General features: G+C 37.1%; 1 long non-coding RNA gene across 2 annotated transcripts; it reads right to left on the bottom strand.

Moving 5' to 3' along the window:
- Positions 1-13,817: 13,817 nt before the first annotated feature.
- On the bottom strand, positions 13,818-40,784 carry LOC128110689 (uncharacterized). Of its 2 annotated transcripts, none has more exons than XR_008218281.1 (3): positions 38,097-40,784; positions 18,111-18,242; positions 13,818-16,699 (listed from the first exon to the last, which is right to left on the bottom strand). It is a non-coding gene; the product is annotated as an uncharacterized LOC128110689 (long non-coding RNA). The 2 variants fall into 2 exon arrangements; XR_008218282.1 differs by lacking the exon at positions 38,097-40,784 and adding an exon at positions 21,409-26,919.
- Positions 40,785-72,089: the final 31,305 nt, after the last annotated feature.

Genomic DNA, 72,089 nt, shown 5'->3' with positions numbered 1-72,089 from the left:
TTATTTAAACATTTTTCTTTATTTATGGACAATTTCATACATGAGTGCTGTACTTAAAACATTTCCAGCCCTCCTTAACTCCTCCTGTGTCTCTCAGTCCCTCTAAAATTTATGACTAATTCCTCTATAATTATTGTTGTTATACAGAGATAGAGAGATGAACACATATATGTATATGTATATGTAAATGTAAATGTAAGACCTACTGAGCTTCATTAGTGTTGCTATTACATATGTCTAGTGCTGACCATTTGGGATTGGCTAACCTATCAGGGTCATAATCCTTGGAGAACACTGGTTCACCCTGTCTCAGCTGCCAATTATTGCCTAACTATCTTTTTGTTTTGTTTTGTTTTTTGAGACAGGGTTTCTCTGTGTAGCTTTGCGCCTTTCCTGGAACTCACTTTGTAGACCAGGCTGGCCTCGAACTCACAGAGATCCGCCTGCCTCTGCCTCCCGAGTGCTGGGATTAAAGGCGTGCGCCACCACCGCCCGGCAACCTAACTATCTTCTTCTAGGGGTAAGTCCTTGTGAAATTTCTCCCATCAGCATTGGCATGTCCACTGGTGGTACCACATTATGCAGGGCTTGTTTAGGCAACCATATTATCAAGAAGCTTCTTTCTGCAGGGGTCAGTGGTTAATGCAGAGACTCATAACTGATCAATATATCAAGTATGAATAACACTGAAACACTGAGTACTCGGCTGCAGATGTTTCACCTATATCCACCACCCACCAACAAGGCTTGGGGAACATCATGGAAAAGGAGAAGAAAGAATGTAAGAGCCAGTGGATAGGGAGGAGAGCTGTGAAAATATACGCTTCTGGACTTTACATGGTATTTGCATGCATCAACTCGTAGCAGCTGGAGTTACATGCACCAGACCTGCACAAAATCAAGCCTGTCAAAACTCCAGCATGAATGGAGAAAGGGCCTCCAAGGCCCCACCCCTATCAGAGGAGATATTGGCAGTTGATAGATACTGAAGGAGAGAGAGTTCCTTTGGGAACATGACAGCTGGTTGTTTGCTCATATCTCAATGGCTAATGACACACATGTGCATGTAGGCACTGTTATTAGACTGTGAGTTATTAGTAACTATAAAAATAAGTTGGGAGGGAAATGAGGTTGGGAGAGGTGGGGGGAGGTACTGGTAGATGGATATGATCAATATACTTTGTATAAATATTTGAAAATTTCAAGAATAAATAAAATATTGTCTTTAAAAAGTGCAAAAGAAGATAATTTGTTCCTCTGGACTCCCACTTATAGGATCTGGGATCGGCTGTAATCTTATTTCTCTACCAGAGGGCATATTTCTATCAGTAAATCTTCTCTCTAAGCTACTGTCTTAGAGTTCCTGAAGCTCTTCTCATTCCTTTTCTCCTCTGGCCCAAAGAATTGTTCTATACTACTGACAGTGTTTCAGCTTCTTTTGCTAATAGCCCTTCAGCTCTCTGTGCCTCTGTAAACCATCCTTTAATTAAATTCTCCTCCAATTTCTCTTAAGACACTGTCATCTATTTCCTGCCAGGTTCCTACCTAATTCAACCACCTTCTCTCTAAATTCTATATGTTATTTAATTCAACCTAAGATTGAATTAAATTTCCAAGGCTCCCACATTCCATACAAGGAACTAATTCAAATATCAAATAAGAAATTGAAACACATACCTTCAGGGTTTCCTACAATTGTGAAATGTAACAACATTATAGCTGAGATTCAGTCAGTCCTTTTGGCCTTAAAGGTCTAACAGAAAACATATTAATTACCTAAATCCAGTGTGCATAGAAACTAAAATGAGTAAGCAGAAATAAATAATACATAATATAACTGAACTCTGTTATTATGTGATTTTGAATGTACAAGGGCCATAGAATAAGCTCTTTGAGATTAACCACGCCCCCAGCACACATAAACACACACAGCAAATATCTAATACAATTCCTCTAAGACAATTTGCCTTTCCTTAGCAGTAACATTTTTAAAAGAGATTCCCCATATACCAAATATGCAAGTAAGTCAACATCTAAACAGACAAATATGAAAATTTCTTGCTCTGAAAACTATTTTCTGGGCAGTCTATATTTGTAGCTACAGGTTCAGAAACAATAGAATCTAATGATCTGTTACCAAAGTAAAATGTGGCTCCAATATTGATTTAGCTTTAGTTACTTAGAAACAATATTGATCCTTAAGAGATACATTTCAACATCTTGCATTCAGAGCATAAAGTGGTTCCATCCAATTGATTAATAGACACTGTATATCATTTTTGTTTTTAATGAGATCTTCTTCTGGCTGAGATACTAGGACATCCATGAAACATCAAAAGCTGGGTTTACAGATGAAATTTTTGACATGATCATCTTGTAGAAAGGAAAAAAATTCATGGCATATTAATTTTTAGAAAATGACTTCTAAAAAATTGATGAGGATGCTAGACATTCACAGAGAAGAAACTATTCCGCTAACAGTCTCACCATTTTTGATGTACATTTTATAATCACAGACATGGGAGAGATTCACGGTATGCTTCCAAAAATGTCTTCAAATATACTTATGGAACAGAGAAAATTCTGAAAAGTCCAAAATTTTTGCATCATCACATTCTCAAGTAAGGTTTAAGCTCTTCTAGTGTCTAGCTTTTTAAAAAAGCTGATTCCTTTTCAGCCCTGCTAGTCAAAGAAAGAACCTGGAAAGTCTTTGTCAACTGAGACATGAGGAATGATCATATTTAACCCCTTCCCCCAACATCTGAAGAAATTATATCACTAAATAAAAAAGAGAATAACAGGCACCAAAAATGAAAAACACCATGAGGTATGATAGAAATATCTGGCTTTGCATCTTAGCTCATTACTGATTTGTAGCATGACCTTGCACAGGTTTGCTTAAGCTCCTAGCACTTCATTTATAAAAATAGAGATAAAAAATCCATTTCATGGCAATGTTTTGAGGATTTAACAAGATTATGTGAGAGTGCCTTACAAAATAATCGTCACATAGAATTTTCTCAACAAATTACAGTGTTATTTCATAAAACAACATCTGTCTTTCAGTAATATAATGCAGTTACAGAAATAAACTAAATGTCCTTGAAATAAATGGAGAGCATTAGAAAGCAATGTAAGGTGTTACACAGAATAATGTCAGGTGTCAAAATCTGTAGCTTTAAGAGAAAGAAACACTTTGCGGATTAGTAAAGAGAGTATTTAATCCCTAAACCATCAATTCGCCATACCCTGTGTATGTGTGTTCAGATATAATAAAACACATACCTAAATATACAATATGATGTAACTATGAGACTTGTATCAAAGATGGCTAGACAAGTGGCTTCTCTTGGATGGCCTGTGCAAATGTTCTCTTCCAATGAGTAGAGATAATAATAAATTGGCTGATTTATCTCTATACCTGGCCCAGCAGTCTCAGCCTGATAATGTGTGATTTTTTCAGGTGCTAGCCAAAGTGTTACATGTCTGTTAGCATCTTTAAAATTTATGAAATGATTTACCGTTTCTAAAATGCTTTGAACTGAATCTAAATTTCAATTGAACACTGTAAGTAGGACTTACATATTTGGTTGCTATTAGATGAATAAAGAGATATTTGTGCAATTTCTTCCCCTCCACAAACACAAGATACTAACTCAGCATGTTCTACATAAAATTTTAATACAACATACACTAAATGTCTTGGACCATTAATAGGACATAGCAAACTCATTAAGGAAAAGTTAAAACACCCTAGTTCTTAGCAAACTGAGGACCCCCATATACTAAGAAACAAGAAATCATGTGAATTTGTAGCAAGAAACAGAAACATGTTCTGGTCCAATAGAAATTTGTAGTTAAGAAAAATGATACCAAGCAGTACATTTCAAATGAGAAATAATAATGGTAATCATCTATTATGTACAATCAAAACTAGCAAGTAGAAAATTAGGTTTTCAACACTGTTTTAAAAAGAGTCAGGGCTAGTAAGGTAGCCCTCTTTCTCTATATCAGTACCTATACTAAAGAGTCATATCTGTCTCAATCAGGCTTCTAATTCTCTTGTAGATTTTTTTTCTGCCAAGATAGAAAGTCCATATTCAGACTTTTCTGATGGCCTTTATTTTCTTTACAGTATCTACATTTAGTTGTATAGTTGCCAAATTTCCAGATGTCAGCGATTGGACATGTTTCTTCTGGAAATAGACGTCTCTTAACAGGTCTTGAGCCAAAGTAAAACATACTTTCCAGTCTCTCATAGTACCAGTCCAAATGCACTAACTTCTTATAACCACAAGGACCAGGACCATGGAAAAAAATCTTCCTTTTCCTTCAATAAAATATCACCTCGTCTCTGTATTAGTTATTTTGTCTCACTGTGACAAAGCACATGATACAAAGAACTTAAGGGGGAGCCATTTGTTTCACAGCTGGAGAAGATTCAGACGATTATTTGGCTCTATACACTTGATCTGAATATTCTGACAAAAAGGGGAAAATGCTGTTCACCACCTAGTAGGAAACCAGTAGAGAGAAAGGACAGAAAGTGGACTACAGTAAGATAACAACAAAGATCTGGAGCCAGTGACCATTAATTACTCCAGCTAAGTCCTATCTCAAGTTTTCAGAGTGTCCTAAAATAGTGCTACCTGCTTGGGACCAAGTATTCAAAACGTGAGCCTGTGGAGAATTTTGCACATTCAAACAGCTGCTTTCCAAAGTGATCACCTAAAAATTCTGAATACCTCATTTGTGTTTTGATGTCAAGGAAGATCCAATGTGGAATGTATCCCACTCCCAGCATTTTACAGAGCTTTATTTCTGGTAGACAGTCTGCACTGATCACAAAGAAAGAATCTCTAATGATGGGGACATAAATTGCTTGTGACAGGTGACTAGGAGAACAATTTTAGATAGCATCTCCACCTACTTCTAAATTTTTTACCACTTGCCTACTTTGACTTGTCATTTGTACATGTTCCTCCTAAATCTACACATGGTTCTCTAAAATTATAAGTTCTTACTTTCCCCTATACATTTCAGTTAAATATATTCATTATATATTTAACCTAATTATTTAATATGTATTTTTCCTGGTATCTAGTTCAAGACTGGCCCCCTCAAAACATACATTCCAACCACAACCTCAAGCTATGTCTGCCTACCTCTGTCTTGCCTAGAACATGAGTCATTCCTTTCTCCAACATATCATTTATAGCCTTTTTATATCATAGTATCACAGTGTACATGAACAAGTTGACTCAATGTATATGTCACAATGCCTACATCATTCTCTTTACTTCATTTTATCATGTAAATATTACATCATCTTATCACAATAAAATGGGTGATTATAGTAAATAAGACTTTAAGAACTAGGTGCACCAGAGACTGGATAGTTGAGACCTAGGATAGAACCAAACATGAATGGCAAAAAAGTCAATGAAATGATTCCTAACAATATTCTGATATACTCATAGATTATTTCCTAGCCCAGTTGTCATCAGAGAGGCTTCATCCAGCAATTGATAGAAACAGATGCAGAGACCCACAGCCAAACATTAGGCAGAACTCAGGAAATCCTGCAGAAGAGGGTGTGGAAGGATTATAGGAGCCAGAGTGGCCAAGGACATCACAAGAAAACTCACAGAATCAACTAAGCAAGGCTCATAGGGGCTTAACAGAGACTTAACCAATAACCAGGGGGCCTATATGGGACTGACCTTGGCTCTCTGATTATGTGCTACAACTGTGTAGCTTGTTCTTCTTGTGAGCCTCCCAATAGTGGGGAACAGGGACTGTCTCTGAATCTTTTGCCAGCTTTTGGGTTCCTTATCCTCATACTAGGCTGCCTCATCCAATCTTCAACTTAATATGCCATGTTTGTCCTCTGCTGAATAGAAATTGAGGCGTGGATAGGGGAATAGAGTGGAGGTGGGGGAGAGGGAATGGGAGCATAGGAAGGAGGAGAAACGGTGGTGGGTTTCTAAAACAAACAAACAAATAAATAAACAAACAAGCTAAAATAAAAAGAACTGGGTATAGTGCTGTGTTTTTGGTTGCTTTACTCTTTTTACTCTTTTGCTCTTTTAGGGGCCCACCACCCAGCTCCCAAATAAATCCACATGGCATCTTATTATGACTTATAAATGCCCAGCCTTAGCTAGGCTCTTTTCTAACCAAATTTTCTTAAATTATCTCATCTAATTTTTGCCTCTGGGCTTTTACTCTCTATTTCTGTATACCTTTCTTTCACTCTTACTCTGTGGCTGAATGTGTGGCTGGGTAGCTGACCCCTTGTGTCCTCTTCTCCTTCTTGCTCCTTCTTGTTCTTTTTCTCCTCCTATTTATTCTGTCTGCCTGCCAGCCCTGCCTATCCCTCTCCTGCCTAACTATGGGTCATTCATCTCTTTATTAGAATAATCAGGTGTTTTAGACAGGCACAGTAACACAGCTTCACAGAACCAAACAAATTAAATATAAAAGAATATGACACATCTTTTCATCATTAAAAGTTCCACAGTGTAAACAAATGTACTACCTCTTAAAAATAATAATCTACAACAGTGCTATGCACCTATAATCCCAGACCAAATAAGGTTGAGTTAGAGGGATCTACCTGAGCTACATTGTAAAGGCATGCCTCCAAAAAGTGTATTTTAACAGACTACACTAAGACAACTTATATTACAGAATATCATTGTAATTGTGCTATTTTATTAGTTATTACTGTTACCCTATTATTGCAACTAATTTATAAATGAAATAAATAGATAACAATCAGACAAAACATTAGATTTAGGGCTGAATGCCAGTCTGCAATTTCAGGCAATGACTGGAGGGTTTGAACAGTATCCCAGGAAAAGAACATGGCTCATTTGGTAAAGTACTTTCTTTGAAAACCTGAGGACTGGAGCTTGAACACCTAGAGCCCACATAAATCTCATTGATATAGCACATCTCTAATCTCAGAGCCCCTCGGGTGGGATGAGGCTCAGAGACAAGAGAATCCCCAGTGTCTTGGAGTGTAGCACGCCTGGCATATATAGCTGTGAATAAAATGCCCTGTCTCAAACAAGTTGGAAGGGGTGGATGAACATCTGAGGTTGCCCTATTATCTACAAACATGTGCTATGGCATGCACACACCTATACTCTCATACTTATTCTATCACCCAAATCACATACAGAAAGACAAAAAAGTACCCTCTGTGCATAAGGAAAGGCTACAGTAATGAAATAGCAAAGGGTCTTAGTATACCATTCTAAGGAATATGGACTATATTCTGAATACATTAGGGGAACATTTGAGAGTGATATGCTTAAACAGGAAAAGGTTATCAAATTGTATTGGTAGACAAAATGTGCAAAGATTCTCAACCTGACACATTAAACTTTCAAAAATAATCACAGCTCTGGGTCTTAACCCTCACTAGACAAATCACAAACTTTAGAAAGTAGGATATGTGCCAGTATACACTAAAAGTCACCCAGGGTGTTCCAATGTGCAACTGAGAGACCATTGCACTAAAATAGAGATTCTCTAAGTATGGCCTCCGGAGTGGTAATGTTTCTGGAAACTTTTTAAATATCCAAATTTTCAGTATTCATCCCAAACTCATTAAGAAACTCTGAAAAGTGATTGAGCACTCTGTGTTTTAATAAGACTTACAGATGATCTTAGAGTGTGGTACAGTTTGAGAACGCTCATCTATGGGATCTGCAGGGTGCTGGAGATTGACTGGAAGGAACAGGAAATAATTTACAGGGAGATGACTATGATAATAATGCTCGTGTTTTACAGCTTTTAGGTCAGGGTGCAGATAGAATGAATATCCAGGATATGAAATAAGGGTTGGTATGGTAGTTCCTATGAAAGATCTCAAGGAAGCCATTCTTAGGAAGAAAAGTAGAATTTATTCAGAATTAACTTAAAGCCATAGAAAGTATGGGAATAGAAGTCACAAGTAGGCCAACACCCTTTCTATGTTTTCAACACGGTTATATTGATTACTCTCCATGTGGACCAAGTTGAAAAGGGTGACATGCAAATAACATGCCACAGCCAGCATAAAAATAGCTCTTCAAAGAGGACTTATGCTAACTTCTGGAGTCCCGTATACAGCCTGGGGTGTAATTAACACTCCCTCATTCTCTCAGTGCTGTCTACCTAAACAACCTTGTTTTTCTATGGGCTGACTGGCAACTTTCCTGCTAGTATACCACCCTAGAAATGGGGGGAAAGGTAATCTTTCCAAATAAATCAATAAGCAAATGCCTTTGTTATTGTTGTCAAATAGCAAGACTAAATTTCCCATGTGATTTCTCTAATCATGCACAGCGATGGTACATCTACAAGAGTTTCTGCCTTCAAAGAATGGTTCTCTCTAGGGGTTAAGTCTTAAAGTACCTTACAAGAGACTTAACAGCAAGGCTTCAAACACACTAGCTGTCTGAATGAACTTCAATGATACATTGTCATCAGTCAAGTTGACAAAGATATTTGCAATCAGTTTGCTAGGGAAAGCTTCCATAGTTCTTTGGTCTTTGAAGTTCCTCTTATATTTATGATTTGTTTGAAAAAAATAGAGTATATCTTAATAAAGTCAGTTTTTCTTTCCTAACACAAGATTGACAGATTTTTTTTCCTGCAGCAGTTTAGAGTCTCCTCTTGATAAGTAAGTGTAAACTCCACAGAAATTAATTAATATGATATCATCAACATGACTTAAACATATCTTGAGTATTACTACAGGCTTAGCTTCACATCAACAATCAGCATACAAGTTAAGCCCTGGGAAATTTTGTATGTGATCAAACAATAGTTGTACTCTCAGAGATTCTAATATGATCAACAAAGGTAGAGCTGTTGCAATGAAATTTTTAGATGCCCCTCTATGGTGATATTTTATTTGTATTAAAATGTTATTTGTATGTTAATAAATAAAGTTGCCCGGGGGTCAGAGCTATTAGCAAGCCATAGGAAAGCAGGGCAGTGGTAGCTTACGCTTGTAATTCCAGCACTTGGTAGGCAGAGCTGGGTAAGTCTCTGTGTGTTCAGGGATACAGCCATTATTGGATACACATGCCTTTAATCTTAATACCAATCATGGAAAACCTGGAGGCCTATACAGACAGGCCGTGAGGAGGCGGTCATGTGGTTGGGTTTACAACCAATGAGAAGGCAGGACAAGAACTCTATATAAAGACTTTAACACAGGGGTAGCTCTGGTTCGGAGAGGTAGGACCACCGCAGGAGGAAGGGTAAGGTTTTAGCTCTTAGCTCTGACCTCTTGGCTTTCTTCTTTGCATTGGTTCTGTGTTTATTATTTAATAAGAAGGTTGGATACATCTACACCCCTCAGGTAATTGTTACACAAAGCTATGGTTCATAAACAATACGTTCATTTGAAGGCCTTGGGATATAGCTCAGTGTCAGAATATTTTCTTATCATGTACAATGCAGTAACTTTAAGCTCCAGGACTACAACCAATTTTTTTTTTCATTTTTTTGGTTTTTGGTTTTCATACAAACTAGTGGGTTTCATTAAGACTTCTTTATATATAGATAAATGTATACATATATACTTCATTCTCATTTAACCCCACTGACTTGTCTTTTGTAAGCCATAGTCTAAGCCAGTATTCTCCAAAGGATATTAGATTTATATGAAGTTATATATGAAAAAAAGGAACAAGCAGTTTTAGAATTTTGATTGAATTCAAGTTCAAACAAGCTTCTTTACTATAAGATTTCCCATAGATTTTAACAACTCTAGTTTGTCAACCAATATGTCCTAATCCAGACTTTCTCACTGGACCATGTGTTTCAGACGGTTCTTTCCTCAGTATCACTCTTCACTTTTGTTTATAAATAAAAGGTACTGAACATTGTTTTCCATGATCTAATTAGTTTTCTTTTGCTTCAATTGGAACAAAAACCTTCAAAGATCATGTGAAATACTGAACAAAATCCAAATACTTTTAAGCTAGGATATAATTTCTGACATGCTTAACATCTATCAATCCAACATAAAATAGCCCTTAAAACCATCTTTGAGGCTTCTCCCTCAAAACCACACTCATGGTCTCTACTATTATTTTTCAAAAGACAAATTGGTAATCACTTAAAAAAATAAAATATCACTGAGCCACTGACATATATCCAGTATGTCACACTTAGGCTGGTTTAAAGAAGACATAACTGGCCGGGCGGTGGTGGCGCACGCCTTTAATCCCAGCACTCGGGAGGCAGAGCCAGGCGGATCTCTGTGAGTTCGAGGCCAGCCTGGTCTCCAAAGCGAGTTCCAGGAAAGGCGCAAAGCTACAGAGAAACCCTGTCTCGAAAAACCAAAAAAAAAAAAGAAGACATAACTGCTTAACAGTTTTTTTTAATTTGCAGCACTACATATTTCATTAAATCTAAGAACTATCAGCACTACCATGGAAATAGATGATCTTCAGGTCTTATTTAGTTTCCCTGGAAAAATTGTTTCTAGTTGACTTGGCATGCAGTTTCACTCCAGGGATGATTTTATATTTCATATGTTGACATAGAAATAACCAACAAGAACTGTATCATTGATACCTCCACTGGCAGCAGCTGCCAAGAGGTAAAGTTGGGTGAATGCTCTTAGAGGCAAGATTTGGATTTGATTCTCTTACAGATTGAGGCACAGGGGGACAATGGAAGACATTTCAAATGTATGACCTTCACTTAAGAGAAGAGGTTCAAACAGGAACATTTGCTGCAGAATCTCCTTGGTTTCTTGATGGACTTCTTAGATTATCATGTCTATTTAAAGACAAGCTACATGCTGTCATTTTACTAGAACCTTTCCTCACCTTTTAGATATACCAACTTATAAAAAATTGTTTAGTGATTAGTAAGTGGCTAGGTATAGAAGCAAAAGCCATATATTTCAAGTCTGATTCTGCCTTACTTTACCTATATGATTAAAAGCAAGACTACTTTTCATTTGAGGTCTCAATTATAACTCCTAAAGGATATATTAAGTAAAAAAGGCTTTTGAAAATACAATATAAACTTTTGTGTACCAAGTTATAATTATTTCCAATACAGGTCTTACATACAATGGGGGAAATCCCCCCAAAAAAAAACAGAATTAAAAAAACAGATATTCAAATAAAATCTCATTTCTAGAATAGAAATATGGATGGACTTACTAGAATCTACAAAGCCCAAGGCCAGCTACTCTGCCTTCTTCTCTGTCTCTGTTGTCTTTGTGGTCTCTTATCTCTATACATCCACTATATTGTTCTACCTAAACATCTTATGTATATTCTGATCCAACAGTCTAATTGAATCAGCCTCTGTAATTCTAAATTAAGTATTCTTGGAGAATCTGTTACCCATGTAAACATCATCAGCGTAGCAAGGAGGAAAAGATCACATGAGACTGTCCTGGGGTGCTCACTTTCAGTATGACAAATAAAGTACTCTAAAAAAGATACTAAGGGTGAAGAAAATGGTTGGCAGTTTAGAGAAGAAACGTGATGACCATAAAATTACAAAATCATCACTTCATTAGTTTCATTAACAGCAGAATTACTCTTCCCAGAAGCTCAAATGAGATTGTCTACTTGGAACAGGCAGAGGGATGTCTTTGCATCATAGAAAGAGGACAGATACAGTTCTTCACACATAACTAGTATTAAAAAAGAAAAACTTGATTATTGTCAACATTTTCTATTTCTCTGGCTCCATGATTCATAGCAAAAGCATTAATGCAATAATTTACCTCATTTTTCCCATTTGCTTCTGAAAAACAAAGTTAATAAAGGTGATGCTTCTCACATGTTTTTATAAACTTTCTTATGAACTTACGCTTTTTAAACTCAACAAGTAAAGTCTAGAAAAACATTTCTACATGATGTTACATTTTTTAAGTCTTAAATTATTCTATATAGAGGAGATAGAAACATTTATCAAAGGGAAAATACCTTGTGAAAGTTTTCCATTTGATCTTTAACAGGCATATGTAACTGCTCATCTCAGTAATCATCAGTTGTACTCCTTTGCTCAAAATCAAAATTGTTGGGTAGAAAGATATTTTTCACAAATCCAAACTCGACGATTGACTTGATGAGCAATGATGAAAAAGATAAATGCGTGCCCCCAGATTTACAATGGTACAGTGAACCAAAGTGTTCCACTGATCACCCTTGCACAGACCACAGTATGGCCACCAAGAAGCCCTGTAGCTTACAGTAGGAGGAGTGATGCATTACTATACAGATTTGGCTTCTCTGAAAGCAGAGAATCTACTGCATTAATATGAGTATGGATAAGTTATCATACCAATTTTCAGAACAGGTACCAGCTGCAAAGTGGAATTTAAGTCATATTTTTATTTGTTAGGTATCTTTTCACTGACTCTAGATACCTGAGTTTGAAAACAACTACCCATGTGAAAAGATGCCCAAATGGTAATGTGTCTATAACCTACTTTGGTTTTCTTCTTTCTATCTTACTTCCCAGGGTACTGCCTTAGCATGAGTCTCTACAGAGAGGAGAATAAGACCACTGGAGAGAAAATAAGTCATCCTTTGAAGACTCATGTTTACTAACAATCTCCCTTTCATCTTTCAAGTGATAGCTGTTTTTAAATCATTAAATTGAATTCTGTTTTAGACTATATTTATTTTAAAATGTATATGTGTGTGTTATTTTTATATGTGTGTTACATGTGTTCAGGTGTCAATGGATTCCAGAAGAAGGAATTAGATCTCCTGGAAGTGTTGTTATAGCTGATTGTGAGATGCCTGCCATGGGTGCTGGTCACTGAATTCAGGTAATTGTAGATAAACACAAAGTGGTCCTGACTGCTAAGCCATTTCTTTAACCCTGAGTTCCTTTTTTGTAATGAAATATGTTCCTGCCGTGTACAACTTACAGTTGTACAGGCACAGGTATAACTTCCCATGCATAAGAGAAGCAACCAACAGTTCTTGAAAGACAAATCAAGACTCTGAGGGGAGGAAAAACAATCACACACACACACACACACACACACACACACACACACACACACACACACACTACAGTTTTAAAGGCAAACTTGTTTCAGTTAATCAACAATAATGATTATTCCTCATATCATGTTTGCATAACTGCAACTAATGTTTTAATTCTAAAACTGCAAATACCATTTTCTTTTTTTAATTTTCTTTTATTTATTTTAATTGAAATAGAATTACATCACTTTCCCTCTTTCTCATAGGAGATACATATATGTGTGTGTGTGTGTGTGTGTGTGTGTGTGTGTGTGTGTGTGTGTATGTGTGTGTGTGTGTATCTCCTGTGGCATATATATGTTATATAACCTACATATTATATGTATTGTATAACCTATATATAACATAGAAGATGTATATATGTATGTGTGTGTGTGCGTGTGCATGTATGTATGTGTGTTTTATGGAGTTCACTTTTGTTGTTTGTGTGTATTTGGTTTCAGTGCTGACTACCTATAAGGACAGCCTATAAGGAGGCTTTCCCTGGGAAAAGTTAATTCTCTTTCTCCTAGCAATCATTAGCTGCCAATAGTTCTTAATCCAGGGGTGGGACCCTGCAATATTTTCCCCTTTGCATGTCCGTTGACATTGTCATTATTCTGGTATTGTTTATGCAGCCATTTCTATGAGAGATTATTTGACAGAAAACTTTCTGATATTCTGGCTCACAATCTTTGTGTCCCTCTTCCATAATGTTCCCTGACCCATAGATGCAGGAACTGTGATATACATGTATCCATTAGGGCTGAGAAGAAGCATTTTCAATACTCGTGCTTCACAGTCATTTAAGAATTTTATTGAAATGCAGATTCACAAACCTTACCTTTGAACATCTAATCAAAAGTAGTGTGGTAAACCCCTAATAACGTTTATTTTATCTCAAGCACTTTAAGTAGTTTAGACGCCTTCAGGTAGCTATTGCCTCTAAGAAGCCATTGTAACAATCATGATATAAACATGTAGATTCATGATTCCTCCTGCCCCCCTCCAAAACAAATGTGGACAACTATATTAAGCTGACTGTTGTGCAGGATTCTGCATGAACAATAATAAAAAGGAAGGCTTTCTGGTCTTAAGGTACAAGGAGGAGAACAACAGTAAATGAAACTCAAGTCGATGGAAATCTTAGATGACTGTACATAAGCAGGGATGAAGACAGAGGGAACCGGGAGCAAATGATAGTGAATTGAAATTCACCCAGACATCCTTTGCATTAAGCATATCTACAATAGAAAAACACCTAAGGATCAGAGGCTATCAAGTCAATAAATTACCCTTGCCTCAATAAATTATCCTTGCTGTCATTTCTGCTGCTGTTGGTCTTCTGGGTCTCCTAAGCACTGTGGTTGGCAGCTCCATGAGTCAAATGAGATAGGAGTCCAGCCCTGGCATCATTAGAAACATTCCCATGAAGGTTTTCAGCAGGATGTTGTCACATAAACCATGGAGGCTTGAGTTCCAGATCTGGCTTACTCTTAGTCTATATTATTTCCTTGAAGATCATTCATAGTTATTTCCACCAGGGACCATAATTCAGTCTCAACAAGCAGGGCAGCTGAGGCAGCTGAGGCTGATGAGGCAGCTGAGGGCTGTGGCAAAGAAGCAGCACACTGAATGAAATGGGGTCTAACACACACTTCCTTAAGCACTGGGCAAGAATAGAACAGTCCTTTTCATCACTCAGCCTGCTGACTGACCTCAGTTGGAAACTGCAAGATGTAAAACAAAGAAGGAAATAGACACACAGGCAGATTCTTTAATGCTTGAATGTGCCACAAGGAGTGCAGCCAAATTTATCAATGTCCAGCCTTTAGAGAGAAGTATGCAAAAAACATACTGCCAAGAAAGCATTTGTGCAGAAGGCTGAAAAAGCAGAAATGCAAACTAGAGAAAAAATGGATAGGCAGAACTGCCTCTGGAGGGAACTTTCAAGGCTAGATCTGTGTCTGAATATGAACAGGGGTGAAGGTTCTGGCCATATGGACAGTCATGCCCTGGGCAACACCCTCGAATTGTTAATTAGAGAATCTGGGTCTTCAACCACTCAGTTGCTCCTATTCTGAATCTTTTTACTGCTTTGGGCTCCTCCCTCCCTCCAGTACTCACCATCCTCCTGTTGCCCACCCCTAGCAGCACACAAAGGGCCCCCTGGCTTCAACACCTGCCAGAATCACATAAACAGTTTGGTTAACTTAGAAAACAGGCATATCTGACACATAATTTCAAGGCTCTGTCGAAAGGTAGTTAAAAGCAGATGACGTATATCTGACTTCCCAGTGCAAAAAGGATTTACTGTGTTATTTAAGCTTTTCTGTACTATTACCCTTCCTATGTGCATTCTTCTAAATCAACCTTTCCACTAACGAAGGAACCAGTAGGCTCATCAACTCTACCTCTCCTTTCATCAAAATCTTTCCTCATTAAATGAAACGGAAATATGCCAATTTAAGTAGTATACTTTGTTCTTTTCCTAACAGTGGTTGAAATCCAAGACCTCATTATATCTGTAGAATGACAAACTTTATTGCATTTATTTTATTTTATAAAGAGATTTCTGGATTCAGTGAGAAAATGAGCATTGATGGAATTAATTACTACTGCTTTTAGGGTGCCATGAAGTAACTGTGTCTAACAGTACTGAATCTAAGTATGATCCAGAATGTAAGATATATCTTCATTTTTGTTAAGTGTTATAAGCAATTAAATTATAGAAACCCTAAATCACTTATCAAGCTTCTTATTTCTATGTTATTTATAATTGCTAATAAAACTGCTCTATAAAATGAAGAACCTTATACTAGTTAGTTGTATGAAAAGTACTTTCAAGTGTTAGATCAGGAAAAAAAATAGTTGACCAAGTAATTCTTGATTGTAAAAGAAATTTGATGATATCTTTATGACCAAGATGAAGAAATACAGGATTTGGGGATGGCAATGTGGTCAGGTAAACTCTTTCTTTTAGCTGTAAAGGAAAATGAAATCATGCCGTTAGAGGTAAACGAATGGAAGTAGAAAACATTGCAGTGAGTGAGGTAACACAGACCCAGAAGGACAAATGCCACATTTTCTCTTATATGAGTAGGTCCTAGGTCGAATGTCTAGATGTGAGTACATAGGCTGAAGTCACTGTAGATACTAGGAAAGTGAAAAGGAGCCAAGGAGGTGGAAGAGCTCTAGAAAGTAGAAGAGCAGGATACAGGTGCTGTTACAAGGGGAAATGGGAACACAGGGGTGGAAAGATTTACCTGGGGGTAAGCAATAGAAAAAGGAGAGATAAATAAGCATGTAGATGTTTGAAAAAGCTGTAGGGAATCATATTATTTTATGTTTACTTAAATATATATTTAATATTTATTTATATATGTTTAAATATATTTAATATTTAAATTAATATATAATGAAGTTATGCTACTTGGGATAATAATGCTCTCCCCAAAAGCCATAGACTATCTAATAACATGTGAAAATTTCTTTCCTATTGTTATTCAGGGGAGTCCAAGAGACCTCCAAAACAATATAGGCTATTATCATTGTCCTTGATTACTTACCAGAAATTGAAGTTCATAGCCTATTGCTGAAGACACCACAAACTTCAGATTTAGGACTTGGAGGAATATAGCTGGAACTCACCTGCAAGCCATCCCCCTGAGGTACCATGAAAACTGCCAAGACAGAAAAGCAATTAACAGTCCTAATCGATGGTAATGCTTACAAACCATAACAATAGCCAGAATAGCAAACTATTCCAAAAACTTCAATAGTGGCACATATCTGTGGTGGGGGATAAGTAACAATCATCTAATTGGATGTAAGGTCCACTTATTAGGAGGGAATTCTACTCTGACACTTTAAACCTGTTGTCACAATAAAATTAAATAAACAAAGGGCTATAGAGGTTGCTCCATGGTTAAGAGCATTGGCTGCTCTTCTAGAGAACCTGCTTCAGTTCCCAGTGTGTACAATGTATTTACTACTGTCTGTAACTCCAGTTCCAAGGGATCCACACTCTCTTCTGGCCTCCATGGACAGCAGGTATGCAGGTGGTATACCACCATACATGTAGGCAAAGCACCCATACACATAAGTAAAATTTTTAATTAAACATTAAAAAACAGAGAAAAATAATTGTTGAAGATGTAGGGAAACAGAAACCCTTAAACACTGTTGGGGGAAATGTAAACTAATACAGTCCCTGTGGCCATCACTGTAGAGGTTCTTCAAAGAAAGAGAGAGAGAGGGAGAGAGGGAAAATGAGGGAGGAAAGGAAGGAAGGAAGGAAGGAAGGAAGGAAGGAAGGAAGGAAGGAAGGAAGGAAGGAAGGAAGGAAGGATAGAAAAGAAAATTAGCCATATGACTCTACTATACCATACTGCTTGTTACTAAAACTTTTCAGGTTCTTATTTGTCATAGAATTGATGCTTGTCTTATGAAAAAGAGATTCAAAATAACAGTGGCTAATTTTTTCCACTTTTAAAAATTTAATATTTGGTCCATTATCAATTCTGGATTGTATTCTGATTTTTTTTCCTTTTTTCGCCCCAACATAATATTTTTAATTGATTATTTGGAATTTTGCACTATGCACCCCATCACACTTGCTTCCCATTCCTCCCAGGTCCACCCTCCCACCCTTGTGCCCTCCCCCGCAAAAGAAAAAAATACACTAAGTCCAATTTGAGTTGCCTATATACACAGTGGAGCATAGTCAAACTCCTAGTACCCAATTCCTTAAAGATAATTGAGTCTTTTCCCACCCCAACCCTGCCAGAAGCCATCAACTGTGAAGGGTTACACTTCAGCATCTTTATCCCAATTTTAAGGACTCTGTTTAAAGAGATTCCTGTCTGAACTGTTTCTTTGCGGGGGGGGGGGGGGGAGTTGTCACAGAAGCCTTCATGTACCTTATTCTCACTAATGAGTCTACAGTCATGAATATCACTGCAAAGGAGCTTTCTTGCCCATAACAGCCAGCAGCACCACCACAGATCATAGACTCCCACATGGTTTCTGGCAGCAGCACAAACTATAGACATCCACATAGCCTCCAGCAGCAGCACAGAACATGGACCTCACCATGGACCTCAACGTGGCTTCTGGTGGCAACATGGACCACAGACATCAACATGGCTTCCAGTCACAGTAAGGATCACAGACATCAACATGGTCTTCTGCAGCAGCCCTGCTCACAGACATTAACATGGCCACCTGAAGAGGAAACACAGACCATTTACACTAGCACAATGACCCCCTCACCCTGGCTGACCAGAGGGAAGAGCCAGGGGCAGGGCAGCGACCCAGAGCCTTTGTGAGTTCCAGGCTGCTGCACACCACCCTGCTTGCCCTACTCTATAATGACATGCTCCTTTGTCCACCACAGTTGTGCTCCCATACCTGTTGCTACTGCATCACTGGCTCATTGGGCATGACCACCATGCTTGCAGCCAGAAGAAGGCAGCACCACTGCACTCTTCTTCCCCCAGCAGGGAGAATAGCAAGAGCTACAGCAGCAGCAGCAGCTACATGCCACAGGTCAGGCCACTGGCCCAAGCCTCCCAGGGGGCCAAGGACAGGCCCTACTCAGCAAAATCATGTTCATTTGTCCACCTTGGCCGCGTTCTCATACCTGTCATCACCACTACCACATCTACTTTTGCTTCTCTCCACTGCACAAGGCGGCTACACACAGCCATCTTTTCTTCCAATTCTATGAGACCACTTTTTAAATGCAGTTCTGCACTCCCCCAGGTATGGGAAGCCATTGCTATCTTGAATCAATGTCACAGTGGCTAATTTTTAAGAACTATGTATCTTTTAGGTTATCTTTTATAATGATTGAGACATACACAGACTAGTACTGGTATGATAACTAGATAGTGCCAAGTCTTATCAATTGCTCCATTGTCATAGGAGTTGACACATATCAATGATGTCTCATTATTACTTCCACATTCTCACCAATGGTAAGAGTAAATAAAGGGATCTCCTTCCCTTTAAAGGCAAAACAAAAATTGCACATAATATTTTCATTTCTCACTAACCAAAGTTAGTCACATAACCACACTTTACTACATTATAGTCTCGGAAATATCTTTGTCTCAGGTGGGCATAACTTCTAGATTTTCTTAAAGACAAGAAAAATTATCTTTAAAAATAAGAGAAATGATCATGTAGAGATATCTAGTAGCCTATGTTATTCATCTCAGAGTTCATTCACAAAACTGAGGCACTAAAAGTGAGAGGTCAATAGCTTGTATCAGATCAAAGAGCCAGCAAGTAAAAGAGGTAGGATTCTGACTTCAAGGCTTATAACACGTACTCAGATGAAGGTTTGAGATGCTTTCCTTTCTTTTTTTTCTTTTTCTTTTTTTCTTTGACACAGAGTCTCACTATATAGTGTTAGCAGACCTGAAACTTATTACATAGACTAGGTTAGCCACCAGCTCACAGAGTCTACCTTCCATATAATGCTATTAAAGTATTGTACCATCATACCCCCAGCAACGTTTAAGTTTCTATCTCAATGCTATCATTCATTCTTTGACCTTGGATACAGTGATCTGCTGAACCTCAGCTTGCATATTCAATAAGTGAGAACACTAACAGTACCAAATTCACACAGTTCATATAAAGATTTAAATTAAGATTAAAAAGATTTTAGGCCTAAAACATATGGCATAAAACTCTCATTTAGTAATCTGCTGCCATCATTAGAGGCCTTCAATTAGCATTTGTGGAGCCTGAGACAAGAATACAAATGGAAGCCCACATACCAGATGTCTACACATATTTTTGTATATATATTATATGTAATATTATATATAATATAAATTATATAAGATATAACATACATATATATTTAAGAATAGTTAAATACGTTCTCTCCTCCTACTTTGAAAAAAGTATATACAACTTCAAAGTGAAAGTTCAATTTTTGAATTAACAGATTCTCCAGAGATCTAAATCAGAATATACTGGTGTGATGAAAAAGGGCCCCAAGACTCTGGCTTGTTCCTTCTTTTCCTGTCCCAGGATCTATACCATAGAGTGAGGTGGCTCATGCACATGCATGTGGCCATTCCTACCCAGAGGTCCAAGTTTCAACTGTGTGGATGTACAAGAAAGTATTTATCAAATAAAGACAAAGCATCATATATTGTATCTGACAAATTAAAAGTAGATTCTCTTTTCACAAAATGACCAAGGGGTATACAGTGACAACACAATGTCCTTCTCTATGGAAAGAAATAGGACCACTTTATCTAGGGTTCTCCATTATGGTCAACCAAGCAAACATGAACTTACTAGTGACCAGTTAATCAGATGATGAAATCTGTGACCCAATCAAATGACGAGGGTAAACTGATTTCCACAAACTGCATTAATCTGTAGATTTTCTTAACAATGACTTTTAGAACATATATCTCAAGCCACTGATACATCTTTCTGAGGCCTAAGAAGAGACAGGTTTTGACATCACATTTTAACCTTCTCACCTGCTTTTTCTTACTTCATTATCTCCATACAGCTTCAAATTTCCCATTCCCCTGTATAACCTGAACACTTTCCTCCTTTCCTAACTTCTGTCAATAGACAGCATAACTATGTTAGCAAAGAAACATTAAGCAATTTGTGGCAATGGATACTGATGGTATATTAGGTGGAGAGGAGTAAATTTAAAGGTAGTGATTTTTGGCAACCAAGTAAAGCCAACTAGTAATAAATAAATAGGCATCTCCAAAGAGAACTAACTATGTACCACATAAATAGACATAAATTTTCCAAGGATCACATAGAGTAAATCAAGATCTTCAACACATCCTCAAGTCTATTTTCCTGTTCCTGATTTAAAGTTGGTATAGATTACACTAACACAAAGGACTATGTGCCCGGTTACATTTATCTGCATAATCTATGTAAGTCACAGTTCTCTTTTCCTATCATTACCTTTATTCCCTATCATGATTTCTCCCGCTGAATTATCACCTAATATTGCCAGAAATCAGTGACAGAGGAAACTATACATGTGTTTGTGTGTGCATTCAACAAATAAATTCAGAAACACTAATCCAGGTAAAGTCTTAAAACAAAAGGATGAAGCAGGTTGAGGCAGCCAAACCATCACTAAATATATCATACTAAGAAATGGGATCAATTTTGCTCAACAATCTTCTTATAGAGGCAGATTTATCAGGCTTAGTAGATGTAATGAACCAAAGCACAAATAGAATGGGTAGCATATTCCCCTATTGCTTGAGGTGTTTTATTTATAATCTGTTCATCTACAGAAAAGATTCTAAAGCCTGGGGAGGCCACTAGTCACATTTCCATATTCATAGAAAACTCAGAGATAAAGAAAAGTCAAGTCAAGGACATCGATCCTGGAACTGAAATTACATCCGTCTCTCAGGAAGATGATATACAAGCCAGGCAAACAGAGATGGTCAAAATGCGTCTTAAAGAGGTTGAAACAGGCTTGACATCTGAGCACATCTCTGGAAGATAGAAGTAATTTCCCTGGAAGACAGAAAATGAATTGGGGGTTTGAGGTGATTACAACTTTAGAAGGCAGTAACAACAAAACGTATCTCTGCCAAAATGCCCAGAGTCATCTTATGCTGTTTAACAAATATAACTAGAAAAATGTTTTACTCTTTATTAGACACTCACATACTGATACTAAGCTAGGTGGTTTTTATGGGCATTATCTTCTTTAATCTCCACATTGGCCTAGGAAACCCCATCCTTCTCATTTAATAGAGGAGAATATGGGAATCCCAAGAGGCTAAATACATTGCTCAAGAGCACAGCACTGCTACTGAAACTCAGATAGCTCTTAATATCTGTCAATCACTTGTGATATGGGACCCTATCTCTAGAGGAAAAACCTGACTGCTTTATTCAGAGGAAGGTGGTCAAAGCTATGGGGAAAACATCAATTCATTCCGTGTGTGAAAAACTAAAGATATTCAACACAAAGGAACAAAAAGCCTCACAGACAAAAGATCTGTGAATACTATCTTTTAGTTACATATGTACCCCAAATTTCTACCATAATGCCAAATATATAGTAGATTCTCAACAAATATTATCCAAAATTAGATGAATGAATTAATGGAGGAAACTGTGAATTTATAACTTGAGATAGGAAATGGAAATCAAATAGAAGAAATACTATTATAATATTCTGTGTGGCTTTAAGAACAGAAATTATAAAGTATCAAAAACTAAAAATGAGAATTTTTTTCAGACTTATTGTGGTCAAGCCCAAGAATGGGGTTATATGGAAAAGTACAACAACATTTTATACTTGCTTTATTTTCCTGTATTGACAATGGGTAGATAAAATAGTTTTGTATTTTTGTATGTTTTTACAAAGAAAGAATAGAACAGAGAGACTTATAGTCTTACTAAAGGTCATCAAGTTGAACTCAGGTTACCATCCTTAAGTTTCTGAGCTTAAATCAAATGCTGATCTTAAAATACACATACTCAGACTTTTATGTAAAGGGGTTGTTTATCTGCATTTCTAAATGAAGTTTTTATTTATTTTTTTCTAATTTATCTCTATCTGTAAGCCTAACTAATGCACAGAATTGTTAAATAGTAAACCACTGACTAATGCATTTGAAAACCATTGGATTAATACGGTTTGAGAAACTCTAATACCCTACACAAGAGCTTGTGATATAACTTCCTGGTCAGTTCCTATCAGTATGGCTGACTATAGTAGAGGAAGCTGTATAAGATTAAGAATTTCAAACACAAAAATATAGATAATGTGGACAGGAGGGATGTCTCAGTGGTTAAGAGTGTATACTGTTCTTTCAGAAGATCTGAGTTTGGTTCCTAGCACCCACATCTGATTTTTTACAACCACCTATAACTCTACCTCCAGGGGATCCAACACCCTCTTCTAGATTCTAGGTGCACATATAATTAAAAATAATCAAAATAAAATATTAAAATAGGCACCAAATAGCACAAATACAACTATTTCTCATTAGCCACAAATTCTTTATTTGCTATACTGCTTACCTTCCAAAGATTTATTTGCCATTTGCCCAATAAGAGCAGTCATTTCATAGTCAATCACATGTCTGTACACAGTCAGCATAGCAAATACAAACAAGTCACTGGTGTGCACACCATCAGGTGACAAAACAATGTTCTATCTTCTAAATTTAGCTCTTACTATAAACAAGGTTCCTTTTACTGAATAGTTAGTGTCATATTTTTCAGTTATGTAGGTTTTTTTAATTTCCATATTTTAAATAGCCCTCAAGTGCAGTCTAATGTTTCTAAATGTAAAATGTTATGACTTGTAGATAAAATATGCTCAGATAATCTTAATTCAGGCATGCAAGTTGCTGTTGGCTATGAGTACATTGTTAATGAATCAACAAAATATGTTAAATGAGGTGTCTTTAAACAGAAGCACACATGAAAACAAAATTATATATTGATAAGTTGAACAATTGGGTCATAGTAAACCTGGCTAATTCAACTGTCTTAGAAATTGGAGTATGTGACTACTATAAATAATGAGAGACAGTTGTATATATGAGGATAGTCTCCTTATCCTATCTAAGGCAAAGAACATTGCTCAACTAACAAATGTCTCACTTAGACCCCCTGGAACTATGGGAACATGTCCGTGGGCATCTCATCCAGTATTTGTAAACAACACAAAGGTCTCAAATTCATCCTTAAGATACAGTGTTTATAATTCTGAAAATCTATAATAAAAAGGGGGTACCAGTAAAACAAAGCCTTTTTTCAGCCTTATCGATTCGAACCAAGCAGCCAACAATTCTCCCAAGGATGACACCATCTAGTCAGTGCAACTTCTCTTTCTTCTTGCATGTGCCAGAAAGTAGGCTCCTTATAGAAAAGCAACTCTCTTCAATGATTCTACTTGTATATTGAGAACAAAGCTATTCTGTAGAAGGGCTTTGCAGTGCTGGGCAAGGTGCAGAGACAGAGTGTGCGATTTATGCCTGTTTGACAGAGGGCATTTTGCTATGGCAGGCTAAGCTCAGCCATGGTAAATATGCGATTCCCGAAGTCTGAAGGGAACCTGACAGAGCTGACACATGGGGTCTTAGGAGGCTCCTCTCTGAAAAGGAAACTAGTAAGACTTAGGGGCTAAAGCTGATTAACTCAACAAAATAACCCCCACAGTAGGAAAGGCAAATGCTCCTTCCACCCCAGGCAGGAAACTGCAATCCAGGCAAGGTGTCCAGCTAATAACAATTAGCCACAAAGCTTCTTAAAGCTTCAGATTACAGTACTTGTCACAAAAATATGCCACTCACTACTAAGAAAGAAGTTTCTAAAGAACTGAGGAGTTTTTTTAAGAGCACTTGACTAAAGGTACTAAAACACTCAGAAAAAAAAAATCTCAAGTCAGCTGTCAAAGGCATCAGGATAAAGCACTATAAACTCATGCATTAATTTGCTGTGTTTCTTCAAACCAGACCACACTGCCACCTACTGAACAATGACGACCTTTACTTTGGCCTTGTCTGAATGCTTCCTGAATATTCATTCTGAGAAATGTAGCCAGTCTTCTCCCTTTCAGGGCACTTTGGCAGCACAACAGCCAGCCTCCTCAGTAAGCTCACAGCACCATCTTCTCTCGCACCCACCCACCAGAGGAAACTGGAAGCCAACACCATTAGATACTGACTCATTTGTTCTGTGACAGAAGTTGGGGGAGGCAGATCCCAAATGAATGTGAGGAGTTACATACCACACCAAAACAATTGAATCACAAGGCAACCACAGGGAAGAAACTGCTGACAAGTGTTTGAAGCAAGGCACCCATAGCCATGAATCATGCAACATAACAGCTGGGTACCAAATGATTTGTAAATCCAGAAGATTCAGAAATAGCTTTGCAGGAACAACCCATATGAGACGCAGTTCTGAGCCCAAATACCATGGACTGAAGCAACTCAAGAGCAGGACTGTACGTGGGATTAATGTCTTTCTAAACTGTTACTTGTCCTCAAGTATCCATAAATAGTACCCCAGCTTTCAAGGTTGAAATACCAATTTCCCTGGAGCACAAAGTCCAGGAGAAAACTAGACACTCAGACTGAGATGCTAATATTCCATTTGCCAGGCAGGTATTTTATAAGAATAGATTCAATTGATTTTATAAAAATGAAGACAAAGTGTTGGGTGGGTAGGGAAAATGGGTGGATCTGGGAGGATATGGGGGATAGAGGAGGTGAATATGATCCAAATACATTGTATGAAATCCCCAAAGAATTAATTTAAAAGGAATGTTTGTAAAGAATGCTTATCTTTTAAAGACAGAAACAGGAAGCTGCTACACATGAAAAAGATGAAAATATTGCAGCCAAATCCAACTGCACACTCAGGTAGAATAGAAAGTAACTTACATGATATATCTTGGTGGGTACCAAGACAAATAACCTACCCCAAACTCTCTGAGATCCTTTCCATCCCTCTGTTATAAACAATACCCAAATTATCCTAAAATTTCAGCAACCAAAGCAGATACTGGTGTCAAATGCAGACTTGTCTGAAGGGTTACTAGTACCATATTCCTAAAAAAAGATTATTTCACTTCTGTAGTCAAGTTTGAATCAAGAGCATTATGGGAAGTTGGTGAATGATTGGTTACTTCTTCCTGAGAAGAGGCTAGACGGGCTACGTCAGCAATTGGGCTGAGAAATTGGGAGAACATGAAAATTATAGATGCACAAGAGGCAGAAGAATGGAAAATAAGTAAGGTGATAGAAATGGTGTCAAAGACAAATTCACTAAAGTTAGGTTTTCTTAGTTCACATCATACTATAGAGCATATTGGTAATACATCGCACTGTGTTAAGTAGTATGATATGCCAACTAACTGGCACAGCAGACAAGAAAAGAAATAAACTCCATTGCCTGTTGGACAATTAAGAGAATATCTCCTGAGGAAATAAGCTTACATTTAACCTTAAAGCAGTGGTTCTCAACCCTTTAGGGGTTGATTGACCTTTCATAGGAATTGCATATCAGATATTTATATTACATTTGTAACAATAGCAAAATTATAGTTATGAAGTATCAATGAAATAATTTTATGGTTGGGGGTCACCACAACAGGAGGAACTGTATTAAAGGGTTGCAGTATTAGGAAGGTCAAGAAGCACTGCCTTAAAGCATAGGCAGAATTGAGAAAAATGAGCAAAGTATATTACAGATTTGCAGGAAATCATTGTGATAAAACTGAGTATGTGCTTTGTAAACCTTTGGGACTGGACTGAGGGAGGAATGTGGAAGAAGTAGGAACTCTGGGCTATAAAAGTCCTTAAATATTTTAAACAATTTAATGAAATATTATGGTGTGAGTTAGTAAGACAAGAACACTAATAGAAATTTGGACAATGGAGGCTCAGATTAAGAGGTTTCAGAAGGGAATAAGAACTCTACAGGAACTGGACTGGAGGTCATTTATATGATATTCTGGCAAGGAATCTGGCTGCATTCTACCCATGTCCTGAGAACTTAAGAAAATCAAATAGAGGAATAGTAGAGTAATTTGTTTTGTGGATATAATTTTAATACAAGGTAGTATACCAGCTGTGTACATTTTTCCAGTGACAGAGAGAAAGAAAATAGAAACAAAGATATTTAAAAGATGAACTGTTGATGAAAATATTGTTTAAAAAAGTTTAACCTTACAAACAAAGTAGATTTGAAAGCAACAATAACTCTTAAAGAAATTAGCATCATTAAATACACACCTGGTACTTTTCACGGAGACAACAGGAAGGGTGTCCCAAGGGTAAAATCCACCCACCCTGCTTAAAAATCTCCATCTTGGGAAAATAAAAACTAACTTGAAAGGAGAATGCCTAAATTCAGAATGCTACTGCTGGTGGCGGGGGGGGGGGGGGGGGATTCCTATTCTTCAAAAGCCACTCATCAGGGATCCTGCATGGGACTGACCTAGGCCATCTGCATATATCTGACAGTTCTGTAGTTTAGTGTTCCTGTGGGACTACTAACATTGGGAGTGGGGGGTTGTTTCTGATTCTTTTGCCTGCTCTTGGGACCCTTTTCCACCCATTGAGTTGCCTCATCGAGCTTTGCTAGGAATGTTTGTGCCTAGTCTTATTGTAATTTGCTATTTCATGTTTAGTTGATATCCCTGGGATATCTGCTCTTTTCTGAAGGGAAATGGAGCAGTAGTAGATCTTGGGGTGAGAAGTAGTGGAAGGGAGACTGGGGGAAGTGGAGGGAGGGAAAAATGTGGTTGGGATGTAAAATATGAGAGAAGAGTTTTTAAAAGCCCCTCAGTAGTTTCCCTAGGGTCAGCAGACAATGGAGCAAAAGGGGCACACTACATCCTTATATGGCAGCAGAATTTGATGACATCATTCACAAGGAATTGGTTTTACAGGGATGGAAGATGTAGAATTTTAATCAGGTAGTCTTACACTGATCTACAGAGAGAGTCAGAGTCCCTGCAAAGCAGCCCAGAAAGTCTACTGAATAAGGCTTTTTAGTCACAGCCTAAAGTGAAATAGAAACCTCAGGATACTGGGAGAGCCACTGAGTAAAGCTGAAGGCCTGAGCGGAGCCAGTCTAAGATAACGGCTATATATGATACAGGCAGCTGATCTGGAAGAGTCAGATACTCAAGTTCTTTAGAACCAGATGACTCCATCATGATCCCTAGGCCATGGACATCAAACTGCAGAATTTGGTGTTTCCCTACTATGTTTTAGATTTGTTTTAGTCAATGATTCCTTTCAATGTACCATTCATACCTTTCTGAATGGGAATATTCATTCTGTATACTGTGTATTGAAAGAATTTTACTTGGCTTTGATATTTTTATAGGAATTCACAGTTAAGATATTGCTTTGAGTTTCAAAGCAGACTTGGACTTTAGACTATTGTACAGTGTTGTAACTGCAAAAGACTATGGGGAATTTTCAATTTAGACTAAAAGCCTCTTACATTGTGAGACGGCCATAAACCTATGGGGACAAGGGGTGGAAGGCTGTAGTCTAAGTTAATATGTTTGTGTGTGAAGCTGAGAAAGTATGGAATTATAATGGTTAATCTTGATTGTGAAACTAGTGGGATTCTGAATCACCATAGAAATAAATCTCTGGGCATACGTGTGAGGGATTATCTATGTTAGGTTAACTGAGGTGGGAAGAACTGTCTTAAAGATATATGGTACGCTGGGTAGACTGCATTAAAAAAGGAGAAATGAGTTGAGCACAAATACTCATCACTCTCTGCTTCCTGTCTGTAGACACAATGCAGCCAGCTCCCTCTTGCTTCTAACACCATACCTTCCATGCCATGATGGACTATCACCTGGAGTAGTTTTCCAAAATAAACCTTTCCTTCCTTAAGTTGCTTCTGTGAGCAATTTTGTCATAACAGTGAAAAAAATAACTCAGGAAGTTGGTAATGAGGCCATGGAGATATTGTGTAAATACTCCAAACCACAGGTTTGGATTATTTATCATTTTGAGACATGGGTTTTTAACATCTGAAATGGAGATAGCAGCATGACCGCATTAGACTGTTGTAAGAATTAAATAAGATATTCTCCATCAAATCCATTGGCACAATGCCTAGCACACAATAGTTCTTTAATTGCAACTTCTTATGCTGCACCAACATTATCATTACTATCACAAACAGCAATACCAGAATACCAGAGGGAGTAATTATGAGGTACATCCTAATATTTAGGTTATATTAGTAACCTAATACTTAGAAAAAGAGGGTCCTACATTAAGTTATATGCTAAGGTCACATAAAAGAGTGAGTGGCTCCTAAAGATATTACAAAGAGAAAGTAGATTTGTGAATAGCCTAAACATTAAAGATACAGAAGAGTGAGAAAGACCATTCCAAGGCATAGAGATTTTAGATGATAGATGTATAACCAAACAAGAAACTTGAAAGAGCAGATGGTTTGGGTGGCAAAACAAATGATTAATTTCTTGTGTACAACATTTATATTGGGTATTTATAATATTCCCAAGTGATTATACTTTTATCATTTAACAATATCATAAGGCCCATGAGGTAGAGATGAAAACATTTGCTTATGGAGTAAGTTAAAGAGGCCGTGGTTGAAGTCCAGTGGTATGTAAACTTGCCATTTCAATATACAATGAAAGCAAAGGGCGAATAACAGAGCCTGAAGGAATAGCCACAATTAGGGAATAAGACAAGGAGAGTTAGAAAATGTTGGAGAAATGGAGAGAAAAATAAGCATTACTTAATTTTATAACTATTTATGTTCGTTAGGTATGGTGGCACACACAATTAATCCCAGCTGTAAGGAAGAGGCAGGCACAACTTTGAGACTGAGGCCTGGCTGGTCTACAAAGCAAGTTTTAGTACAGCTAGAGCCACACAAAGAAACTATGTCTCAAAAAAAGAGAATATTTATAGTAATGTTATTAGTGTACATCATAAAGGATTCAAATTCATCACAAGAGACTTCCAAACCTAAATTTGAAATGATGGTTAAAAAGGTTTGCTAATGTACCTGAAATAATTTAGGATTCACCGATAATTTAAAAGGGAATTATCATTTAATACATTCAAAAACATCTACTGGGTTCTGCAAAAGAGGGTGCCAAGTGTTGTAGAGATAATAATAAGGTATACAAATTATGTCCTAAATAAGGTGGTAAGACACCATGATACATGCATACAGAAACATTTAAATCACACTACCTGAGTAAATTAGAAAATCAAGGCAATATTTATCAAGGGTAATATGTAACTAAGTGCAAAGAAATTGCTAAGAGTTCAGAAAAGAGTAAAATTTATTTGCTTAGAGTCTAGAGGATATGAAACTCAACTGGGATTTTTTTTAAACCATGGCTTAGTAAAAATGTAATTAGGACAAAATTCTAATACATTAAACAATTAATCTTGACCATAAAGCAAATATAAAGGAGTTCACACTGAATTTTAAGTACCAGAGAGCCTAAGAAATCATAGGTATATTCGAACTGGTGTTCAACTCTTTCTGAGCATGGCTAACACCCTCTCCCAAACTCCACCTAATAGGGCTCTCTTTCTCCAAAATGTTACAAGTTGTATGACTGCATATTTCCCAAACCTTGAAAATATGCTCAGAAGAAAAAAAAAATCTCATAAACAAAAGAAAGTTGTAGTTTTGATCCACAAATTTATCAAGTTTTATATTTCTATATACAAGGCAAAACTAGGAATCACTAAATGCCCCCAAAATGACCAGGGAAAAAGAATCAAGTAATGACCTAATCTGGATGAAGAGCCTTGCATTTGGGGACAGGAAATTGCTGAAAATTAAACAGTAATAAAATTTGTTTAATCTTGATCCTCTGGGAGAACTGGGACAGAGGAAGGAAGAGGTAAAATGAAAAGGTCTGAGTGAGTTTGGCCTGTAGGAATATTGGCTTAGAAAGGCAAAGGGGTGAGGAAAAATTGAGAAATGGGACTCTCCTTTTCAAGTAAAGGTTGATATTAAGATGCAAGAAATGGCTTTTAAATTATGCACGTCTCATTCTATAGAGCACAGGGCTGCTGTGTCTAGAGTAGAAAGGTGGCCATAACCCCAAGAAAGCATTACCCTTTAAAGAGAATATTAGGTTGCTGCTCTTTTGAATTTCCCAAAGACAACCCGCTGAAATTTCCCATAGCAATAACAGGAGGAACAGCAGGGAAGTCTGTGCTGACAGGAAGAGCTTGCTTTAAGGAAATCTAATGTGCGATTTTTCTTTATGTAAGAGATCATCTGAGGTAATTATCAGATTTGCATGTCATTCTTCACTGGAAACGATGACTATATTTTATTATTATTTCCTTCAAAACAACACCCTCCCCCCGAATTCACCCAAAGCAATTACAGCACAGTAAAATCTAGAGATGAACACAAAAGTATTAGTTACAAGTTTTATGGGTTTTTTTTAGTATAAACAAAAACAAGAAACTGCAAGTTTAGTGCGGAAGACCAATCATCACTAAAACCAGTGGCACTGCATAGTTTGGAAGGAATCCCAAGTAGCAGCAAATTCAAGTTCACTGGGAGCAAGAAAATGTCATGGCAGAGACACAGTGAAGGAGAAAATGGAGTCATGTGGTCCAAGGTCAAATTGACAAAGAGCATCAGCAGAGTTAACACGGTAAATGGAGTTTCCTATATTGTCATGAAGCCTCATTCCCATCAAATCTTGCTTTCCTTTAGAGTTTATGAGGTGGTATTTTTGATGTCCATAAAGACATATAAGATAATTTAATAAGTAATTGCATCTAGAACATATCTCTGACTTTTAAAATGGGAATGGTAGAGAACATGTCAACCTTTATTTTCTGACCGAGATGAGTGCTTGAGGTGTCTAACAAATTAATAAGGGCCCAGAAAACTGAACTTAAGTGAGAACATCATGGCCAAAGACTTTTTGATTGTGCAGATAAGTTTGTGGTTCTGCAAATCATACATTATATACCTTGACTTCTGTCATCTAATGAATTGAGCTTCATATCATCTAACACCTCTATCCTTATCAAGACAGTACAATCTTTTAGTACCCCTGGTGAAATATTATAAAATGTTCTGACATTTAAGAGTTTGTTTCTATTACAGTTAGTTCATGTTATACCTATATGCTTTTTAATGTCTGGGCTTCCAAATATTAAAAAACTTCCAAACAGGAGTTTCAGGGCAGTCCAAATTATTTGCTCAACCAAGTAGCAGCTTTTAAGGTATCCACTAGCTCACTGTACTCTGAAAAAAATGCACAAGAGGCTAAAACCAGAGGTGGAATGAGAATAAGAGTCATAATGCAATGTATTATAATTCAGTTAATAATATCCTCTTCCCAGAGGCTAGTGGTGTAATTCTTGGAAAAGCACTTGTCTAGCATGAATGATTCTATCTCCAACACCACATACAAAAACATATCTTCCTGTCTGCACCCAAACCACTCAAAGCCTTCTTAACCATCAAGGTGTAACTAAATTTTTACATGCCTCCTGGTATTTTCTTTCATGACTTCATCCTACATTGATTGCTCTAGATATACCAGTACTACTTAGAATCAAGAGATACTTTCTGTTTCTATGAAATCCTGTGCAGAACTTAGCACAGTGCCTAGCAAGAACAGGTACTTTTAACACTTACATTCTTAGGAATATGAAAGAATGAGACCCAATCAGTTAGATAAAATAAAACATTACATTTGCCTTTGTAGTTCTTCTGGACTATGGTTTGGCCACTGTAGACTCATAAACACTGCCTAAAAAGCTCCCCACTTGCCAATCTCACAGTAAATACAAATACAAATGGTATAATTATATTGGTGATTATCTACCTGGTTAGTAAATGAAGGCCATAGATACAAGGATCAAGAAAGACAGTTGGGAGCATCAAGTTATCCAAAGAAAGAAGACTATACGCAGTTCATAAAAAGAAATTCCAAAGTATTTTGACCCATTTTCAGTCACACTAATTAATTTTAGAATTTAAAATAATATTAAAGATATGGTATTTTCATAATTATAAATGAAGGACATGGGTTAGATAATAAATACTTGGATTTCCTTGGAAAAATGGAGCATATTTAACTCAGTATTTCATTCCCAGCACCTAGTAATGAGCCTGGTATATAAGGCTGTGGTTAGTAAACGTCTTGAGTTGGATGAACATATATGAATGAGTGAATATAGAAAAGTTGAAGCATCAACAAAAGAGTTCATATGAACAAACCTGAATTTTACTGTTTTTGTTAGGGAAAAAACACATCATTTTTTTCACTGAACATTTAGAATACATACAGAAGGCTGGAAACTATCAGATCCTATTTTGGGACTCACAACTCACATACCTGAAACCAAAGGAGTTCAGTGAGAATATTTCTCCTGTATACATCAGGAAATTTGACTTGACAAGCCAGGTCTCAGAGGCAGATACAATAATGGCCTACACACAAAGAAAGACTAACTACAGCAAAACTGAGAAAGATTCTAACATCTTTCTAGATCAGAAGCCTCACAATACAATCAATTTAGTTAAACTTATTTCATTCACTGATACTGTCAAAATGTTTAGATTTTTGCCTCTCCCTAGTACTTACTAGAATTACACTTTCTTGCGCCTATATGGTTCTATATGACCAATATGACCAATGAGTTAAAACTGGAAATTTTCTATGCTGAGTTTAACAGTGAAATTGTCATTGAGATGACCTTCATAGCTTGCCTTCCCCTCTGTTACAGAGTCTGGCAATGTTCCTAACAGTGCTTTTCTACACAGCTGAGTCACAGATTGAGGGCGATGACAATGCGGAACTGAGCTCCCAGAAGACTGGTGACAGAAGAATATATTGAGCAGACAGAAAATAAATCAACCTTCTATTGTTAATCACTGAGATTTCAGCATTTCTATTCCTATTCCTCGAGCATAATCCAAATCTACTAACTAATACTGTAGTCAAGGTAGTTTAGGGCTTTTGCAGTGCTATAATATAGTGTTTAAATGGTAGGATCTAATTGCTACTAGCAAGAACGGAGTAGAGAAACTAGCCGTGGAAGTTATCAATAGAGAAAAATCACGTAGTTAAAAAAAAAAATTATACTGGCTAAAATGGTAGTCCTAACATGCAAAGCAGAGATGATTTTTGAAACAACTTTACACAGAAAGAACAGACTCTCACTATTTTTCCCTGTGATGGAAATCCATTAACTGCAAAGAGAAATGTCTTGAAAAACTAAGATAGCAGACCACACTCAAGATGGTCTACTGAAAATAGACTATCCTTGGGATAGTGATAGGAATTCCTTGGAGAGAAAGTGTGAGAAGAGGGGAATCCAATAAAGACATGTTCCTAGAGTCATTTTAATGTTAACACATTAATCCTTCCCTGTATAGCACTTTATATTACATGACCTTCTATATGTATTTTCTCATTTGAGCTCTACAGCTCACATAAGACAAGGATCTACAGCTAACTGATGGGAAAAAATGAGTAATTCGGCTGTGATTATCTAAGGCTGAAATAGCCAACACATAACAAATGTAAAGTTGTAATATGTCTCCTATTCCTTTGTATCCATGTTGTTTGGATTCTATATGTTCCTAATAAAACCTTGTAGCTGGAGTTTTTTCTCTCCAGGTCCCACCAAGCCCCAGCAGTCCTTTAGCCCACTTATAAAATAAACATACAGATGCTTATATTATTTAAACTGCTTGGCCATTAGCACAGGCCTATCATTGTCTAGCTTTTACTCTTATATTTAGCCCATTTCTGTTAATCTATACTTTGCCACATGGATCGTGGCTTATTGGTACCTTACATCTTCCTTGTCCTGGCGGCGGCTGCAGGCCGTCTCCCCTCTGCCTTCCTGTTCCCTCCATTCTCCCTTCTGTTAGTCCCGCCTATACTTCCTGTCTGGCTACTGGCCAATCAGTGTTTTATTTACACAGAACAATATCCACAGCAAAACCTATTCTGTCACTTACTTTATATAAACCATTTTTTTCCAGGACTAAAGTCATCCTTTGTGATCTAAGCTTTACTTGCATAACTACCACTCAAACAATGGGTGCACTAATAATGTTTCTATTTTGTGTGAAGAGAAGATGCAGTATAAGATGCATCAAACATATCATCTAGTTAAATCATTTCTCAGCTGCTGATGGCTCTAGATGCAAATTAGTACTGTGCTTTTTCAGACCCAACAGATGTTTCTGGATGTTTATTTTTATATGTTTCTCATTTGAGAAATTACATGAAGAAAACAGGCAATGTACTCTTTCATGGACTGCTCCCTTTATTGAAGATTATAATGGATTAGACCTTACGGGCCTACAGCTGGGGCTCTCAGTATCAACTTCTTTGTACTACATTATACATCTATTTGTTGGAGATACTCCACCCCACACCTGACATGTATACATTAGGATTATAAGAGGAATGTGAATAGGTTTTCTTTCCCCAAGCAGGAATCAGGTACAAACGTAAGCGTTTTCTAGTTTTCGGACTCAGTGAATCCTTAAACGTATATAACCAGATTTTGCAGCACCATTGAAATAGTTTATATGGAAGAAGTTCAGGAAATGTTGCCAATCATCACCCAAAGATAGTTATGAGCAAAAAAAAAAAAAACCACTTCACACTGTACTCAGAAATATGATGAAATATGTAGCTTATTCATTTATTCTATTACAAATCCAATATTCCTCATATACCTTCACCTATCTAGGAAAGGAGGAAGTTTTATCAGGTTAAAATTATTCATTTTTGCTCAACCCAATAATTTAAACTATTTAAGTAACTCTGTCTCTTTAGATAAATTCACAGTCTTTACAATGGTCTCTTCATTCCCCTGCTCACACCCAATATAGCGCTTGGGCTTTTTAAAAAGATTTTCATGACTGTAAGAAAATATTAAGTTATGGTTCTTTCAATCTACTTAATCAGATAGAAGGAAAGAATAAGATTTTTTTAAGTTGGCCAGCATGCCTAAATTCTAAAATAAATCTCTGGAACCACCCATGCAAGAATTTTAAAAGAAGGTTTAAGCCTGTTTTGCAATTCTACTATAATATTCACCTCTGGCATAAATGAATTGAGTTTGAAAAGGAGTTAGAAATTGGAAAAAAATCTCTTTCAGAAATAGTACCCTTCCTTATCTCCACAGAAGAAGGGAATGAACATTTTCCCCTTAACCTAAACTATGTGGAAGACACCTCAAGATGAGAACACAGAGCTTATTTGTCTACTACTATTCGGAAGTCACATAAAACTAGTATCTAACTTGGAATTCAATAGAGCAAGAGTTGGGAGTGGCCAGCTATTCTGATAATGAAGATAGTGCACTGATGTAGACAAATTTTGGGGCATTGCTATCCCCTTTGGAACATGTATTAGTTGCATCTAGGGTCCCCATAACTAGTTGCCACAAACACTATATTACCTATATTTCTGTGGCTTGAAATTCAAAATGAAATTAATTGGGTGAGTATCAGTCAAGGTTTGTTAGGAAAGCTTCCTCATGAGAATTCCATGAGGTGTTCTGTTATTCACATGGTCTTACTTCTAGAGAGTGATGGAATCCATTGTCTTCTCACCAGATCACTCCCATACTTGCATTCTCACACTACCATCTTCTTTTTATTTATTTATTTTTTTTGAGACAAGATTTCTCTGTGTAACAGTCATAGCTCTCCTGGAACTCATTTTGTAGACCAGGCTAGCCTTGAAATCGCAGAGATCTGCCTGCCTCTGTCTCCCGAGTATTGGGATTAAAGGCGTGTACCACCACCACCCAGCTACACTACCTTTTTTATCAGTGATCTTGGACCCTAGTGGCCACACAGAGTGGGTGTGTGGGTTCACATGGGTCCCTTGAATGAAGACTCAGAGGCACCTTAAGAATGAATCTAGCCTTTCGTGGCTGCAGGGGATCCAGTGTCTAAGAACTGAAGTTCTTTCCCTTCACCCAGGGCATTTTTATTTTTCTCCACATTTACACTTTAGCCAGTTGATTTCTATATGCTCAAAACAACCTGAAAGAACCTTCCAAAAATACAATGCCAAGTACAAATTTCTTGATTCATCAGGTACCACAGTTTTCCAGGTTTCCCAAACCAAGATTTGTAAAGGCTTTGTATCCTTGGGAAACTCTCAGACAGGATTCACATAGGACAACAAGAGAAACAAAGGTTGTCTGCTAAACAAAAGATAGGTTAGGGCTAAGTGCTAACTTTCTAGAGTCAGGCCAGGTGTAACCCAGTGGGAATGCTGCCACATCAAGTTTTGTTTTGTAAATTGGGTCTCATACATCTAGTCTGTCCACAAATTTGGTATGTAGTGTGGAGAGTTTTCTGTTCAACTCCAGATCTCCTGGCCCCCATATCTGAAGTGTTAGAATACACATCATAGCCTGCCATTCTGCCTCTACTTGAAAAGGCCCCTGACTTTTTGTTTGTTTGTTTGTTTGTTTGGTTAGTTGGTTGGTTGGTTGGGTGGGTGGGTGGGTGATTGGGTGGTTGGTTGGGTGGGTGGGTGGTAGACTTGTTGGTTGTCTGGTTGATTGATCAGTTGGTTTTGGTTTTTTGAGAAAGGGTTTCTCTGTATAGCTCCGGCTGTCCTGGAACTCACTCTGTAGACCAGGCTGGACTTGAACTCACAGAGATCCATCTGCCTCTACCTCCCAAGTGCTGGGATTGAAGGCATGTGCCACCACCACCCAACTTGACCTCTGTTATTATATCAACCATTCACACATAATCTAAGATACTACCATCATTTTCAAATCCTCCATCACACCAGCAAATTCTCATTTATCATATAGAGTAACATATTCACAGGTTCTAGATTTGAACATCAACATGTTTGCTAGACCATTATTCAACTTACCAAAGAGCAGATGTGGGCTTCCTTTGGTATTCTGTCCCAATATGAAGCAATGTGACCTCAAAAGACCAGAGATCCACTATCTGAATTGTGAATCAGCAGAAATGAGAGATGTTTCCATACAAAGGAGTCATTTCACTTTTTTGTTTGTTTGTTTGTTTGTTTGTTTGTTTTTTTCAAGATGGAGTTTCTCTGTGTAGTTTTGGTGCCTGTCCTGGAACTCACTCTGTAGACCAGGCTAGCCTCGAACTCACAGAGATCTGCCTGCCTCTGCTTCCCGAGTGCTGGGATTAAAGGCATGTGCCACCACTGCCCAGCTGTCATCTCACTTTTTAAAAGAACTATGAAGTAAAATATCAACAAATAACCCGTGAAGGGTTGAGTTAAATAGTTAACAAGTAAGAAACTAACACATTATATGTAAGACTTTTTTGATTCTTACTTTCCATCCTTATATTTCATAAAACTTGAAAAAAGAACATGAGAGCATGTGCAATGGGAAGCAGGGACTGGGATGAATAGATCAGTCTCAGGAGAAAGGAAAAACTTTGCCTTCAAGTGAAGCTAAGAATATTGATGATTGCATAGGACTTAACATTTTAATTATGGAAATGAGATAATTTAGTGTCAAAGAGTGACCAGCAAAATTTTACCTATCTAAGAGCTTTCGGGTCTGCTGAAATTTCCTCCAGTCACAGCAAACTAGCAAAAGCAGCTTTCAGCAGGCAGTGAAGAAGATGGGAAGAATACAGATGCATTATTAATTTAGTGAGTTCTATTTTCTGCAGTGTAACCACTATATAACCTGTGACCCAACACAATATTGAGGAGTCTTGCCAGCATGCACATTTCTGTACTGTCCTCTGAGCCCTCTGACTCCTTGATTCCTTGGGTTTCTGTGGTAATGTGCCTTCTCTGCCCGGATTCTGCTTGCTCTGCTGCTATTTGAGATAAAGTCAGAGGTGGGTACACTCTGCATTGTTTTCTCTCAGTATGGGCAGGGCCTGATGATCTTTGCCATTAATTAGTTTCCACAGGGGCATTTGTTAGGGCAAGAAACAGCCAGATGTTTGCCTGTGATACATAGCTGGTCCCCAGCCCAGGATAATCACCTCACAATGTTCATCTAGATATTCACTTCACTCCTGCCCCTGAACACCTCTGGCAGACTCCTGAAACAGACTCTCAGCTAACCTCCATATGCTCTTCCCCCTGGAGTCATAATGGAGCTTCTGGTATACATGACTTTAGACAGAGAGAGACAGTAGCCCGACGGCAGTGCCAGCTATAGAATTTTGATGGAAGAGAAGGGACAAGCCTACAACCATATGTGTACTTACCATATGTCCACTTACCATGGTAAAATAGGGGGCATATGTGGTATGAAACTGCAACTTGGAGTCCAACTGTGTATTCCTAGAAGAACTATTTACTGTGGATAGTCTTAAATTCATTACTGTTTGAAGATGGTACAAAGTACAAATTAATAATACATACAAAAGACCTTTGTAAACCTATTGTTTTTAATTTGAGATTTCTGCTTTATAATATTCAGTTGATTTAACATATTATTTCCCCCTAAACTGCACTATGTTTTGCATCCTTGGCTAGGGAAAGACACGCCAATGTGTAAGTGACAGTATGGTAAGAATAAACATACTATGTAACTAGTTTAGCGTTTCTAGATACTCACACTAGTTTCCATAATCAGAAAGGCCTGGCACTTGGCTTGATGCTGTACCTGTACCATTTTGAAATTTTTAATTTTTGAACAAGATATTTCATGGTTTCATTTTGTTTCCTTTTTACATTTCCACTCTCCCTTTTCCTATCTCTCTTCATGGTCACCTACAGCTCATCTCCAAGTAGTAAGGATACTCGTCACAACTAAATGCGTTAAAAATTTTAAGGAGATACTAAATAGCCATTAGGGAGTGCAAAAAAAATAAAATCACCCTTTCCATGAGCCAACTCTGCTTTGAGTTTGTGGGATTATTCAAATGCAGATGCTTTAAGTCCTACAGTTATTCAAACATTGCAAAGAATATCGTTTCATTCCTCCTTAAGACTAGATTTGATCATTATATAGAAAAACACCTGAGAATATGTTATCCTGTATCTGTCCCCTCTTGTTGTTGGAGAGCTTCTTTCCAGGTCCCACCAAGCCCCGCAGTCCCACAACCCATGTATAAAATAATCACTCAAACACTCATATTACTTATAAACTGTATGGCCGTGGCAGGCTTCTTGCTAAATGTTCTTTTATCTTAAATTAACACATTTCTATAAATCTATACCTTGCCACGTGGCTCGTGGGTTACCGGCATCTTTACATGCTGCTTGCCCTGGCGTTGGCTGGCAGTGTCTCTCTCTCAGTCTCCCACTTCCCAGAATTCTCCTCTCTCATTGTCCCGCCTATACTTCCTGCTTGGCCACTGGCCAATCAGTGTTTTATTTATATAGAGCGATATCCACAGCACCCTCTGATAACATTTATTGTCCTCCCTCATCCCATAGATTTTAAGTTATAAGAATACAGATCTTTAGGAAGCCAGCATCCTGCTAGGTGCATGTATTTTAATATGACTTTTTCCTTACTATTGATTCCTTTCTTCCCACATGAAAAGGGAAGCCTATAAACTTGGCACCCCCAGGTCATTAGGGCAATTTCAAGGGCACTCTCTCTGGAAGTTCCACTTAAGTTTCCTAATATTTGTTATGTGGCTAAAATTCTGAACAGGAATCCCAGTTCTGTAGGAATGAAGAAAAATCAATAGTGGTTTACAAAATACAAAGCCAAAATTACACATAAAAGGTTCTCTGTAAGACTATGTTTTTAAAGATAAATATATACTTGACAAGAAGAACATTCCAGCCCATATCAAGTTAGAGTTACAGTTTGCTCAGATGGTGGGAAAATTAAAACAGTATGGGCTAAGACTGTGAACCTCCAGATTTATAATGCAGCATCACTGAATTAATAAAAACCAGATATCTCTTCAAACCCTTCAGAGATCTACAGAATATGGCATTTAAAATGTTTTAATAACTTAGAAAATTTTTCTTTTTTGTTATGATTATGAGACATGTCGGCTCCTGGCAGTACCAATCTACTTCAGAGAAAATATGGGCATTGAAGAAACTGCATATGGAGTTAACTTTCATTGTGGCAAAAGTTAACCACTGGACAACAAAGTATCCTTGAATCAACTGCTGACAAAATGGACAGACAGGACATGAAACAAAGGACTACTGATTCTTGCCAAAACGAGTGTGGTTATGGCTTTATCAAAAGGCATCTTCTGAGGCCAGGACAATATGGCACCATCCCTGAAGTGGCCTTCGCAATTTGGAAAAGGTACAGTGCCCTTTTCTTCGAAGGCAGCTGAATAGGCAGTGGGCCGATGGCTTCTGATGTGCAATGGAACAGCAGCTGAAACAGTTATTCTTGAAGAGTAACTAAGCTCACGCCTCGCAATAGTAAACTGGCATTTGACAGAGGGATGTGGAGAAGAACGGGATGTTAAGATGAAGCCATATATACACAGCCAAGAATGGACAGCTGAATTAAAAAATCAACAACAATTTCCAGAATTTAAAATCCTGAGTCATGACATGACACTAGTGGAATTCAGGTGTTTCTGGTACATGGACTGCTCTCACCCAATGTGAGGTTGAACTGTCGACCTTGTGTACATCCTACCTCACAAATGAGTCTGTCAGATATGCTAAGCCTATAGGCTGAAGATGATGCCCCAACACTGTGGAGAAACCTCAGGTGACTGTCCAGGCAGCTGGCTGTTTCTGTCAACTCACAAATTTTTTGGAAGTTGCTTGCATGCACTTTCTGTTTTTATTTTTGTTAGCTAATATTATTTCCTTCTTGGGTCTCTGAGGGAGTTGAAGATTAGTTAGTTATAGTTGAAGGTTAGTTAGTTATAGTTGAAGATTAATTAGGATAGAAAGTGAATTAGATACATTTTGGACTTAACAAAATAGGATAGATAATGAAATTATTTTCTCTGAATTTGTCAAATACAAATGGACTAGACATTGTTTAGACATTTATTACTTGTATATATTGTATATAGTCATTGTACTTTTGTATATAATTTTTCTTTTGTTAGTTATAACCTTTTTCTTTTTTTTCCTTTTTATTAAAATAGAAAAGGGGAAAAAAAATAAATACATTTTAAGATTGAAAAAAAAAAAAAAAAAAAAAAAAAAAAAAACCAGATATCATTAGTATTCCAGAAGCCTCGATAAAAACGTGATTTACAACTAAAGCAGGTAAGAATGTGTTTAATGGATAAAACATTTCAAACACTTTCCCCTAGAATAACTGCCAGAGTACAAAGCATGTCAGCATTAAGCTGTTTGAAAAAAAGATGCCAAAAGGCTCTTTCACTGCTGTGTGGCAGCCATATTTGACTAAATACCACTCTAGCCTCCAGTTTTTAACAGAACTACCACCTACACAATTCTCCTCCCCAGAAAACAATTACCCTTTCTCCTCTCCTGACACTAATCTTGAGTATCTGCAGTATATAGTTCAGGGATAAAAGCAATCCAGCTCTGCAGGTAAAGTCAGTATCTCACCAGAGAGAGGCACCAGGGGACAAGCAGATAAGAGAAGTCAGTGTCCTTATCTGCAGCAGGAAGTCTTGTAAAGCCAGAGATTTCAGAAAAGTGCCTGAGCCACACAGTTCTGTTCTTTGAGGCCACATCCAGGAGTACCTAGCATAAAAATAGACACACTCATCAATTCCCATAGTTGCAGGCCAAGCATCCCAAAGACTGACTGATTCATAACTACCAACAAAACTGAAATAGGCAATTTTAGAGCTGAGATGTAAGGTTTACCTCTCAGAAGTTAAGGTCAGTAGTAATATAAAAGCCCCCCTTTTCTATTAAACTCTTCAACATATAACTTGATTTGAGTTTTCTGAGGTTACAGACCAAGTCTCACTCATTATTTAGGAGTTAACACCAAATAATCGGTAAATCCACTGACACTTGAAGAAGAGTCCAAGCTCAGCTCCAAGGTGTCTCATAATTACCTGTCTCTACAACCACATTTTGGCTGGGGGAGAGGGAGCTGTTACCAGGTAAGATAATTTCAAGCTATCTTCACAGTGTTTGCAAAGGATATATGTTAGTATGTAAAAACACTAAACCCTGGGCACTGAGGCGCTACACTTTAGAGCTTAAAACTTAGTACAAATTCACAGACACCAGAATGGAAATTAAATGATTGTGCAGACTCAAATAAGAATAGTAGTGCTAGTCAGTATGACTCAAAGATTACAGAGACCTCCCTACATTTTCTATTTTTTTTATTCCCCTAGGGCCATTGCACAATACAGGATACAGAAAGGAGAAGTACCAACATTTGAAGCTCTAAATTTCCAACCAGCAGGATAAATTCAGGGCCCATTTTAGATTAAATTCAACTCTAAGGAATTATATAAAATACAGTTTATACATCAACATCTATGATGTAAAATTTATAATCAGTACACAACTTTTGGCAACCCCATCCCACAGAAATTAAGACCAATGCACTGTGTAACAAACATAGAAGCTTCATTATATTGGGAATTAGACAAGATGTCTCCTTTATCTTAAGCATATTCCTACAGATAAGAAGAGCTCTACAAAACAGTCGTTTCCCCAGATAAAATCAGCATTGAAATATAGGCAGGTAGAATGTAGATCCTTTTCAATCTCTACCTGTGTATAAACTGTATATCTATGCACATCAATGTCTCAGTCAAGTACCATTCTAGTTTTTTTCTGTTGCTGTGATAAACACTAGGGCAAAAAGGAGGAAAGGATTTATTTGAACTTGCTGGTTATAGTCCATCATTGAGGGAAGCCAGAACAAGAGCTCAAGCCAAGGACCTGGATGCAAATGCTGAAGGAGAGACCACAGGGGGATGCTTCTTACTGGCTTGCTTCCTCTGGCCTGCTCAGCTACCTTCCATATACAACCCTAGTCTTGCAAGCTGCAAGAATATATCAGAGAGATTCAGCTGTGTATTAAAGCTGAACTTTGACCGGCCAAGGGTCTGTCAGAAGGCAAAGCCATTTATTATGAATATTTGGTGTCACCCAGCCTTTAATATTTCAGCTGTCTTCTGCTATGAAATCCTTGCGTGCCCACACCTATTGGTAAACAGTTCAGCTCCCCAGACCTGCTGTACCTACTAAGTTACTAACTGCCCTGCTGAGCTTAGGAGACAAGCTGGCGGGAGACTCATAGCTTTGTTTCAGCTCAGACCATCTCCTCGCCTTGAGGACCCCTAATGATTCTCCAGAGCACTTTGACTGAGAACAAAAGAGGTTTTTGCATATCAAGGTGAGAGGTAAAACAACATTCCTGAGGAGGCAGGGAACAAGGTGCACAGGGGAAAAAAAGGCAGGTATTTTCTGTAGAAAGGACAGAACAGCATGGCGAGAGAGAAGAGAGGGTGACAGAGGTTCCATAGAGGGTAAGCAGATCTCGAGTAGAGTTTTCTGAGTGCCAGAAGTAGAGAGCAACAGAGATCGAGAAGGAGGATACAGACGACGGAGATGAGTCTGGAAGCATAGGAGTTAGTCCTTAGCAGGACTATGAGCTGGGGAGCTGGACGGAACTGCAGTTACGGAGACAGGATTTCATCCCAGAGAAATAGATGGATATAGAGCTTGGTATGTCTAGAGTTAATTCCTGCCTTAAATACCTGGTGGAACTATAGCTGAACTGATAGAATTTTGTCTTAGAGGAATAAAGTTAAAAGACATAAGAACATAGTGTACGTAGATTTTTTTTCCCTGATATCACACGCCAGACATAGCAAAGCCCCCTTAGACCCTGGGGAATTAATGCCCAAGATCACCTTCCATGTATAGCACTGGCTAGGATGGGTCTTCCTACATTAATTAGCAAGCAATCAAGAAAATGTCCCCTACACATGACGGCAGACCAATGGGATGGAGGCAAGTCCTCAATGGAGGTTCCAACTTTCTTTTTTTTTTTTTTTTTTTTTTTGGTTTTTCGAGACAGGGTTTCTCTGTGTAGCTTTGCGCCTTTCCTGGAACTCACTTGGTAGTCCAGGCTGGCCTCGAACTCACAGAGATCCGCCTGGCTCTGCCTCCCGAGTGCTGGGATTAAAGGCGTGCGCCACCACCGCCCAGCAGGAGGTTCCAACTTTCTAAGTATCTCAAGCTGAAAACCAAAAGTATCCATTACAAGTACCAAGGCAGGGCAGTAAGCACAGGTGATTTCTCCAAGGGAACTATAGACACAGCTGAATTAGCTGAGGTTTTCCTGGGAATAGGGCTAAATGCAAGACCCTCAGCTGGGAGACTACGCAGACTTTATACAATCACTGGCATGTTAGCTGCACTCTTGGGTCTACTAAAGAAATCACAGGCAGCCAAATTAACACATGTATCACGGTATGCACCAATAAATTCCCAGGCTTTCAGCACAGCCTGTTTAGGATCAACAGCAAACCAAGGGAAGAGGGAATTAAAGGATAAACTACTCAGTCATCAAGGTATGAATTAATTCAGTTCAATAGTAACAAAGACTTAGCTTGTATTGTTCCCTACCTAAAATAACTTTCTCTCTCCCTCTGGCTCCATTCACCTTCCAACTCTATCTTCTACATGAATTTTGTGGGGCTATTTGGGGTTTGTGTTATCCAAAGCCTTATAGAACGATATGAATCTACAGTTCACTAGTTGTTTCAAACATGTTAAATATCCTTTCCTTGCTCAAAAAGATGTGAGCTTTTATTTCTTTTCTATTCCTCTAATTATAAGTTATTCAATTACTACATTTCATGGGTAGTTAATCTTGCCACAAAAATCTAGTGGTCTCATAAATTGCCAATTTTTACTTGACCAAGTAAGAGCAGTTTTAAACAGCTAGGAAATTGTCATTCTGTGTAAAAATGAACTAGGTAATAAGGACCAACTTTTTACAAGAAACAACTAAACTATCTAGCATAGATATCTGAATTATCAATGAAAGCATTAGAGAAGAAACAAGTTAGAAAATTTGGGGGGCTCGGGCACAAAAGGAGAGGGAAATTAAGAGAAGTACAATGGACAGTGGAGAGATTAAGAAACTGAGGGAGTTTAGGGGGAAAGAATAAAATCCAAAGTCTAAGAAGTAAAAGGTTGGGACTACAAGAGTTTATGTACTATGACTAAGAATGGACAAGAAATGGCTCAATTCTTTCAAGGAACAAAGTGTAGCCATCTGCTGTAAATCTGTAAGTTACCTTACAGACATCTTACATTGGAAAAATTCAAGGGGTAGTAGCAATCTTTGCTTTTATTCTTAGTCTTTAAGGCCCATGTGGTGGTTTGAAGAGAAATGGCCCCCATAGATTCATGTATTTGAATGCTTGGTTACCCACTGGGGAATGACACTATGAGGAGGTCTTGCTGGTGTAGGTGTGGCTGCTTTGTTGGATGAAGTATATCACTGGGGGTGGGCTTTGAGGTCTCAGTTACTAAAGCCTGGACAGTGTGTCTGTTGTGGAATATTTAACTATGTAAAGATGTGTTACATTTATTTATGCTGCATTTGTTTAATTATGTAAAGATGTGTTGCATTTGTTTCATCTTGTCTGCATAAGCCATGTGATTCGTCTATAAAATGGTCAATAGCTAGGCAGAAGAGGGATAGACATGGCTGCCAGACAGAGAGACTAAATAGGAGAGAAGAAGGGGAGAAGAAGAAGGGAGAGAAGAAGAGAATGAGGAGAAAGAGGGAGACACGCCCAGGGCAAGAAGCCAGGAGGCTGCCAGCCAGCAGATACGAGTAGCAGTGAAAGTAAATATACAGAAGGAAAGAAAAGTAAAAAGCCCCAAGGCAAAAGGTAGATAAAGAAAAACAGATTAAGTTAAAAGAGCTAGCCAGAAACAAACCTAAGCTAGGCCAAGCATTCATAACTAATAAGAAGTCTTCATGTTATGATTTGAGAGCTGCTTGGTGGCCCAAAAGAAAAAACTGGTACATGTGTCACAGTCTCTTCCTGCTGCCTATGGATCCAGATATAGCACTCTCAGCTCCTTCTCCAGCACCATGTCTGCCTGCATGCTGCCATGTTTCCCACCATGAAGATAATGGACTACATCTCTGAAACTATAAGTTAGCCCCAGTTAAATGTTTTCCTTTATAAGACTTGCCATGGTCATGGTGTCTCTTCATGGCAGTAGAAACTCAACTAAGATAGCCCATATACTTTACATATTATGATACTCAGCATTAAATACAAAACAAGTATATAGATGAGAAAATATCATGACAAAACATACCAAAAAAGAAACATCCTACAGTAAAAGTACTATGGATTTTAGACATAGATTTTAAAAAACATTCATGATAACATATTTAAGAAAATCAAGTAAAATATTAAGAACATTAGGAGAAAACTAAAACTGTAGTGAAAAAAATCTAGAATTAAAAATACAATAACCAAATGTGAGTCAATATCGTGAAGTAACTGCTGAAATCGGAAAAGGCAAAAGTGGACCATTTCTGGGACAGGGAATAGGAAAGCAATCGAAAGGGAAATAGCAGGGTACAAGTGATCTGACTGGAGAAATGGAAAAAGAGGTCTCCAATGAGGAAGGGAAGGGGGAAATAAATACAGAAGGAGAGAGGAGGGTAAAATAACAGTAAGGATGTCTGAACTGTAGCAAGAATCTTAGATGGTCTTATTAATAAAAACAAACCCAGAGCTGGGTATTGGGGTGAATGCTGGAAGATCAGAGAAACAGAACAAGCCACAGCTAACCTCACCTTGCCAATTCCTCAGCTGATCCTGTTTCCTCAGACTGGATGCCTCTCAGCTGAACTGTGCTGCTCAAAAGCCTAAAAGCTTAACCAGGCTCTAGTTCCTCATCCTCACGCCTTAAATCCTTCCTGCTTCCTGCCATCACTTCCTGGGATTAAAGGCATGAGTAACCATGCCTGGCTGTTTCCAGTGTGGCCTTGAACTCACAGAGATCCAGACGGATTTCTGCCTCTGGAATGCTAGGATTAAAGTTGTGAGTGCCACCATTTTCTGGCCTCTATGTCTGTCTAGTGGCTGTTCTGTTCTCTGACCCCAGGTAAGTTTATTAGTGTTCACAATATATTGGTGAACACAATATCACCACATTGAACAAGTCATAAGGATTTATATTATTAACTACATAAGAAAAAACCTATAATACATATAAATATGTGGATAAATATACATATAAAACTTAAATAAAATTTCCTTACCTGGGCTGACAATGCTCCATACAAGAGCCAAAAACTACCTAACAAAACCCCAATATCAAGTATGAGAAGCCCTATTTTGAGTTGTTGGTCAGCGTTGTCCAAGAAATTCCCAAAACAATACAGGCTATAGCTATTTCCATTAAATTACTCCCCAGTCCCCAGAAACAGAAGGTAGGTGTACAAGGCTTTCTTTTTTTGGGCCACCAACCAGCTCCCAAATCATAACAGGAGACTTATTAGTTTTGAATTCTTGGCCTAGCTTAGGCATGTTTCTTACTAGCTCCTTCTGCTTAAATTAACCTGTTTCTTTTTAATCTATCTTTTGTCTCAGGACTTTTGACCTTTTCTTACTTTCTTGCTGTCTCTATGGCTGGCTGACTGACATCTGCCTGGATTTGGCCCCGGGCATGTTCCTCATTCTCCCCTCCCCTCCTGGTTCCTCTCTTCCTCCCCAGCCTAAATTTTGCCTCCTGTTTATTCTCTCTGCCCGGCAGCCAACCTATCCCTCTCCTGCCTAACTATTGACAGTTCAGCTTTTTACTAAACCAATCAGGTGCCTTAGGCAGGCAAGGTGAAACAGATGTAATACATCATTACATAATTAAACACACATTTTTATTTCATTAAACAAATGCAGCATAAACAAAAGCAACACACCTTTAAACAGCTAAAGTAATATTCTGCAGCTTAAACAAATGTAACACATCTTTGTCTAGTTAAAATAATATTCCACAACAGGTAAGTCCCTATTTCTGAATACACCACATGCTTCCGACAGGGTCAGAGGCCACTGAGCTGGAACTCATGAATGCCTGCTCCCTGAGTGTTAACTTCTACTTTACCAGAAGTTACCATGCAAGCTTCCAAAGGAGGTAAACCACCAATAGTCCTATCCAGCTAGATGTCTATGAACCACAACAACAACAACAACCAGCATGCCATGATAACCCTAAGGGTGTAGTAGTGGCACACATACCTTGGCAGTAACCAAGAGCTCTCTAATTGGACTTGACACTCACTAAACAAGAGGGAACTCATGCCTGCTACTTGAAATCTGACAAACTACTTGGGCTAATGAAGTCATAGATACACAACTATCACTTTATTAAACCAGCATTATCCCTCCAGGGTTGTATTTAAATATTTAAACATTGGTTCTTCTACCCACAAATAACTGTAGTCCTTGCCTCTCATCAAGAAAATTTCTCTAGAATAGATAGACTATTACAGAATAACTATAACCAATCAAAATCCAGAATTGTGGAGCCCAGTCCCAATGGAAACATCTACAAAATATTCCTTCACCAAAGGCTCAGAGAACATTGAAAAGAGGAGAAGGAAAGATTGTAAGAACCAAAGGATCAGGGAGTTTGCTGTGAGATTGTGTTTCCTAGGAATATCAGAAGCTACACCCATAAAACTTCACCAACATGATGGCCTTGATGTGAGCTGAACAAGATCAAGAAGAATAGACATGCCAAAGAGGATGGGGGAAAGATGACATGTCTGCAACCCTACACAAGAAACTACAAGAAATTGAGGTATATAGGGAGTAGGAAACATAATTTTTCCCAGAGGAAAACACTAGGTAGTTATCCAATACCAAAATATCAGCCCTCAAAACATATATACAAGTTAGAGTATGCAAGCTGAACAGTATATTTTCAAGAATTTACAGGTATATGGATGTACATATATGCATGTGACAACAGTTAATGAAAAAAAGGCCATGAATTTTGAAAAAAGCAAGAAGAAGATTTGTAGGGAGGAAATGGAAAGGAGAAGTGGCATAATTATATTATAATCTCCAAAATAAAGGAAAAACATATAAATCAAGAAGCAAATAACCAAAAGTAGGAATTCAATTAATGAATTTTACAACAAATTAAGACCACATGAAAAGGAATTCATTAAACCAGAAAATATGTGTGAAAATAGTACAAGCTTGAAAAAAGTTCCTAAAAACAGGCACACCAACTTGTCCCATGTATTATTTAGAAGGCTAATGCAGGAAGATCACTTGGCACCAGAGATTTAGGGACAACATGGACAATATAGTATGACCAGCTTACAAAAAACAAGTTTGTTAATGAATATATATGTAGATGTAACCAACCTTCTTTTTAAATAAGAAACATAGAACCAATGCAAAGAAGAAAGCCAAGAGGTCAGAGCTAAGAGCTAAAACCTTACCCTTCCTCCTGCAGTGGTCCTACCTCTCCGAATCAGAGCTACCCCTGTGTTAAAGTCTTTATATAGAGTTCCTGTTCTGCCTTCTCATCGGTTGTAAACCCAACCACATGACCGCCTCGTCACGGCCTGTCTGTATAGACCTCCAGGTTTTCCATGATTGGTACTGAGATTAAAGGCATGTGTATCCAATAATGGCTGTATCCCTGAACACACAGAGACTTACCCAGCTCTGCCTACCAAGTGCTGGAATTACAAGCGTACGCCACCACTGCCCTGCTTTCCTATGGCTTGCTAATAGCTCTGACCCCCGGGCAACTTTATTTATTAACATACAAATAACATTTTAATACAAATAAAATATCACCATATATATGTATATATATACATACACACACACACACACACACACACATATATATATATATATATATATATATATATATATATATATATGACAAATGAAGGCATTTTTAAAAGCAGAAAGAGTTTTGAGAGATTGGTCCAGACTGAGGAAGTAGCTCAGTTAGTAACGTGTTTGCCTTACAAGCATAAGGACCTGAGTTTGATCTCCAGAACCCACCTTAAAAAAAAAACAGAGAGATAGTTCAATCACTAAAGTCCTCACTGAACAGCATGAAGAACTGTATTTAGATACTCACACATGCATATATAAGCTGTTGTATGTGGGAAGAATCCCTGGTATAAGCTGATCAGCCACTCTAGAAAAATTGGCAAGGTCCAAGTTCAGTGAGAGACCTGTCTCAAAAACATAAATGGAAATTAGCTCAAGAAGACACCTGATATTAACCTCTAGTGTCTACAGACACACACACACACATGCATGTGCACACTCATATATACATACACATACACATACTCATAAATGTACATATACACCACACATGAACACAGACAAAAGCAGAAGAAACAAAAATATTGTATATACTATAGTGTATTAGTATAGCATAAATGGTGGATTTTATCTAAAAAATAGAAGTCGAAGAATAAAGTGCATTGTGCTAATATGTTAGTAATTATCCTAACCATTTACCTTAATAGAGATAACACAATCCAAAGTCCAATGAATATTTAAGTGAAATTTCTAAATGCTGAAAGAAAATAATGCTCAAATCAGAAATAAAAAACATAAAGATGAAAATGGGGGAAAGAAATTTTTACATAAAACCAAAACCAAAGAAAAGTTTCACAACTCAGTCACATGGAAATAAAGGATTAAAAGGAGTTATTTGAGAAGGAAGAAACAATTCCATCCATAAACAAGTGAATTCATGAAAAGAGAAAGAAAACATAAAAAAATAATTTTATGAGCAAATCCAAATGGATTCTGAGTTTTAATAAGTAATAATAGTTAAATCTCACAAAATTTAATATATAATGTGATTTAAAATACATAGCTAACATAGTATACAAATAGAGAAAATAGCTATTTAAAATAGAAGTTTGGTGTTTGAATATTAGAATAAGCTGAGGATTCATGTTTATGGTCTCTATTAAAAGATCATATAATCATGGCAATACAAAGTGAAAAATAACGAAAATCAATTTAAGACAAAACAATAACAAAACTAATGTTAAAAGACATACGAAAGATTTAGCAATATAGTGAATTTAAACACAATTATATTTATAGAGCATGTTCATGATACTCTAAACAATATTCATATAAACATTCTATTCATGCACACACACACATGCTTCTTATAAGAAACACATTGTAAAAGTGTCTTGAAATTTCTATTGCTGTGAAGAGACACCATTTCTACAGCAACTCTTATAAAGGAAAACATTTAATTGCAGCTGGCTTACAGCTTCAGAGGTTTGGTTCATTGTCATCATGGTTGGAGAGGTAGCTGAGAGTTCTACATCCAGATCAGAAGGCAGCAGAAAGAAACTGTGAGACACTTGGCCTAGCTTGAACATCTAAAACCTCAAAGTCTACCCTCAGTGGCACACTTCCTCCATCACCACACCTACTCCAATAAGGCCACACCACCTAATAGTGCCACTCTATATGAGCCTGGGGAGGGGGGGCATTTTCCTTCGAACAATCACAGGAATCAATAAAGGTAAAGTAAGAATATGGTAAACAAATGTCATGCAACCTTCAATTAAAAGAGAGCTAATATACCAATGTAATAATTAATCAAACGTCAAAGGAACAATGTACTGCTAGTGACCCAAAGTGATGACTCATAATGATGAAGGAATCATTCCATTAAGAAGATAAAACAGTTCAAAATATATGTTAACCTAATATAATACTGAAATATACTAAGAAAAATTAGAAATCAATTTGGTGGTTCCTCAGAAAGATCCAGCTATACTACTATTGGGCATATATACAAATGATGCTTCATCCTACCACAAGAACTCTTGTTCAACCATGTTCATTGTTATTCTATTCATAATAGCCAGAAATTGGAAACAACCTTGATGTCCCTCAACAGAAGAATGAATAAAGAAAATATGGAACATTTACACAATGGAGTACTACTATTCAGCTGTCAAGAAAAATCACATCTTGGAATTTGCAGGCAAATGGATAGAACTAGAAAAAAATCATCTTGAGTGAGGCAACCCAGACCCAGAAAGACAAATATGGTATGTTTTCCCTTATATGTGGATTTTAGCCATTAAGTAAATGATAACCAACTATAGTCTGTAGACTCAGAAAAGGTTAGTTATAGAGGAAAGGACTAGGGGAGGACACATGGACCTCCCTGTGTTGTAGGGTATTTGTATGTTATATGAAAATGTATTGCTGTGATTGGTGTAATTAAAAAGCTGAATGTACAATAGCTAGGCAGGAGGTATAGGCAGAACTTCCAGGCAGAGAGAAAACTCCGAAAAGAAGAAATGCAGTGTTGCCAGCCAGACATGGAGAAGAAACAGGAGGTGCAAGATGGAAGAAAGGTAATGCCACATGGCAGAACGTAGAATTAGTATAAATGTGTTAATTTAAGTTATAAGAGCTAGTGGAACAAGCCTAAGCTAAGGTAGATCTTTCATAATTATAAGTCTCTGTGTCATTATCTGTTAGATAGCAGCCCAAAGAAAAAATCCAACTACATATGTTGTCCAATGTGGAGGCTCGAATATCCAAATATAACATCTAAGAAAGTTGGGGGTTAGAGAGAAACCTGGTGCTAGAGAAATCCCCAGGAAGCCGCAAGGATGACACTAGCTAAGACTCCTAGCAATAATAGGGTACCTGAACTTACCTTCCCTTATAATCAGATTAGTGACTACTCTAATTGTCATTATAGAACCTACATCTAGTGACTGATGGAAGCAGATGCAGTGATCCACAACCAAGCACTGGGCTGAGCTCCTAGATTTCGGTTGAAGAGAAGGACAAGGGATCACAGGAGCAAGTGAGGTCAAGATCATGTGGGGGAAAGGCATAGAGGCAGTTGACCCAAACTGGTGGTAGCTCATGGACTTTGGCCTGTCAGCTGGGGAACATGCATGGGACCGAACTAGGCCCTTTGAATGTGGATGACAATTATGTGGCTAGATCTGTTTGGGGAGCCCCTGGCAGTGGGACCAGGACTTATCCCAGGTGCATGAAATGGCTTTTTGGAACACATTCCCTAGGGTGGGATACCTTGTCAACCTTGACACAGTGGGGAGGGGATTGGTCCTGCCTCAACTTAGTATGCCAGACTTTGTTGACTCCCCAAGGGAGGCCTTACCCTTTCTGAGGAGTGGATGAGGGGTGGGATGGAGGAGGTGTGGGGTGGGAGAAGGGTGCTTGGCATACAGAGGCAAGCTTCTGGAGGCTGCCTGCAGGCTTGAGCCAGTCACCAGCATGGAACTCCATGGTAGATGGACTGGCCCTTCAAGCAGAAGAGACCCCTTGATTAGGAGAGGCAATAGTTCATCAAACATCACGGCCATTCAATCTAAACTAACTTATAAGACTAACAAATGCCTTTGATTTGATCAGATATAACCTTCTCAAAAAGAGAAACTGCCCAAAGTTAGGGTTTGGTGTATAGTTTAGATAGAATAGGATGAAAGGTTGAATTAATGAACCCACTTTTAAAGAGTGACAATGTGTTTAGAAATGTTTTACATTGCTATGGATTTTAGTTTATTGATACAAGTTTAAACTTAATTTTGTTATACTGTATATATATTTCTATTCTTATTTGAGGTATTATATTTATGTAACTCATTTAGATTGTAATGGATAATTTAAAAATACAGATTAATAATTAGTCTTCTATGAGAGTCAAACTTATAGTCATGCTAAGTTTTCTAGGTATACATAGATATAATTCAATTAGGTAGGTAATCTTCAGACACTTCAAAGACCTCCAGAATATGGCATTTAAAATGTTTTTAGCCGGGCGGTGGTGGCGCACGCCTTTAGTCCCAGCACTTGGGAGGCAGAGGCAGGCGAATCTCTGTGAGTTCGAGGCCAGCCTGGTCTCCAAAGCGAGATCCAGGAAAGGCGCAAAACTACACAGAGAAACCCTGTCTCGGAAAACCAAAAAAAAAAATGTTTTTAAATTTTAGACTTTCTGGACAGTGAGACATGTTTGCTCCTGGCAGCATCTATTTACTTCAGAGAAGAAGATGGGCATTGAAGACACTCTATATGGAGTTTATCTTCTTCTTGGCAAAAAAAGCCTTTTGGGCAAGAAACTGTTCTTGCCTGGACTGCTTGATCAACTGGACATGCAGGACCCATAGGAAGGTGACCACTGAACTTTGCTTGGCAAAATGGTCCTTCAGGTTCCTGCTTTGCAGAGGAGACTGCTAGACATTCTACAAGACACAGAGGGAAGTGACTGAGAGACTCTAGCCCTGTGGGTTGAAGACAGATGCCCCAACTTTACAGAAGAACTTTGGATGACTGTCCAGGCTGCCAGCTGGGGAAGGGTCTTGTTTTTGTCTTTCCAGGAGAATAAATAATCCAACTAAGGAATCTGAAGACCACTGGAAAAATGAGACATCTGCAGAAGAAGGACGAATCATTCAGAAAAAGTACCAAGAAAAAGAATAAATTGGCCTAATAGTACAGCACAATTCCAATAGGATAAAAATTTCGTAAATCTTCCCAAATATTTGTTTCTACTGTTCTCTTCAGACATATAAGGCAAATGGTCTTTTTGTAGTCCTAATTCAATTAAAAATTAAAGCTGGCATTAGTGTTAGAGTGTGGCTTTTTCCTTCTCTAAACCCAAGCATACTTGTTAAAGGAAAATCCAAAAATCTCTGTCAGACGAGCAACCTGGTATGGAGCAGAAGAAAAACCAAAATTAAGGGAATATTCTATTGCCACTAATCTTATAATCCTTTGGCTTTATTTTGACTCTTTAAAACTTTTCTTAAGGTATAAATAATATCTCAAAATTCATAAGATTAATATATATTTAAACTTTCTGTTATGATACTAATGGTCATATAGAGCACTAATTCTAGAAACAGGCTTCATCTAACTTCCTGTATGTGATTTAGGGCTTGAGTCTGAAGTAGGTAACTAGGAATTAAGTTTATGTACCCTAGGTGTGCTTAACAAAGTGTGGTCCTTTAACCTCTCCAAGATCTGCTGCATATGACATTTAAATGATAAGTTTTTTACAGTGAACTGTGACCATTCCTAACAGCAACCTTTGAAGTCTCCAAAAGGATGATGGGGCCCCCATAATGATTCCACATGGATGGACTATTAGTTGCTACTCTCCTTTGGAAACTTACATGGCACCTCTGGTTCTATGAAAAGCAGTCCTCAGAGTAGCAACATTCATGCCAATTCCAGCTTGAAGTGCATGGTGTCTTCAGCAATAGGGACTTAACATCTAGAGAAATAGCTTAGCTGTTCAGAACACTGGTTGCTCTTACAGAGGACCTGGGTTCAGTTCCCATCACCAACATTAGGTGGCTTGCAACTGTCTATAACTCCAGTTCCAAGAGATCTAAAATGCTCTTCTGACCATCGGAGGTATCAAGAACTCATGTAGTGCACAGACATGCATGCAGGCAAAACACTCATACACACAAAAATAAAAATGAATAAATCCAAAAACAAGTTTTCATACAAAAAAAACGATTTCTTCACTCCTGCCTCTTCTGTCTAGCATTGTGCTGAAGGTCTCCATGTGTGCAAGAAAGAAGAAATCAAGGTCTAAAAAGAAAGAGAAAGTAGCACGTTTTTAAGTGTCTGTCATGATTATAAACACAAAAATCTAAGATATGTACAAACACCATAGCAAGGTCACAGTGTATATATTTTAGGAACAACGTGAAAAGGAAATTTGAAGGTTAATTATAATGTTATGAAATCACAATGTTTAGGAATTTTTTTTAAAAAACTACTATATACAAATTATAAAATACTGATGAGAGAACTTAAAGAATATTGAAATTATGAAATCTATCATCTTCATAGATTAGAAAGCTTCAAATTTATTCTCAATTATAATAATATTTGATCCAAACTCAAAGTACTTCCACTGGCAAATTATAGTAAGATACAGATATTGATATTGTAAACAAACAGAACAATATACTGAGTAAAAAGATCAGAAACAAAACTACATATATCTAAATTATTTCCAATGATCACACCAAAGAAATTTAATTAGGCATAATAATGGCCTTCTAATATGTATAATTATGAAGGTACTTTCATTAAAAATGAACCCTCCAACAAAAGTTAGTAGAGAAACTTTTAAGTGAATCTGGAAACAAACCTTGTAATTTTCACCAAAAAAATGTTAACTCTGAAAGGAAGATATACCCAACTATAAAATTCAAAACTAGAAAATAATAAAGGAAAAACTATGTACTTTAATAATACTTTAATGACTTTATAGATGCAACCCTAGATATGATTTGCAAAATATATATCTAGCAAGGGATTTTAATCCAAATTATGCGAAGAACACTTAAAACTCAACAATAAGAAATCGACATAACAAAGAATTAATAAGTAAAAAAAAATTGAACATTTAAAAAGAAATTGACAAGATTTAAAACCAGGTAAATGACCCAAACAGAATGCTATAAAGAAGTTATGAAGATAACAAGTAAACATATAAAAAGATACTAGACTTCCTGTTGTTATGGAATTGATTTCACAACTCACCTACTAAACTACCTAAAACACTGATATAAACCTGTAGGAAGGATGAAAAACAGGAACTCATTCATATTTAAATGATATTTTGGTGGCTTTTCCTAAGACCAGACATATTTTTATCATGTGGTTCATTAATTATGTTCCTAGTATTTGCCAACATGAATTGATAATTGGTGTTTACATAAAAAGAAGCTGATGGGCAACCTGGTGCCACATACATGTAGATTCAGGTTCTTGGAAGTCTGGAGCAGGAGGATCACTTAAGTCAGAATCAGGGTTGACCAGAGCAAAAAGCCTGTGGGTATTTACATAAGCCTTTTTCATGAAATTCCAAAAGTTAGAAGCAACCAATGTGCTTTTCAGAAAGTGAATGAAGAAGCCTATCGTGATCCTTGCACATTATGTATTATTATTTGGCATTTAAAAGAAACAAACTATCCTAGCTAACAGGCTGAGAAGATGGCTCAGGGGATTAAGAACATCTTACCACATCAGCCTTATTATAAGCTGAATTTGGATCCCCACAGCTCAGGTAAAATGCTGGATGAAGTAGCACATGCCTTAGTAAGCTCAGAGCACCAACACGGAGAGATAGGATGTAGAAATAGAATTGCTAGACGCTCACAGCCACAGGCCAGCTACTAGTCTGGTGAAGGAAGCACTGAACAGCATAAGAATCCCTGTCTCAAATAAAGCAAAAAAAAAGGTATTTCTTGGACCCCCACACACATGTACATGCACAACACACATGAGAAAGAGAGAGTGAGAGAGAGAAAGAGAAATAAGAAAAAATAACTACCAAGTCATGAAAACACAGAACAGAAACCTAATGGTTTATATGAAAAGGTGACATATGTATAATGCCAAATACATGCCATTCTTAGAAAACATGAAAAACTACTTATTAAGGGAAAGGGAGGGATGAGTAAGCAAAGCACAGAGGCACAGAGAATTTTTAATGATAATGAAGTGGGAAACATATATATATATACACACATATATACTGTGTATATAATATATTATTATATATTATATAATAGTTATATTATAATACCATATTTTATAATGTGTATATATAAACATAATATGCATATTATAAAGTATCAAAACCAATGGGACATATAACAAGAGTGAATGTTAATATAAACTATGAATATTGATGGATAATAATGTGTCAATATTGTCCCTCAGATAACAACACATGCACCCCTGTGGTATGACATATTGATAATAGGAAAAGTGGTGCAAGTGTGTGATCAAGAGCTATTTGGTAACTCAATTCCCTCCACTCAAGTTTCCTGTGAAATTTAAATTAGCGTCTAGTAAAATGAAAGGAAATATGGACCTCTACCTCTACTGAACATAGCACATAAAATTTAATTTTGATGGAGAATAGATTTATACACATAAATCAAACTATAAACCTACTAGATAAAAAGAATATTAATAAAATTAATCACATTAGCTATTTTTAAATATGAGTGCAAGATTACTAAATATAAAAGAAATGTTGATCAATTATTCTTCATTAAATTCAAGAATTTCAGGGGTTCAAGAGATTGCTCAGTGGTTATGAGCACTTGCTGCTCTTGCAGAGGACATGTTTGGTTCCTAGCACTCCCGCTGTAGCTCACACCTGCCTGTAACTCCAGTTCCAGTGGATCTAAAACCATCTATTGGCCTCTATAGGACCCATAAATGCACATGGTATACATACCCACATGCAAGTACTCACACATGCACATAAAATAAAATGTGATAAATTTTATATTAAAGAATTTCACTTCAGGAAAACATATTATTAGGAAGTAAAACTCAATCATGACATCAAAAGCTTAAAATATTTAAAATTCTAGAATTTTTTTCATGACAAGAATATCTTTCTATTCTTGGAACTTTAAGCCACATCAGGTAGAATGTGCTGATGATGTGATGTCAGGGTGGCATCTAGAACCTTGGGATGCACTGTGTCAGTTTACTGAGTTAGGGTAGAATGTGGTGGCAAAGACTGTACAGCTAAGATCAGTCTTAGAGGAGATTTCTCTGTAACTCCTAATAAAAAACCAGGCCACCAAGCCTCAGATGGGTCATTCTGTTTGGTGACAGTTCCACATTATCCGACATGGTTTCTGAAAAATGTGAGTCTTATCTGTACAAATCACTGAGAGATACTTGGATTGTTATGTTTATTTCTCCTGATCTCTACCCTATGCAACTTTTCTCTCTGATGATTTTAGTTAGTATCCCTTTGTTGTAATGAACTATGATGATAATATTTCTAGGCTCTGTGAATCCTCAAAGCAAATCATCCAACTGGAGAGTAGTCCTGGGGACCCCCAACAGAACCAGGTTTTCTTGTTTCACATAACATAAAATAGTATTTGGTTGAATATATATATATATATATATATATATATATATATATATATATATATATCCAGATAAGAAATTAATTTACTGTTACAACCAACCATTTTGACAAACGGCAAGAAAAGACAAGTGAGAAAATGAGAGCTATTTATATTCAGACAAATGGGAGACAAGCCTATACAACAGCCCAAAGGCAAAACACTGGTGGCTCCAGGAGGGAGACAAATTAGCTTGGCAATTTTTTTAATTAAAATTGGACTTCTTCCTGGCATGCATAGATTCTTTTCTCTCTTCTCTCACCAAAGACAAGGGCTACATATTTTTAAGTATTTAAAAAAATTAAGTATACATTAAATTTGAACATCTATTAAAGTGTATTACTTTTCCTTTATTGGATTTTTTCCTTTACATTAAATTATAATTGGAATTTTCATAACTAAAATGCTTACTTGTAAAAATAAAAGTTGATGGCAGAAACATAAATTTTAAAGTAAGTTTTGACTTCATGGCATTTTTTAACACTTACATTCTATTTTCATCATCCAAAGTTATTAGAAATTGCTCTGCCCATACACACAGACATAAAGAAAAGCGTACTATCCAGGAAATGAAAAACATAAAGTGGGAGTCAACTCACTGCAATCTCTTGAAACCCATCCCTCTCCTATACCTCAATATCCTAGCATACTCTGCCAGCTATAAGAACTTGATAAATAGTTTTGCCCTCTCAGAAGAGTGCTGTCCATCTACATAACATGTCTGCATGCACACAGTGAATTTGAATACTCAATGCTCAGAAAACAAACCAAGTGGCAAATGTAGATTATTGAAGTAGATGTCAAGATGTTTCTTTGAAGAAACACCTTTTATTTACTTTCTAGCATCACTCAAATCTTTGCACTCTTGCTCCCATGTAGTATTGGCTTCATAGAGTTTCTAAGCTCTCCTTATATTGAATGTAGCCTCTAAGTTGTCTCACTAGAGCTTTATAATAAAGATTTTCATATAAGCAATTGTAGCTTTAAATCGCATAATAACATTTATAAGTCAAATTATGAGCAATCGCAATGAAACTAAACAAAAATTATCACTTAAATAATGAAAGTTGGAAAGAAAGCAAGGTTTTGTCAAAATGTATCCCTATAAAATGAAGTTCATGCATGAAAACAGTTGAAAGGATGTTCATGCCGGTAATACCATTATTTCTAGATAATAGGAATATGAGTCACTTAGAAACCTGCTTCAGTATATTTCTAATCATTCTTCCCCAAAATATTACATCTATTAACCAACTTTCAAAGCAAAATTATAAAAATCTATATATTGAACCTAAAGAATTCTTAAGTGATTTTGAAATTGTTGACAATTTTAAATATCACATTAACATATGATATGTATCCAAAGCAATGCCTAACACCTAGAAAGGAAATAATAAACACTGGGTCAGAATAAATTTATATCTCCCTTTCTACAAGTAATAATCTTTCATTCCAGGTGTATTTAATTTGAATGGCTGAAATACTTGCATGTTTACTAAAATTTAATGTTTACTTACATTATAGCTTAGATGATAAAAATACCTCAAAGTTTTATTTGTTGGTGATTTGTTCCCTAGAGTAGAACTCTTCATACATTGTAGAATTCTTAGGATGTAAGATTTTTATGAGAAATCATTATGTCATTGGGGCACATCCTCAAAGAGGACTGTAAAAAAAAATATTTTCTTCTTACTTTTGCTCTATATTCTGGCTCAAGACAAAGGCAAAAAGTTTGGTCTACTATGTTCCCACCACCATGTAAATCTAGTACCTTCTCCAAAGGTCCACTGAATCTTGGGTCCCCTCACTCTCCTCAGATACACTCTCCACCACAGTGTGGAACAGAGCAGTACATAGTGGGAGACTAGGTGCCAAGTAAGAGGTGATCAGAAACAGTAGCTCATAGCACAAACTATAAAGTTTCACATGTTGTATCTGGACCTTTAGAGGAATAGTTGCTAGGGAATGGGGCACAGCAAGATTAGGAGATTGGTTTCCAGAAGAGCTAGGGGTCTTACATAAATAAGTGGAGGGGAAGTTCAGTGAAATTTGAGGTATCACTGTTAATTTTTCTATTTCCTCCTGGGTTAATCATAGGAGTATGCCAAATAATTGTTATAGCAATAAAGTGGGACATATAAAGCATTGAACATACTATCAGACATACATACAGTAAGTGTTATACACATGTTATTTTTTGGTACAAAACAGCCTGTTTATTGGTATTAATTTTATATATATATATATATATATATATATATATATATATATATATATATATATACATACATACTCAATGAGGCTAAGGATTTTGTTTAAAATATTCTTAATTTGTTCTCTTACCTTATAATATACAATGCAGCTATCTAGTGCTTAGCTATAGCCAAATATTCCAATTCATAATTAAATCTCCAACAGAAACTTGTGACTACTCAAACACAAGTAATATAAATGTACAGTATTTAACTACTTTTAAATTCTATGCAAATAATGTATATGTGTTTTAGAATTCCCCTCTTTTATAATCAAGTAAATGCCATTATTGGTAGTAATACTTTTGCTCATACTCAAATGCATGTGGACTAAAGGACAGTGCCTCATCATTTATTCTCAGTACTATACTTAAAATTTGGATAACTTCCATCAGGTATGCATTTGATGCCTAGTTGGTGTTGAGTGTACAAATTGGCTACTCTAACTCCAGGCTTTGGAAATTGATTCATCTTCACTTAGTACATGAATTCCATATTATTCCTTCTTCTTTAAAAATGTATGTACATCTAAGCAATGTCTATGTACAAAAGAATCATTATATGTGACATGAAACCTAAAAGAAATAAAAATATTTGGGTTGATAACCCTGTCTCAGCTAATTTTCTGTTTCCATGATAAAACACCATAACCAAGGCAACTTACTAAGGAAAGCATTTAATTGGGGGCTCACCCAATTAAATTAATTCCTGAACATTAAAGTCTATGGTCATTATGGTAGAGAATATGGCAGCAGGTAGGCAGGCATGGTCCTGGAGCAGTAGCTGAGAGTTTATATCAGATCCACAAGCATAAGGCAAGAGAGGGCTAATTGGAAATGCTGATATACCTCCTCTAACAAGGCCACACCTCCTAATCCTTCCCAAACAGTTCCACCAACTGGGGACCAAGCATTCAAATATGTGAGCCTTTAGGGACCATTCTCATTTAAACTTCCACAACCACTCTGGCTACCATCATTTCTTAAAGTACCCTCATTTCCTTGGAGATGGCAGAAAAAGGTGATCCTCAGATTACTCTGAATCTTTTTCTTAGAATCAGAAACATTCTAGAGTTCATGACTGTTTCTGGGGCTTATTGCTGTAATTTGGAGCTAAAGGACAGTCTTCATAAGCAATACTTTTCATTGTACAATTTTCTCGCATACAAGATTGACTTTTAGCTTGACATTACATTATTTCTAACAAGCAACTGCAGCTGTTTCCACCTACACCCTAACCTCCCAACCTGTGTTTTCTCTCCTTGATGGTAACCAAGAATATTAAAAGAAAAACACAGGCATACTAAATTCCAGTCTATAGTAAACACCAGGTTTCTAATTTGTGCAAGTACAGGGATGTTGTTACCCTACACTAAGACAGGTACTATTGGAAGAGGACCAGGTATTTAGGCAATGTTCTAAAAATAACTTTTCCCTTCCAGTTCCTCTTAGCACCAAGCACCCAGAAAAGTCATGGAGCCATATGTCTACCCAGGCCAAGATCCTCCTCCTATGCTAGCATTCTAGATTACTATAAGGGAAGAGGGGCTTGGACCTGCCTCAACTGAATGTACCAGGCTTTGCTGACTCTCCATAGGAGGCCTTACCTTTTCAGAGGAGGGAATGGGGGAAGGAAGGCTGGGGAGGAAGCAGGAGGAGGGATGAGAGGGGGATCTATGGTTGGTATGTAAAATGAATTAAAAATTTCTTAATAAAGAAAAAAATTTAAAAAATAAAATTAAAAAGTAGAATCTAACAATTTGAAGCTCCAAATTTGTGCCCTCCAAATTTTCCCCCAGAAACATCCTCTTCATGATTTCAATAAAAATCCCAACTAGAACATTAATGAAAGTAAAATAGGTATAAGTGTTCATTCACTCAGCCAACCACAATTGGATTATAAGCAAATTTCCAGAAACAATTTACAATTGGAATTTGGAGCCCAAAAGTTAAAAGTTAGGTTAAGGGGTGAATAAATTTCTGCCATATAACTAACAAGTCCCATTAAACAAAAAGTAAAGAGATGCAAACTCAGATATCCATCTAAAGAATTTTCTTTTAAAACTACTCCTAATGACTTATCATTATAGCTATGCATTAGTGCATCTCTCAACCCTCATTTGAGACACTAATTTTCATTAAGAAATGTTTTTATTCATTTTACATACCAATCAAAGATCCCCCTCTTTTCATTCCTCCTGCCCGCTCCCAGCCTTCCCTCCCCCAACACACTCCCTATTCCCTCCTCCAAAAAGGTAAGGCCTCCCATAGGGAGTCAGCAGAGCCTGGTACATTCAGTGGAGGCAGGTCCAAGCCCCTCTCCCTGCATCTAGGCTGTGTAAGGTGTCCCACCATAGGGTAATGGGCTCCAGAAAGCCAGCTCATGCACCAGGGATGGATCCTGATCCTACTGCAAGGGGGCCCCCAAGAAGATCAAGCTACACAACTGTCTCGCTTATGCAGAGGGCCTCATCCAGTCCCATGGAGGCTCCACCGCTGTTGGTCTAAAGTTCATGAGTTCCCACTAGTTTGGATTGGATGTCACTGTAGGTTTTCCCATCATGATCTTGATGCCTCTTGCCCATAGAATCCCTCTTCCCTCTCTTCGACTGGATTTCTGGAGCTCAGCCTGGTGCTTGGCTATGAATCTCTGCATCTGTTTCCATCAGTTAGTGGATGAAGGTTCTATGAAGACAGTTAGGGTATATACTACTTGTAATAGATAGCAATTAATGCAAAGACCCACAACTGGTCAAGATGCAGAGAATAAGAAACTGTGCTCACCTCTAGGCTCAGGAATTTTTGCAGATGGGACAAGATGATTGTAAGAACCAGTTTTGGTTGATAATTTCAAAACACTGGAAACAATGCTTTCCAGACTCAGCAAGACAATTACACATCTGAATTCACAGCAACTGCTGTAACTATAGCAGCATGCACAAGACCTGTGCAAGCTCTCACCAGACAAAATCCCAGCATGGATAGAGGTTTGGGGCACAAAGTCCAACCCCTAGAAGAATTATTGGCAATTGTTAGCTTCTAGGAGACTAATAATATAAGGAACATAAACTGAACTCAATGGGTTAAAAAAATAAAAGACGGAACACAAAGGTGGATGGGTAACAACCTGGGGGCAAATCTAGGAGGGAGAAGAGGAGGTAGTGAATATGATCAGAATACACTGTATACTCTTCCCTGGGGAAAACTATTTCTACAACTCTCAGCATTCCTTAGTTGCCTGTAGTTTTGTATCTAGAATTATTTATCATGTGGTCCCCCTGCCCAAGCATGTCTATTGCTATCATCCTTATTCAGATCACATTTAAGCAGCCATGTCCAATACCCTGAAAACATATACATACAAATAACATACAGATTGAGCTAGTTGTATTTAACTATGTAGGAAAACAGAGCTATATACATACATACACACATATATAAAATAGAAATTAAAGAAAAAGAGGCCATGAATTTGAAAGAGAGCAATGCTGGCTACATGGGAACATTTGGAGGAAGGAAAGGAAAGGGGTAAATAATATCATTCCATTATAATCTCAAAAATATTAAATATATGCAATTTTCAAAGAATTAATAAAAATACTATTTAAAATTTTTTGAAAATGTCACAAAGTATTTATTTTGATATTTTACTTTATTTGCCCATGCACACACATTTCAGCTCACACAGCTTCTTTGTTTCCCCTCTCCTTTTTCTTTTCCTATTACACACATATTCTTTTTCCCAGTCTCTTTCTATTCTTCTATCCCTTTCTACTTCTTCCTCACTTTCCTTCTCTTCCCTTCTCTTACCTCCTCTCCTCTTCCCTCCCTTCTTCTTCTCTCCTCTCCTTTCCCCTCCCTTCTCTCTTCTCTCCTCTCCCCTCCCCTCTTTTCTCTTCCTCTCTCATCTTTCCTTCTCTTCTCTTCTGTTCTTTCTATACATCTACCCTACTATTCTCTCTTCCTCTCTGCCCTTCCCCTCCCCTACCCTCCCCTCTCTTCTCCTCTCTTCTCTTCTATCTCCCTACCTCCCTGTTTTCCTGTCCTCTACATAGTGCTTTGCAAATATGTCATGCTCAGTCACTGGCTACAAAGTAAATTAATAGATTCTAGAAAAAAAATGTAGCATGATTTATGCAGGAAGAAAGGCAGTCTCTTTTGGACCACATGTGAATGTCAATACAATCAATTTTTTTCTCTTTTACTTATATTTATAATATATTATTTCCCATAGTCTTATCACTTTTGCTTTTATTGTTTTACTTCTTCAGCAAAATGTAGGAATTACTTCCTGTTTTCAAGTTCTGATTCTTTATGAAATGCCAAACTGAAGAGTTAAAATTTCTCCATAAGATACCATGGGACAAAAGATAAATAGAAATCCTGTAGAGGCTGGTCAATAAGAGGACCTCTTTAAACTATAATGGTATATTTACGATCATTGAAAAATAGTTTGGCATGTAAAATAAGGGAGACAAACTTTCAAGGAGCATATTTATACTGCTTAATCACAAACAACTTCAAAATATTTTGTAGTCCATTGTTTGTCAACAGCAGATATGCAAATAATTATGAAAATACAGACACTTTACTCACCAGCATTTCTAAGGAGTCCTATCAGGCTATAATTGCCTGATATTTTAATTCTTCATTATATTCCTGCTATTTTTCTGTTTTTCTTTCTCTACTAAAATAAAAGCCTAATGATTGCAGACCTTTGTCTGTTTCATTGCTGTATTTTTAGCATTTACATCAGTGTCTGGTATGTAGATGATTAATTAAAAGTTGTTAAAAAAGAGAATAATTACACAATGAAATATGCTTTTAAGTGCTAGAATTTCATTTTTTTAAAATGTATCATGCAAATGTTTAATAAAGCAGTCCCTAATTTTTATGATAAATCTTTACTCATTATCTTTATCTTCAATGGTTTCCAATTTTGAAAATCATCAATACAGGTTGAAAGAAAAAAATCGTGTCTTCTACAAGGCTATAAGTGTGGAATCACTTTTAGAATCGTAGCATAATGTCAGGCACAAATAATTTAATTGCCCTGGCTTGACTGTTTGACTTAGGGTTCTAACCAGCTCATTGTCCAAAATAGCACACAGTTGATCTACAAAGTAGATATAGCAGAGCATGCCTTGTATTAAGGAAGATGTTTTATGCAGTGCAAGTTTTAGAAGGAGTTACTCAGAAAGCCTTAAGCATCTTTTTTTCCCCTCTCTGTTATTTTGCCTCCTACACCACCTATTCCCTACTTCCATCACTTCTGAGAATTAGGATTCATTTCTATAGACTCCACACAAGCAAACAGGCTGTGGAACTTGTGGTGCTTTAAAAGGACCATTTTTAAAGAACAAAACAATTATACCTAATATCGACTTTCGACAGAGAGAAATTTTAATGTCAAAAGCATGTGTTCAACCTCCTCCAGCTCATAAACTTTAATGTTCTTTTTGTCACTTGTTTGTTTGGTTCTTTGATCACTTCTGACAGCACTGTTATCAACTTCCTCTGTGCTAATGCCATTCTATGACTTGTGGGTGCTGTAGCAGAAGACTGAGCAAAACACCAGCAAAAAATGCTTTATTTTTCACAAGTGACACCTGATCTTTCTTATGGTTTTTGCCAGTATTTAGCTCTTCTTTTCCATTCTTCAGAATATTTTTATAAGCCTTGTAACAAAATACGAAAATTCTTTTAAAATGTTGCTATAGGTCCTCAGAAACCAGACCTTTATCATTCCCAAATATTCTCAAAACTGGCCTTCTATGTCTGAGTGCTAAAAAAAGAGACAACATAAAACATTTTATGTGTTATGAAGTTACAAATATTTGGCTCTGTAAAACTTAGGCACTTTTCTTTGTCCATCCTATAGGTCAGCAACATGCAAACTGATTGTTTCTTTAGTAGTATGGATATGCACCTACCCTAACTAAACACTGTTGAAGAATTTTACATCACCTCAATCTGTAAAAACATGCAGTGGTAATAAAGTGAGTGTGGACCATCAGGAAAAACTTGTAAGTTTGAATGCGTGAAGTCAAGCTACAGCCATCAGTAAATTAGACCTAGAGGCAAGTCAATAATGATTCAGAGAGTTAGGGGCAGAATAGAGGAAAGGAGTATTAAATCTTGCCCATTCATAGATTGCAGTAAGAAGAATATGGGTGTGCAGTGAAAGAGAAAATACTGATCCAGAGCCAGACTTCAGTGAGCATGGAGCTTCAAACAGTCTTCACTTACTGCTATCTGCCAGACTAGACATGACAGAGCAATCTTGCTAAGCATAATGAGTATTTTGCTTTATTTGCTGTGACTTTCTAGAGAAGGTGGGATTAGATAGCTATGTGGCAACAATCTTCAGCAGGCTGACAGATGCTAAAGCCAAAGTGCTCCCAGTAGAATAGTGATCTGTCCTCCTTCAGCTCTACCTGGTGCTAAAGGACATTCAGCAAGTTAATATGAACATCAGGCATCATCCCCCAAGGAAATAATGAACTAATACATACATTCTATATCAGAGTCCAGTCAAAGGCATCTTATAGAATGTTGTCCAAGACAGAGATATGGTCAGAGATACTGAAATAGATGTGAACTATGTAGACCTCAATGAGCATTGAGCCACAATTCTAACAAAGATTGGTTGAATGTAGGTAATGAAAATGATTCCTATTGACTAAGACATCAGTAGACTGTATTAGGAGTGTGATTCCTTATATTTAGCATTCTCTGTCTTCATAAAAAGGATGCCAAGTAACAGTGATAAAAGTATGATATTGCATCCATAGTCTCAGAAAATAATTTTAAAATGTTATTTTACTTTTAATTATGTACAGGGGTTATCTACCCATTCAGGCAAGAGGCATTAGCTCCCTCTGGAGCTGCAATTATAGGTAGTTGGAAGCTACCCAGCGTGGGATCTCAATCTGAATGCAGTTCCTCTGAAGGAACAGTATGTGTTCCTTACCAGTGAGCCATCTTTCCAAGCCCAGAAAACAGATTTTTAAACCAAAGACAAAGGTAAGGAAGATTAAGTGAAAGGAACAGGGGGGAACCGTTCTTACACTAAGGATAATAAGAGTATCCTCTTAAAATGAGTTGTGTCTGTCTTCTTTGGACATTTCTTTCCCTCCTTCTGGTTCCCCATGTCCCCAACTGTAAAATGATGACTTCAGTTTGTATAGTCTATTTGATCTTTTCCAGCTTTTCAGTTTTTGGTCCTGTAACTCCCTCTATGAACTAGATTTTAGCTGTGAGTAGAGATCACAGAAGGACAACGTAAATCCTACTTTCCTTGGATTTTTCTTTCATCTTCTAACTATATTCTCATTTTCCATTTGAGTACATGACACTAATTAAAACCAGGCAATCTCCTTTTTTGGCAATAAATACAAATTCTTTTATTATGAACTAAGGAATATAGGATGCTCTGAATCCATCCTATTTCTAAAGACAACAGAAGATTTCTGTCTAATGTAGTAGTGAGCACCATCCTTGTCACCTGTAATATTATCCTCAAAGTCTCCTTCAGGGATGTCTTCCCATCCAAAAGGACTGCTTCATCACAGTACATTAATCATTTTGGTGTAACCATGACAATAAAGGATATAATGAATTTCAGTTTCATTATTTTCTAAATTCACTACAATTTCTATACTAACTTAACATGAAGAAGTAAAGAATAAAAGGAACACTCCTATGAGAAGAGTCAATGAGCATTGGTGGTAGTCTAGTTAATGATTCTCAAAGATCTCTAGATCTTAACTCAGAAAACTTGTTGATATATTACCTCATATGGAAAAGAGAACTTTGCAGATGTAATGTTACTATCATGATATTGAGGAAGTTACCCTGCATGTTTTGTGTAAGACCTCAATAAAATCAAAAATATAAGAAAGAGCCAAAGAGAGGTATTACAAAGGAGGCATTGACGGAAGAAATGCAGACACAAACCCAAAGATGGTAACCACCACCATAGGTAAGAAAAAATAGATTTATTTCTTTAGTCTTACACAGAAAAACAAAACAAATCAAAACAGTTATGCTGTCACCTTGATTTTAGTTTCATAAGATTCATTCTAGACTTTGGAAATCCAGAATTCTGAAAGAATAAATGTGTGTTGTTTAACTTTGTGGTGTCTAACTTTTTTGGAATCTGGTGTGTACTGATCTAAATGAAGACATTGCACTGATCATCTCATTTCATGTCTACAACAGCCTTGTGAAATATTATCACATAGATTTCAAAACTAAGGAAGTTAAGACTCTGACAGATAAAAACTAATTAGTGGGAAAGCCGAAAGTAGAAGTCAGGTATCTGACTTCAGAATCTATTTTCTTTCTATTACAATATCTAATAAAAATAACTGATGAAAAGGTCTTACATTCATCTGAAGCCTACACTAAAATTTTTACAGGCAATTTTTATTTTATTCCTCCCCCAAATGTAAAAGAAACTGAGATTTATATTAAAAACCCATTTTTATTAGCTTCTGGGAGAGGGAGAGTCCTTTGGTTACAGATGTGATGTGGCGCCTATAGGTGGACCACACTTCAGTGGAATGCCACATATCCAAGATTATATGGACAGAACAAATTGGACTTGATAGGTTTTAAAAATAGAAATGTATAATAAGATGGGTAGGTAGGGGAAGGGGAATGGATCCAGGAGGAGCTGTGGGAAGGGATTGTATATGGTCAAACCCATAGTATGAAACTCTCAAATAACTAATAAAAATTACAAAAGTAAATAAATAAATCACTCATTAGTAGTTGTGTGCAAATGGGAAAATAACTTTATTCTCTGTGACTCAGTTTTCCTTTCTAAAAATTTTGCTGCTGCCTGTCATCAAAACCCAGGCCTTCAAGTATGCTAAGTTCTTACTCTACAACTCAGCAACAACCCAGCTTGACTCAGTTTCATCATTTGTACAATGAAGCTGAAAAATACTAACATAGGCTTCACACATACATTATAAAACAAGTGATTTTTTATTTTTCCACAGCATATAACATTATTTGGATCACAGTGTCAGACTATAAAAATAACATGATAATGTATCCTCTCTAGAATTGTGGCTTAAGAATTAATTCTCAAGAATTAGCCTTCTCTGCTAATTAACTAGGTTATCTTCACCTAGTTCCATGATTATAGACTAGAAAGGGCCCCAACATTGATTTTTTTTCTTTTTTCACATTTTTATTAAGAGATTTTCTATTCATTTTACATACCAACCACAGATTCCCCTGTCCTCCCTCCTCTGAAGGAAACAGATGCAGAAATCCACGGCCGGGTCCTAGGTAGAGCTCCAGGAGTCCAATCGATGAGAGAGAGGAGGGATACTATGAGCAAGAGATATCGAGACCATTATTGGAAAAAGTACAGAGCCAACATTGATATTTCATGAGTTGAGGCTCTCTGGACCTACAGCATACAATTTTCTATAAGTGTGAAATGAGGCCTTTGGAAAATAATGAGCATGGTCATTACATGATTGCATGAGAAGTCTGGTGACCACTAAGAACCTCCAGGTTAATTTAGCCACTCTATTTCCCCCAAACAAACACTAATTGTCTTCATACACAGTTTGAGTAACATAGATTAACGAGAATTTAAAGAAACCAAATCATGCCATGTCACAACGCAGTTTATCTGTGGATGAAAATATATTTCTTCAAAATCTTCTTAATTAACTGTTTCTGCTTCCTACAAAAATGCAGATCATTAAAGTGACACTTTAATGAAAAATGAAAAGCTTCTGAAATTTGAAAAGCAATGTGCACAGTGGCACTCAACGTTACATTAACCTTAGAACTTCTTGATGATGGACTGGGTATTCATCATCAGGCATCTCCATTAGCATGACAGAAAACTGATAGGATAGAGGTAATTATCCAGTTAAAATGACTTATCTGTGAACTAAAGTTTCTCTGTAAAATCTATGTCCTTTGGCACCAACATAGAACACAGCCCTCAACCAGCGGGGGCATGGTATGTGGGAAGGCAAACACAAATAGTGGGGTCTCTGTTGCATAATCTCAGATGAGAGAACAAACTTATGTCCTTGCTAGGGCCAAGCCAAGTATTGCTATTTAACTTTGCCACAAAAGAACTTCATACATCAACAGTTAATTGACCAGCAATGGTTTCTTTCAAACTTTGGATTCCACAATACTCCCTCAAATTCTATATATACAGTGATACCTCATAAGTAGATCAATACTTTACATTTTTTTCAGAAAATATGAGAATTTGTCTTTGTGGTTGGATCTTAAGTGGGCAAAGTGCAGTCAAGTAACAAATTTCATACGACATGAAAACAGAAAAGGGATTATTGGGGGATGGGAGGAGACAAACAGGAAATGAGTATTGAATGTGAAGGATAACAATTACAAACAAAG

The sequence above is a fragment of the Peromyscus californicus genome, unplaced genomic scaffold (genome assembly GCF_007827085.1).
Source record: "Peromyscus californicus insignis strain IS unplaced genomic scaffold, ASM782708v3 Scaffold_10__1_contigs__length_136768540, whole genome shotgun sequence".
Taxonomy (NCBI): domain Eukaryota; kingdom Metazoa; phylum Chordata; class Mammalia; order Rodentia; family Cricetidae; genus Peromyscus; species Peromyscus californicus.
The sequence above is the reverse complement of the archived record's forward strand: the minus strand, read 5'-3'. Positions and strand labels throughout refer to the sequence as shown.